At 37.5% G+C, this 72,089-nt stretch overlaps 3 protein-coding genes across 7 annotated transcripts; all 3 read left to right on the top strand.

The window, feature by feature from the left end:
* Positions 1-11,629: 11,629 nt before the first annotated feature.
* Positions 11,630-16,538, top strand: LOC107795273 (phosphatidylglycerophosphate phosphatase 1, chloroplastic/mitochondrial). Of its 5 annotated transcripts, none has more exons than XM_016617875.2 (5): positions 11,630-12,474; positions 12,580-12,657; positions 13,970-14,043; positions 14,117-14,224; positions 16,344-16,532. In XM_016617875.2, the coding sequence occupies exons 1-5, from the start codon at positions 11,832-11,834 to the stop codon at positions 16,515-16,517; spliced, it is 1,077 nt and encodes a 358-aa protein (XP_016473361.1). In that variant the 5' UTR covers positions 11,630-11,831; the 3' UTR covers positions 16,518-16,532. The 5 variants fall into 5 exon arrangements, with proteins under 5 accessions (XP_016473361.1, XP_016473365.1, XP_016473362.1 ...); XM_016617879.2 differs by lacking the exon at positions 16,344-16,532 and adding an exon at positions 15,684-15,950 and having other exon boundaries at positions 14,121-14,224; XM_016617876.2 differs by lacking the exon at positions 16,344-16,532 and adding an exon at positions 15,684-15,950.
* A 3,947-nt stretch (positions 16,539-20,485) lies between these two features.
* On the top strand, positions 20,486-22,674 carry LOC142162881 (protodermal factor 1-like). Its single transcript, XM_075219922.1, has 3 exons — positions 20,486-20,740; positions 21,386-21,938; positions 22,076-22,674. The coding sequence occupies exons 1-3, from the start codon at positions 20,578-20,580 to the stop codon at positions 22,404-22,406; spliced, it is 1,047 nt and encodes a 348-aa protein (XP_075076023.1). The 5' UTR covers positions 20,486-20,577; the 3' UTR covers positions 22,407-22,674.
* Positions 22,675-33,868: 11,194 nt separating this feature from the next.
* Positions 33,869-38,071, top strand: LOC142163431 (uncharacterized). The gene is made up of 6 exons (XM_075220717.1): positions 33,869-34,288; positions 35,501-35,636; positions 35,822-36,001; positions 36,357-36,654; positions 36,972-37,272; positions 37,439-38,071. Exons 1-6 carry the CDS (start codon positions 33,869-33,871, stop codon positions 38,069-38,071), a joined length of 1,968 nt encoding a protein of 655 aa, XP_075076818.1.
* Positions 38,072-72,089: the final 34,018 nt, after the last annotated feature.

Here is a 72,089-nt window from a genome sequence, read left to right as displayed (position 1 = left end):
GGCGAGCTATATCAATGAACCGGGTCTCGTACTGAGTGACTGTCATAGAGCCCTGCTGGAGGTGCTCAAACTGCCTACGAAGAGCCTCCCTCTGAGTGACTGGGAGAAACTTCTCCAAAAATAAATCTGCAAACTAGTTCCAAGTCAAAGACGACGATCCGGCTGGTCTCGCTAAGCAATAATCCCTCCACCAAGTCTTGGCGGGTCCAGATAGACGAAAGGTGACAAAATCGACCCCATTGGTCTCCACAACACCCATGTTCCGAAGAACCTCGTGGTAGCTATATAACAAATCATGGGGATCCTCTTAAGAAGCACCGCTGAATGTGGTAGTAAATAGCTTGGTGAATCGATCCAATCTCCACAGAGCATCAGCAGACATAGCCGCACCATCGCCGGTCTGAGCCGCTGTACCCGGCTAAACTGCCACTGCTGGCTAAACCACCGGAACCTGAACCTGGGGAGCTACCTTCTCCGGAGTACGTGTAGCGGGAGTCTAAACCCCTCCTCCAGCCTGAGAAGTGGTTGGTGCTACTGGGAGCAAACCCGCTCGAGAGACGCTCTCTATGAAGCCTACCAATCGGACCAAAGCGTCCTGAAGCACTGGAGTGGCTATAAAACCCTCTGGGACCTGAGCTGGGCCCACCGGAGCTGCTGGAGCTGGAACCTCATCATCATAATCAACATGAGGCTGCACCTCTGGAACTGCTGCTCGGGGCTGAGCTTTGCCTCTGCCTCGGCCTCTGGCACAGCCTCGGCCTCGCTCTCTACCCGTAATAGGAGCCGCTGCTGGGGGCTCGGGCTGCTGCGCGGTCGATGAGGAAGCGCGTGTCCTCGCCATCTGCGAAAGAACGGAGTAGAAATTCAATCAGTATTGGGGAAACAGAACCGCACGACAAGAAAGAACAGATGTGATGTTTTCCTAACTCTGTAGCCTCTAGGGGATAAATACAGACGTCTCCGTACCGATCCCCCAGACTCTACTAAGGTTGTCCATGAGTTGTGAGACCTATGTAACCTAGTGCTCTGATACCAACTTATCACGACCCGGATTTCCCACCCTCGGGAGTCGTGATGGCGCCTACTAATAGGAGCTAGGCAAGCCAACTTAAATTACCTTCCATTTAACGCGCATTTCTTTTCCGTAATTATCAACATGTAATAGAGGCAACATAATTAAAATTTCATGTGGAAGTCTCAACTTATATAAAAACTGAATAGAATTGCGGAAAGTTTAACAAAATCCTCTACCCAAGATTGGTGTCACAATGCTCACGAACTTCTAAGGTTACTAAATACAATCGTCTGAAAGAAAATTTTAAACTGTTTGTTTCGGTACAAAAGATAACAAACTGAATAAAGAGAGAGAGACTCCGGGCTTGCGGACGTCAGCAAAACTACCTCGGTGTCTCTGGACTGAAGGCCTTCTCCCGATCTACTGCTGTTGTCCAAAGGCTGCTCCAACTTCGTGATCTGTGCAAAAGAGCACAGAGTGTAGCATCAGCACAACCGACCCCATGTGCTTGTAAGTGCCTGGCCTAACCCCGGTAAAGTAGTGACGAGGTTAAACCCAGACTCCAAATAAACCTGTGTAGATATAGATATATATATGTATATACAAGTACAATAGAAAACAGCGGAAAGTAAACAATTAAAGCTGGGAGGGGGAGCATGCGTACGGGGATAGCAGATAAAACAGAATATTAGAAATAATAAGGGAAAACTACATTTGCTCACTTCTACCGTAGAATAAGGGAAAAACAACCACTTTCACTTGTCTCAGTTTTCTCTTGTTGCAGGCGTGCAACCCGATCCCATTTCATCATATCTTGTGGTAGGCGTACCACCCGCTCCCATTTCATCACATCTCGTGGTAGGCGTACCACCCGCTCCCATTTCATCATATCCTGTGGTAGGCGTACCACCCACTCCCATTTCATCATATCTTGTGGTAGGCGTACCACCCGCTCCCATTTCATTTTATCTTGTGGTAGGCGTACCACCCGCTCCAATTTCATTTTATCCTGTGGTAGGCGTACCACCCGCTCCCATTTCATTTCATAATTTGTGGTAGGCGTACCACCCGCTCCCATTTCAGTCCAACACAATATCACAGGATAATCCCGACAAGGGAGAAAGATAACATAATAAGTTTCCCGGCAAGGGAACAAGATATCAAATCAACTATCTCGGCAAGGGAGATCCAGCTATAACCAATTTACTCAATTTCTACTTAACAAAATTAATACAAATGCTCAATCATAACATTTACTTGCTCAGTTTCAAAGATCTTCAACTAAGTTCTCATAAGCATTACTTAAGAATACAACAATTTAGCAATTTAGGACTCACGGTCATGCTCGACCCCCAACGTATAGATACTAGTCACCATGCCTATACGTCGGACACAACAGAAAGCAAGTAGTAAGTAAGACTCAACTCCTAATCCCTCAAGCTAGAGTTAGACCGAACACTTACCTCAACTTCCACGGCTAAATTAATCCACAACGATCGCTTTCCCTCTCGATTTCGGCTCTAACTCAATTAAATCTATGAAATAACGACTTTATAGTATCAATATAAGCTAAACAAATCAAATCTAATGTCTAAACATAGATTTCTAAGCTTTCTTCCCAAAATTCCAAAAATCGACCCCGGGCCCCCTTGGTCAAAACACGAGGTTCGGACCAAATTCATATCACCCATTCATCCACGAGCCCGAATATATAATTTATTTTAAGATCTGACCCTAAAATTGAGGTTGAATCACTCAAAACTCCCAAAAACCTAACTCTACCCAAAACCCCTAATTTCTACTTTGATTTCATGATTTAGGTTTAGAAACTCACTAATTAATGAAGAAAGATGAAGTAAATGAGTGGGAATTTACTTACCCAAGAAACTTTGGTGAAGAAGTGCTCAAAAATTCGCTCAAGAGCCGTGGAGAAGAAGAACTCGTGTGAAATATGGACTAAATCTCGTCACTGTTCTGTTTTGGGTATTTAAAAATCGCTGGGCAAAAATGCCCTATGCGATCGCGAAGAAGGTAATGTGATCGCATAGGGTAAGGGGAAGCTGGTCATTGCGATCGCGGAAGGGCTGCTGCGAACGCATAGAAGAAAAGGTTGTGCATTCCAGGTTTGGATTTAATGAAATGCGAACGCGGATTAAAGGTTGCGTTCGCATTGAAGGATCTGGCTAAGCTATGCGATCGCGGATGAATCTATGCGATCGCATAGAACAAATGTGGGGCACCTGAAGGATTACTCTATGCGATCGCAATGCTACCTATGCGATCGCATAGAACTAGATACCAGAACACCAGAACTGAAACTTCTGCAATTTTTCTAAGGCCAAAACCACCCCGAAACACTTCCGAAACACTCCCGAGCCCTTGGGAATCCTAACCAAACACTCACACTAACTCAACAACATCCTACGAACTTAACCATGCGATTAAATCGCCAAAATAACATCATAAACGAGGAATCAAACCTCAAAATCATCACTTTCTCATTAAACTTCATAAATTTTCAAACTTAGAGTTTTAAGTCCGAAACACGTCAAACGACGTCCGATTTCAACCAAATTTCACAGAAAGCGCTTAAACCACATATAAGACCTGTACCGGGCGCCGGAACCAAAATACGGGCCCGATACCAATGCTTTCTAATTCATTTCATTTCAAATTTTCATACTAAATTTCAGAAAATAATTTCTTTTAAAAATTCATTTCTCAGGCTCGGGACCTCGGATTTCGATTCCGGGCATACGCCCGAGTCCCATATTTTTCTACGGACCCTCCAGGACCATCACATCACGGGTCCGGGTCCGTTTACCCAAAATGTTGACCAAAGTCATCTTTAACCATTTTAAAGCCACAATTTATCAAATTTCACATAATTTAACACATAAGCTTTTCCGGCTACGCGCCTGGACTGCGCACGTAAATCGAGGCAACTAAAGGTGAGGTTTTCAAGGCATCGGAAGCACGGAAAAAAGGGAAAAAACCGGTGATGACCCCTTTGGGTCGTCACACAATTTTACGTGCTTAGTGTTTTGAATGAATTTTATATCTTCTTTATAGTGCTTCGTGATGAACGGATGATTTCATATAAATTATTTGCTAATCACAAAAAACATCCTACATGTTACATATATGGATTTATTTTCAAATAGCACACTTTATATAAGGTAAAATATTGATAGATTTTAAACTCTTAAATAGTAGGACTTCGTATCTAGTTTAATAAGGAAGGATATTATAGGCAAATTTTTAGGTGATTCCAAGGTCCTAAATATTAGGAAAATTATTTAAATTACAATTTTATCTAATATGAAAGTTATTTTTTATGGGTAAAAAGATCCTATTTTATTAGCTCAATGGGGAAGAAATTTTGCCAATAAAAGTCCTCATATACCTTATTGTGATTTCTAAGGAATTTTATAGAAGTATCTTATGAAAATTATTGTTATTTCTATAGCCTAATACTGAAAACAAACAAATAACATAAAATACTTTTATTAAAAATAACTAAATTGAGTTCTTTTGCTAATTAGTAATTCAAAGATTTAATTATTGTTCTTAGCATTAAAGAAAATAATATATTTTTTATTCATTCAAATTCTTCATATATTAGCTCATTCATAGTTTAAATATTTAATTGTAATTATAATTTTATCCACTAAAAATTTTGCATTATTGAAGTAAAAAATTAATCTAATATTTCACTTTTGAATTTTTGTGTTGATAGAACTATCAACCATTCTCTCTCTCTCCACCTTTTATATTCTTATATATCTTTTTAGTAATTTATCTTATTATTGATCAGTGTGCTTTTCAAATATTATACAAAAATAATATCTAGAAAGTTAGAACTTAATGGTAATTAGAATTTCAAAAGTAGGTACGACATGTATTCTCATTGAATAATATGAGAAATTAGAAAATGAAGTCCACTCAAATTTATTTACTTCTCTAATGTTATATCGTTAGCTTTGATTAGGTTTTCATGCTTAACTATAATTTTGCTTAACAATTTTTTGCACTAATTGTAATTAAAGAATATTAATTGTTTGGGCTTCTTATTTTTTTCTTACTTTGGTAAAAGTAAATATAGACAGAAAAGATTATTTGAAAGCTGAATATTCTTATACCAAAATTAGGACATAAAAATAAAATTTCTCATTGCCAACGAAGCAATCTACTACCAATTCTAAGCGTTAAGTTTGCTTATTCTCAAAAAAGGAAATATTTTGTTTAGTTTTTCATGCTTATTGCACGTTGGGTCTCATCACAGAAGTTCAAACAAGGAATATTTGTTATGCAAAATTTTAGTTCATTTGGAACTCCTAAATATTAGGAAAATAAAATGCACAAAATTTAGTTGATTTATAACTCCTAAATATTAGGAAAATAATTAAATGACTATTTTGTCTAATGTGAAATTTATTTTTAAAGGGAAAAAAATGCGAACGACATTTCGCTAAGGGCCTTCGTGCTTTTAATATAGTATAGATAAATATAGATTATTGAACTCTTGTACTATTCCACTCCCAAATACTAAGACTCGTATTACCCAAGATGAATCAGATACTCTTAGACTATTAATTGAGACAAATTGGTCTGACAATTCCTTTTCACTGGTCATTGCAGGTGTACCTAAAATAAAGCATGCATAAAAGTTTTACAAGTTATCAAAGTGACTAATTCAATAATTGATTATTTCTATGATATAAAAAAGATTGTTTACCTGAACGGAGGTAATTGGTAAAATCTGAGTGATTCAAGCATGGCAATTGCAAATAACACAATTGTAAATCATGTAGTATTAATATTACACATAATTAAAGGAGATAGTCTAATTTTTAATCTTTTTTTTGTTAAAACAAGCAACTTCAGCTGGCATAGCAATATGTATTATTAATTATACAACAAAGAAAAATATACGAATATTTAAGTAATAAGACTTAGATCGAATGTCTAACCAATTTTCTGTGATGAATTGTAATTGTTCAATAATCTGTAGCAAAATAATAAATTACGTGAGATTTGAAATTAGCCAAGTCCAAAACATGAAACAAAATATTATATAATAAAAATTTCTTGATGCAACACTGAAGATAATTTCTTGATGCAACACTAAAAACTGGTGCATACAAACGTGCTTGCAAAGTATGAAGTGGCAAAGAGATGTTGATATTAGTAAAAGAAACAAAATCTGAAATCGCAATGTTAGAATAGGGCGAAGTTTGACGATTAAATTGTGACACTGTAGCTTTTTTTATAAAAGTATTATGGTACACAATTTGACACGTGAAAGGAATTATATAAAGTAAATTTGTGTGTAGGTCAAAAAGACAAGAAAAATTTACCAAATAATAAAGACTTCTACTGAAATATAAGTCATAATGTGAAGGAATTTAACCAAGTCAAAACTTTCCTTGTGTAACCAACGTGAAGGAACTTTTACCAAATAATTAAGGCACATTTAATACTCCAACATTCCTTGTGTCCCAAGTCCCAACTTTTACCAAATGTAAAGGGAATCTAACTAAGTCTCAAGTCCGAACTTTCCTTGTGCAACAGCCGTGACGAAAACTTTTACCAAATAATTAAGGCAAACATAAAAACTCATTTAATACTTCAAAGAGTAAAAGGAATCTAACCAATTTAATGAGATAATGTCATTTAATGAGAGTTAAAGTTAGGTTTCCTTGTGTAAGAAACGTGAAGAAATAAGAAACATGAATGAAATTTAACATAATAACAAATAATTCAAGATTATTTACCAAAATTACCAAAAAATATTACAATACTTAAATTATTATATTGTCCAATGGGAACTTTATGTTTTAAAGGGTAAAAAAGGCAAACGACATTTTGCTAAGGGTCTTCGTGCTTTTAATATAATATAGATATAGATATCTATATTATAGATATAGATATAGTATATATAATATATATAAGTATATATAAGCTATAGATAAAAAAATTTAAACAAATAAATAGGCTCACTTTAATTGGGAATTAATTTTAAATTATGAATGCAATGACCTAAACAACCTATGCAAAATTTATAAATAAATCAGTTTTAAATTGATGATCATATATAAGACATTGTAAATAAAAATCACAATTGACCATCTTTCAATTTGCAATTGTGTATTAAGGATGCACGGACATTTTTATTTTGATCTTAACATTCTAGACAACTAAAGTGAATCATAAATATAAAAAGAAAAGGCACAACATTTTAAAGAATCCTAAACCTTCCGCTGTATTTCAACTTGCGACTAATTAATATTGGCAATAAAATATTCTAAATTTAAGGAAATCCAAAAAAAAAAAAAAAAACTTAAAGAAGCCTAAACCTAAAAGAAAGCAATACGACAGTAAAGAAACCTAATCCTAAGCAAATAAAAGCCTAAAGAGTTCTAAACCGGGAAAAAAAAGAAAATTTGCCTAAAAAGTATTAATGATTAAGATTACAATTATATTCGGCGTGGAATACATTTACAAAGGGTAAAAAAGCCGAACGATATTTTGATAGGGCTTTAATATAGTAGATAGATAGATAGATAGAGATATAAATAGATTTAGGCTTGTACAAATTAGTATGATTAAATATGTTATCAAACAATCATTTGGATGTTAACTGAATATGAATTAATTATTTTGTATGAATAAAATAATAATTTTCTTAATGCATATTTAATCATTCCCGTCTTAGTTTATAAGTATTGAATCAACGATATAGTCAATTGGTATAATTTATATGCGGTAACATATTAATAAATCCTAATTCCTAAATAATAGAACTTTTTACCAAGTTTAATAAGGAAAGATTTAATATGCAAAATTTTAAATTGATCTCAAAATCCTAAATATTAGGAGAATAACTTAAATTACAGTTTTGTCTAATGTGAAAGCTATTTTTAAAGGGTAAAAAAGACGAACAACATTTCGCTAAGGAATATAATATAGACTAGTCATTATGTACCTGCGTTGCACGTAAATCTTTAGTCAGAACTCTTATGTGAAAGAACAACTAACTAAATTTATCAACAAATTATTTACAAGATGAAATGATCATTGTAGAGTAATTGACGTGATAAAAATACGACAATCATTTTGAATCTAGAAATTAATGGTATTACATAAACAAAATACTTGAATTCAAATGATATCGTCTTAACTTACAAAGATGATAAATTTTCTTAAGTCTCATCTGCATTATTAGAACTACTTTATTGTCATGTAAAAGAAAGATATTCATAGAAACTTGCCCACGCATTATTTTTCCTTTAAAATTAGATTTTTTTTTAAAAAAATTGTTATTTAATTATTTTTTTATTAATTAATATTTTAAAATTAACTCAATTATTTGAATTATGTAGTAACTTATAATATTTAGGAAAACAAAGTATGTTATAAAAGATATCTAACTTAATTTAGTTTTTAACTTTATATGAACTAATATAATTTAAGATTTTAAAGGGTTGTAAGATTTTTTACTTAACTTAAAATGTTACAATTTTTTTAAGTGCTTAATACTAAATTTTCTTTTATAATTGTAAAAATTTAAGACCCCTAAATTAATTAAATTTTTTTCCCTTCTCCAAATAGAATTCAAAATTCGCACGTTCCGGAATTGCCGTACGGAAGGGGAAATTAAGCATATAGACTCTTCCTTTTTCAAATACAACACATCGTGGGGAAGAATCTTGTATTGACTTTACAATATGCTATGTAAATCTCCTATTCTCCCACAATTTTATATATATATATATATATATATATATATATATATATATATATATATATATTGTAATTAGGAATAATAATTCTTTTTAAAAGAAAATTATGGACATGCCTTTTGAATCCAAGTAGAATCAACTTTGTAGGGTGGTGTATATGTAGTTTAAGTCGAAAAAGAATTCCATCATTAGGTAATTTACAATTAGATCCTTAAATTATACAAATATTTAAGGGCACAAAAGTCGATCAATATTTCGGGAATATTTTAATCGTTCAATATTTAGCATAAATTATTCGTGCTTTTATAATAATATAGATAGATATAGATAGATATAGAATATAGATAGGTGTACATGTAATCAGATCCATCAACTTCTTCTCGAATAAATGCAAGAATTGTCGTTTTATATATTAAAACAATTTATCAACTGAAATATTTTTAGTTGGGTTGATCAAACTTATGACTTTTGGCTGCTTATGACTCATAATGTTTGGCCAAGCTTTTTTTTGGGCCAAAAATGTTTTTTTTGGCCAAAAGTGCTTTTGGTAAAAAATTGAGATGTTTGGCTAAGCTTTTAGAAGGAAAAAGTGCTTTTGAGGAGAAGCAGAAGCATTTTTTGAGAAGCATAAAAATGTAGCTTCTCTCCAGAAATACCTTTTTGAAAAGTAATTTTGAGAAAAATACACTTAAAAGTACTTTTTAAAAGCTTGGTCAAACACTAATTGCTGTTCAAAAGTGCTTTTCAAATTGATTAGCCAAACATAAACTTGATTTTCACAAAAAATATTTTTTTGAAAAGCACTATTGTTAAAAACACATTTCAAAATAAGCAGATTTTAGAAGTTTGGTCAAGTAGCTTCTTCGCAAAAGCAGAAGCAGATGCGGTTTTGACTTTTCTTCTTACTAAGAATACCCATAACAAAATATAGTATATACCAACATAACCGTTAAACCTAATACTTAGAATATTAATGTATAAATATTTCTTATTATTTTTAGGATAGCTTTCTAATATATAGTGACTTTAGGGGTGAATATTTTTATATTTTGTTGAATGATTTTTAATATATTTAACTTATATTAAAAGTAAGTACTTTTAAATTATTTTTATAGTTTACTTAAATAAAATGAAAAGATTTAATTATTGCATGTAATAACAAATTTTTGAAATTATTTATTTACTTATAATATTAATCATTAAGTAAATCTATTCATGTCCTTATTCGTAATTTGATACTTAAAAGCACTTTCTAAAAAGCTTGGCCAAACACAAATTACTGCTCAAAAGTGCTTTTCAGAGTGATTAGCCAAACACAAACTGTTTCTCTCCAAAAGTACTTTTTTTAAAAGCACTTCTCAAAATAAGCTGTTTTTTCCAAACAAGCTATTATACATACTTTTATCAAAAGCATAGAAAAGGGGATCTAAATGTGCTTATAAGCTTATGCAAATGGCCTATTTATCTAAGGAATTTTTACACAAATAGTCGATCAGATTCACTATTTACTTTTCTAGCCAGTATATAAAATTATGCATTAACTATTCATGGTTATACACACTATATTATACATCTACTAGCTATTTTTAGTTTAATCATTTGTGTGTGTGTGGCTATTTAAGTTAATTCTTCTTTATCTAAATGCTTGGGTCAGACCAGATTTTCCGGGGCATTTGCATCTATACCCGCTTTTTGTGTCACGTTTTAACTTGTGCCCGCTTTGTAAAAAAATTGCAAGCGTACCCGCTTTTTCGCATAACTTCAGCATACGGGGCTGAAGTAGCAAAGACAATCGCGCAAAACTTCAGCATTCTAGTAGCCGGGCCTGAAGTTCAGCTCTAGAGCTGAAGTTTTTGTTTTGTAACTGTCGAACTTCAGCTCTAGAGCTGAAGTTTTTGTTTGTAACTGGCGAACTTCAGCTCTAGAGCTGAAGTTTTTGTTTGTAAGCTTCAGCTTCAGCTCTAGAGCTGAAGTTTTTGTTTGTAAGTTTCAGCGCTAGAGCTGAAGTTTTTGTTTTGTAACTATCGAACTTCAGCTCTAGAGCTGAAGTTTTTGTTTGTAACTGGCGAACTTCAGCTCTAGAGCTGAAGTTTTTGTTTATAACTAGCGAATTTCAGCTCTAGAGCTGAAGTTTTTTCTGGAAAAATAAACTTTTTATGTTATCGTCCACTTTAAATACAGCAAACCTCATTTTGTCTAACTCACACTCAGCTTTGCTCAGCCATTTTTATTGCTAAACAACTGATATTTGAAAATATAAAACAATTAGGAAATCCTTATGAGGATTTATCTTTATGATATGTTGGAGTCGAAGTCTGGCTTATAGGTTCAGTTACAACTTTAAAATAAGAGAATGACAATGATTAAGGGTAATGTCGTGTTATGCAGTAAAAGAGAAGCAACACAGAAAAAGCATTCCACTTTGAAATGAAAACAACAAAGACTTAGACTACCAAGAACAGTAATGATCCCTAAGATGACATATCCAAAAGATTCAGTAGCTCCACCACACTGTACAATCTCAGACAACCACCAAGGAACTTGCATTCACAAGTTATATACATAGCCGCAACAAATTTCTTGCAGAAAAGGGAGAAGGAGAAGTTTGAGAAAGAAGAGGCGGATATAACTTTGAGGAGGAGAAGGAGGAGGAGAAAGGGGCGGAAATTGTTTAAAAAGTGGGTACAAGTTAAAAGTTTAAAAAAAATGGGTATAGGTTAAATGGGGGCGACCAAATAGGGCGCCCCGTGCAATTTTTAGAGATTTTCCACTTAGGTCAACCCATTGATTGGATTGTATATCTCATTGGGCCATAATGCCAGTTTCCACCCTTTCATTTGTAGATCTTGGCCCAATTTCTGAGAACCTCAGAAAATCTCCAACTAAAACTTTGTCCCTCAATTGAGTGGCTAAGACCATATCTTGGCCACCCAACACCTCTACTTTCTGCGGGAATGTAGAATGACGTACAAAGATGGAGATTCCATTAATAATGCCATGAGAAAGTTTCCTTATCTGCACATTGAACACATACTTCCTTAATATTCAACAAATAAATTATAGGATAGATTATGCAGTCAACTTCAGTTACACCATGGCACACTTGTTACTATTACATTCCTAAGCATTTCCCCTCCAATCATTCCCTTCATTTCCACAAGAAAACATTTGTTTTTCTCTCACATTTTCCACACACTCCTACCCGCTGCACAAACAATTCCTTTGTGTTCAGTTCTACGCACAGTTGTTATCAAGAACAAGAAAAACACAAGAAAAATTCAGGCCCAGATAGACTGAACAATATATTTTGGCAAGAATTCTATCCTTCTGTTGAAAACGAGAAACCCCATCAAAGAAAAGATAATGAGGAGCAAGAAACTGCAGTGATCACTCGTTCGAGTATTAGAACAAACAGTTGGTGGGCAGGTTTTAAAGCTGCATTGGGACAGAGGATTAACGTGGAGGGAATTGCTTGTTTTACAGGGATTCTCTACAAAAACAAGAACTTGGCAATACCAAATGTGTTTGTGCCAGATATAAGGTATATTGATTGGGCTGAGCTGAAGAAAAGAGGTTTTGAAGGTGTAGTTTTTGACAAGGACAATACTATTACTGTTCCTTATTCTTTGAACTTGTGGTCTCCTCTTGCTTCATCCATAGGCCAGTGTAAATCTTTGTTTGGTGATAATATTGCAGTTTTCAGCAATTCTGCAGGTAATCTTATTAGGAATTATGATTGGTTTTGTGGGTTTTGTTGTAACTTTAAATGTGTTTTCTTTTTCTGCAGAACTAAGTGTTTGATGATTTGGGAATTTGTAGGACTAGATGAATATGACCCTGATGGTAGAAAAGCACGAATTCTTGAACGTGCAATTGGAATTAAAGTCATTAGACACAGTAAGTTGTGTTCTATGCATATGCTATTTGGTACAACCTGCATCGACTTTTGTGTGATAGTGTTTGACTAGAACGGAGTTTAAGATTGTTATTGTATCTTACGTGTTATATTACTGATATTGGAAGAAAATATTGAAGTAATAGTTAAAATTTGGTTTAACAGAGAAAACATCACATCAAAGTTTAGTGAGGAGTTAAATGGATTTGAATTCTTGAAAATTATGTTATATGGCCCTGAGTGCTGGCATGTTAAGAAGTTCATGTCCAGAAGATGAAAATAGCTGAAATGAGGATGTTGAGATGGATGTGTGGGCATACCAGGAAAGACAAGATTAAGAATGACCTTATATTAGGGATAAGGTAGGAGTGACATCTATGGAGGACAAGTTGCAGGAATCGAGGTTGAGATGGTTTGTGCATGTGAAGAGGAGAGACATAGATGCCCCAGTCAGGAGGTGTGAGGGGTTGTCCATGGCGGGTCTGAGGAAGGGAACGAGTAGGCCTAAGAAGTATTGGGAGAGGTAATTAGGTATGACATGTCGTTGCTTCAGCTTACCGAGGATATGACCCACGATAGAAAGGTGTGGAAGTCGAGGATTAGGGTGGTAGGTTGACTGATAGTAGCGTGTTTCTCCTAAGCTTACCAGTTTTGTATTATCTTATCATGGTTCTTTATTATTACATGTTGTGTCATTAACTCGATACCATATTACATTGTTGTTACCATCGTTTGCTACTTGGCTGCTTTATCTTTTCTCCATTGTTCCCTGAGCCGAGGGTCTATCGGAAACAACCTCTTTACCGTTATAAGGTAGGGTTAAGGTCTGCGTACACACTAGTCACTACCCTCCCCAGACCTATTTATGATATCATATAGGGTTTATTGTTGTTGAAATTTACGAAAATTGTGTAGAATAATACTGTTATGTTAGCTGAACAGGGTGAAATATGTGTGCAATATAAACTTTGAGGGGAGTACAAAATCTCAAATGTCTTACTGTCCATCCCAATTTATATGATGATGTTTGACAGAATATGAATTTTTTGAAAAAGAACTACATTTGAAACTTGTGGTCTAAAACATCCCATTAAAAGTAATATGGAGAGTTTAAAGATGAATTATTTCGAATTACAGAAAGATATTCTTTTTGGGGCAGACTAAAAAGGTACTACGTAAATTGGGCCTAAGGCATATTTACTATGGTACCCTTCGAATAGTAAATCCAGTTATCTGTCATGTTTTCTTGTCACTTACCCTAGCCTTGAGTTAATGCAATTAGTATCTGCTGATTCCTTTAACACTAAAATATAGGGGTGAAGAAGCCAGCTGGAACAGCTGAAGAAATTGAAAGGCAATTTGGTTGTAAATCCTCAAGACTTATTATGGTAGATGTGGTTCTTCATTTTTGTTTTTCTTTTGTAATTTTTTTCTCCTTTACCTCATATGTGTCCTTTGCAGGTAGGCGATCGGCCTTTCACAGATATCGTTTATGGAAACAGAAATGGCTTTCTTACTATTTTGACAGCACCATTAAGCCTCTCACAGGAGCCACTTATTGTGCGGCAGGTTTGGTTTTTCAATCCTGCCTTCTCTGATAAAACTCTTGGTTTATCCTAATGAATAAATAGTTGGTTATAATACTCCTCTTGCAATCATGTTAATTATAGAACTTCAACTTACTTACTAAACAGATTATAGATTAAATAAGGAAGATGAGAAAAGGAAAATATATTATAGTACTGCTTTGACAATTTGTGCTTTACGATTTTTCTCTAACTTTAATGTTTGTACTGATTTGTAGACCATCTCTTGATAAGTGATTTGTGGACCATCTCTTGATAAAGTTACAGATATGCAATATATGTAGTCAAATTTCCTTTGTTATTCTTTACTGGACTTCATCTCTTAGTTAAATCCTTGGTAGTGACTGTAAATTTGGCATCTTTATTACAATGAACTTCTAGCACGCTAACTAAAGATGAAGTTGTAAGAAAATCCAATTTTCTGTGCTTAAAACGGTTTTAGCATCTTGCTGATTGGCCTGTTTGATATACTCCCTCCGTTTCAATTTATGTGTCTTTTTAGTCCGTGCCAAAAAAAATGATTTCTTTCCATATTTGAAAATAATTTACTTTTATGTAATAATTTATAGCCACACAAAATATATGTGCCTCATTTTACACCACAAGTTCAAAAGTCTTTTTTTTTTTCTTAAGCTCCTTGTCGAGTCAAATATGTTCACATAAATTGAAACGGAGGGAGTATCAGTTTTTTTTATACTACTTGTTCGTCTTTCGCTTCAGTTTCTTTGTTATCTTGGTAATGTTATTGTCTGTTGCTAACAGGGGCGGATTTAGGGGGCGCAAGGGTGTTCACCCGAGAACACCCTTCGCCGAAAAATTACACTGTATATATAAGGCAAAATCTGTTTTTTATCTCTATATATTAAGTTTTGAACACCCTTAACACAATCCAAAAGTGTAGTTTAGTGGTCAAGGGGGTTCAAAATCTACATAAGGTCATGGGTTCAATTCCCACTAGCTACATTTTTTTTTTTTGAACCCCGTTTCGTGGAAATTCTGCCTCCGCCACTGGTTGCTAATGCTTATTTTGCATCTTTCCTTGAGCCGAGGGTCTATCAGAGACAATCTCTCTAGCTTCTCAAGGTAAGGGTAAGGTTTTCGTACACACTACCCTCCCGAGATCCCACTCATGGGATTACACTGGATTTATTGTTGTTGTTGTGTTGTTGTTATATAACTTGTTCGCTTCAAGCTGCCTCTCATTGCATACAATTGTCATGTACGCTGAATTAAAAGGAAAAACTAACAAGGATCGTGGCACCTTATTGGGTGCTATCTTGCTACTGGTCATGCCATTTTACTAAAATTGCTGATTTTAAGAAGACAACTTCTGCTTCTACTTAATTTGGACTTATATTTTCGCATCCCTCTTTTTTGTCTTTGCATTTTAAGCTTTAGCTTTTCTTGAGAAGTTTTTAATCATAGAAGCAAAATGTTTGCAGGTCCGAATACTTGAAATGGCCCTTGTGAACAGATGGTCTAAGAAAGGGATAAAACCAATCAGTCACTGGCTTCTTCCTAATTGCCGGCAGTGTGTAAAGGACGAACTACTTTAGTCTTAGGGAATTTTTTTCCTTTTTTAGAAAAATATCTGTTCATCAGCCATCTTGTTATTGCCACTAGCTATTATACAGAGTAGTCCAGTGAAGAGTAAAATACAAGACCAAAGATACAACTTATGGCTGGAAAACATCATATTTTCGACCAAACAACATGTCTCATTTCTCCAACCCCATCTAACATTCTTTTAAGTTTAATCCGACTACTATAATTTTACACTCAATGGCGGAGTGTGAGAATTGAACCAACTACCTCACCAGTTTTGAAATTCCTTGACCACTGAGCTATGCTTTTGGATTGTGTTAAGGGATTCAAAATATAATATATAGAAGTACAAAATAGATCTTGCCTTATATGTACCATGTAATTTTCCGACGAAAGGGATTTGAGTGAACTCCTTCCGCCTCCTAAAGTCGAACCCCTTCCGCCCCCTAAATCCACGCAGGTTGCACCAACTTAACCTTAGACCTTTGTAGAAACTCATCATACTAGCTCAAAAACATATAAAAATATATTAACCTATTATATGCACTTCCATGCAGGGGAGGATTTTGCCCCCAAAAAAGGTGTACATGAACTCATGTTATCACCGTCAAACTAGGTATTTTGTATACATATTTCCTAAAACTAATCTAATATTATCTACTGGCATCCACAGTGGCAGAGGCAGGATCTCCATGAAGGGGGTTCACAAAAGTTTTTTTTTTTATAGCTAGTGGGAATTGAACCCATGACCTTATGTGCATTTTGAACCCCCTTGACCACTAAACTACACTTTTGGATTGTATTAAGGGTGTTCAAAACTTAATATATAGAGATAGAAAACAGATTTTGCCTTATATATACAGTGTAATTTTTCGGCGAAGGATGTTCGGGTGAACACCCTTGCGCCCCCTAAATCCGCCCCTGGGCACCCATGCTATAAAAAGGTTGAATGATGCACTTGATCGAAAATTAAGTTATTTATCTAAAAGAATAGGGATTGATTCTCATTTAGCATCTTTTTTTCTCTTCAGTGATGCACCCATATTTTGAAAATTCTAAATACGCGTCTGCTTCCATGACAAGCAATGCCATTATATATCTTCTTTTGTTGTCTATCCGTAACTTGTGATTTTTTTTGCAATGGTTGAAGCTCGAAAGGATCTGCAATGATATTTTCTTTTGGTCTTTCATCTGTAATTTAAATTTTTTCACCAAACAGGGACACGTGTATCAAATTGACATAAATGTTCTGGGAAGACTAGTTAGGCTTCCATGATAATGATACCCTAAGTAACAGAACAAAGGAGGTAAATGTAAATCATTAAATATCACCTAGATGACAAACCTACCACTTGGCTTGTTTTTTATGGGCAATTATGCCCATGGAAATGGGGCCTCCATTATATTAATGATGGTCTCGGTCTTTCTTACTATTTCACCAAATACTTCATTCGTTCATTTTTAATGGTTCATTTTTGATTTTGCACTTTTTTTTTTTAAAGAAAAACACAAATAAAATATGTATTTTATAATTTTATCCATAATAATAATAGCATTTCAAGAAATCTTAGAAAATAAATAATTAATGATAAAGATAAAATTAAAAAAAAAATTATCTTTATCTTGATTTGCTAAAATGAATAAGTAAAATGGAATAGAGCGAATACTTGTAAAATCTTATTGATATAAGGGACCCTTCATATAATGTTGGTTTCATTTCTTCCGGGGGCGAAGCCAGAGTGTGATATGCGGGTTTGGCCGAATCTACTAGCTTTTGTTCAAACTATATATTTATCTTAAGAAATTTATTGAATATGTATTAATTATTAATTTAGAATCAGTAACTTAAAAGGATAACAATTCCTAACCCATAAGATTCAAATCCTGGCTCTGCCGCCGATTTCTTCCCCTGTACTGCTAAAGGTTGAGTAGAGATCCTCATGTACATCCTTACAACTTAGGCTGCAACAACCATATAAACCTAGCTAGTACAGTGGTACTCCAACCACCATTGAATTTGAAGGTAAACCAATTTTTTTCTCGATACCGAAGCCAACAGTCAAAGGTGTCTTTAACACAAGACTAACACAGAACTAGGAGTGTGTATGGTGTTTATTTGCTTGAATCTTTATATATATATAATAGATGTTGAAATTATTTTTTTTGTGTGTTTACTTCTTTATATTTTAAATTTCGTATGTTTAACTTTTTATGTTTTTTTTTTTAGTGAAAATTCTAATTAAAATGCGAATGTAGGGACAATTGTTTTGCTGTCTCATTTACTACTGCAATTCACAACGTACTGCTTGACCTAGTTGTCTGTCAGGGGCATTAAACCTGATATATCAGGGCACTCAGGGCTACTATTTTTTATACTGTACCATGCTTACCAAGTGTCACCTTATTGCTGAACCTCTTGTATCAATATGCAGAATATTAAACGTCAAACTAGAAATGTGATCATTAATATTGAATTATAAACACATCTACTGTCGGCAGCAGTATAATGACAGTTTTAAACATCCATTTAACAGCTCTAACAACCTTCATTATAACCATTTGCTTAGATTGACGACTGATTTCAAACATCTTTAGTGCAATATATTACAACAAATTCAGGGACATGTAAACCTCCATTGGGAGTGGCTATTTTCATAAACTAGTTACTCCCCCGAGTTCATAATAAGTGACCTTTTTGCTTTTCACACACCATTTAAGAAAATACTAACTCCCGGAGAAAAAAGGTATTTTGACTAAATTACATATTGTTAACTTGATGTATTGGAATTTGTAAACAAGGGCAAAGTTTGGAAAAAATAAAGTTAATTTCTTCTTGATTACATAAAAAGTCACTTATTTTGGACTAAAATAAAAAAACAAAAAATCATTTATTATGGACCGCAGGTAGTATCAACTCTCTTAGAGCATTTTGCATCATGCTTTCTTCAATGCTGCGAACGGCCATTTGAGTTAAAAATAGACCAGCACAACCGCAAGAAAAAGGATTTGACCCTAGATCCAGTGGAGGAGACACTAATGATATACTTAATATATGGGTAGATAATAGTACTTAATTAAAAAATAATGTACATGTATGATTATAGATTGATAACCCTAGAGCATAATGCAAAATAAACATCAATTTAGGACGAGAAGTCAAATTTTAATACCTTTACAAGACTACAACTCCAAACTTAAACTCACATACAAGTAGAATTGTGATAACAATTAGTCGACACCGCGCATGCAAAATTTTACGTACACCACTGACTAATATACAACTGTTAATTCGTGCAACATTTGACATTCTGAAATCGATATAGAAAGAGGCATCTTCACACTTGCCATTATTATGATTGAGAGTTGAAACCTTCATTACATATAATAAGGTTGTGAACTTTTGAATAGATCTATAAGAAAGTGCTTCAAAAAGACCAAAAATGCTAGTAATTTCTTTATTGAAATGAAAAAGACAAGAAATCTTGTCACTTTTTACACGAGAAAAACACACAAAAAAAGAAATAAAGCACAGGAGGGAGGAAGTGGCACTGAAAGAAACAACTTCTCAGGCAATCAGTTCCTTCTACTCATTTCCTTTTTCAACAATGTATCTCGTTTCTTTCTGTATTCCATCTGCATTAGACAATTGACAGAGAAACAAAATAGGGTCAATTGATTATGTGGCTCTTTAAAAACTTGTTTTTAGTTTTATGATCCTAGCTACCTTTTTTTTTTATACATGAGAGAATTAAAAAGATCTGTCTTTTACACGTAAGAGATCTAAAAATATCATTTTCTTAATTTTAAAATTGTAAAGGGACATGATGTACAAATAACACACAAAATGATTATGCTTACAAGGCTATTTGGTAAACTAGCTCCATTTGGCCATTCTTTTTTTTTTTTTTAGATTCCCACCCTGATTCCTCTTTGATACCTTTTTTGGAGCTATTGCTCCTTCGGTGACTCGAATCCATAATCCGAGGGAGTAGGTGGGGGTTGTAATGACCGTCTGAGCAACCCCTCTTGTCCTATTTGGCCATTTTCGAGCGGCCATTTGGTAAACTAGCTCCTTATAGAGTAAGTAAACCTGATGAAACTGGATGTAGGTAATAAAAAATACAATAATACAATCTAACCCGAAAATAACAGACAATCTAGAAATATATTACAATTATTAGGTCACTTGTAAGATAATTACATGTAATTCTCTATCATAGTATTTTATTAGTAATCTAGTAAAAATAATAACGAACGTACTAGTAGAGGTTAAACTAAACAATGGTTGCATACAAAATTCTATATGTCGATAGTTCATATAACTTAACTTCCTTTTTTTTTGGGGGAAAGAGCAGATCTAACTTTATTTTCTTAAGACATTATACTTCTGGACACTGCATTAGTAGTCACAAGCATAAGTAGTGCTTCTAACATGGGCACATATCACCAACATATTAATAAAATATTACAAGCAATTTATCATACTGATTTTCCACAATTCCATAACTGAAGACATGGAACATAATTTGATTTGTCAGGGTAAATACTTATACTTGGATATGTGTAGAGCTATGGAGTATACTACAGCACAGTGAGATTTAAATGACAATTTAAATGCTCCTGCAACGTACACAACTAACCACATACTCTTTCACCTGCTTATATTAACTTCTATATCTCATTACTCTTTATATATCCAGCTCCTTTCTTTTGTCAATTCCCATCACTTAACTCTTTCACCTTCTCTCTTCTTTTTTTCTCTAAGTCACTCTCCTTTGAAAGCAAACAAAGATGGGGAAGGAGGGAAGAAGAAAGCAGACTTCTCTAATTCTTTGGGCTGCCTTTGCTGCATTGTTTGCACAGAATTTGGTCATTCCTGTCATGTCTACTGCTTCTTTTGAAGAACAAAAGACTTATTACTCTCCTGATCCAAATGCCGGAAGTCCCCCAACAGGTCTCTTCTCATATCTTTAATTCAAATACCCGGACAGATTCGCTGTTTAATTACTTTTTCTAGTCGGTATACATTGATTATGCACAATTATACACATATTATACATGAATTATACACATTGTATATCCTTGGTTATTTTCAGTTTAAGAGATTAGGTGAGCGGTTATTTGGATTAATGTTTATCGTATATAGTTTCATAGTCTTCTTGTTACTAGTTATTTTAAAGTTTAGTTGACAAAAGCTAATATGTTTTCTTTAACTACTTTATGAACCTAAAATGGGCTGATTTGCTGGTAGTAGCAGAAATTATAAAGGTAAAATAGCTAAACAAGAACCAACACAGATGTACATAATAGAATATGTTTGCTAAACCAACATCTTTTCCAAGTCTTCCCAAATTTGGAGACATGAGCATTTATTCAAATATTATTTTGAATGATCTTACCTAGAGTTTAACTTCTCTATACATTATAGGTCACCTAAAAGATAACTATAGTTACGTAACATGAAAATAAGACAAATTTCTTGTTACAATAGGTTAAAGTAAGTGCAAAAACTCTTTCTGTTATTGTCAGTGTATATATATTAACTCCTCTTTATATATACCATTTTGCAGTACTCACGACATAGTTTTATGATTAACAGGTTCTCACACACCTCCATCACATTCAGGAGGTGGCCATGGAACATCACCTTCTCACGGAACACCTTCGCATGGAGGCGGTAGCCATGGAGGAACACCACCTGCAAACTGTGGTAATCCCGCCCCTAGTGGCGGGCATCACCACAACCCTACCCCATCGCCTCCTTCAGGAGGCCATGGAGGTGGTGGTTACTATCCCTCCCCTCCATCTCATAGTGGAAGCCCTCCAAGTACTCCTACACCTACACCTAGTACCCCCAGTACACCATCCACCCCCTCCACACCTACTATTGTCACCCCGCCTACACCTCCTACCATTGACCCTGGCACTCCAAGTACTCCAGGGGGTGGTTACTATGGTGGAAGTCCTCCAAGTATTCCTACACCTAGTACCCCTAGTATTACACCCACTACCCCTTCTACACCTATCATTGAAACACCACCAACTACTCCTGTCGTTGAAACACCACCAACTACTCCTACTATTGATCCAGGCACTCCAAGTGCTCCAGGAGTCTTTCCAATTGACCCCAACTCACCACCTTTTACATGCGAGTAAGTGAAGGTGTGATTCTGTTTAGAAAAGACTAGGAAAAGCGCATCATATGAACGGAACAGAGGCAGTATAAACTTTTGCACTTTTAACTACAATATGAGTGGCATGTCCTAACATGAAATGTTATGAACTGCAGCTACTGGAGGACTCACCCAACACTGATATGGGGCATACTCGGCTGGTGGGGAAGTGTAGGCAATGCATTTGGTGTGTCTAGTGTTCCAGCTTTGGGTGCAAACATGAACTTACTGCAAGCACTTTCAAACACTCGCCCGGATGGCTTAGGGGAGCTCTACAGAGAAGGAACAGCTTCTTTATTGAACTCCATGGTTAGCAGGAGGTTCACCTACACTACAGACCAAGTGAGGAATAGTTTTGTCACAGCACTCAGTTCAGACAAATCTGCATCAGCTCAGGCACAGCTGTTCAAGTTAGCCAACGAGGGTCGGCTCAAGCCCAGAGCTTGAGAATTAAGTCAGAATTTCTTTCCATCAAAGTCACTTTCAGTTTCTTGCTATGTCCTGTTTTATAGTGTTATCCTGTGTGTTTAATTACTTAGGATTGAATACTAGTAATGTTTTTTCTCTGTGCTTTTGTATCTTACAACATTAAGAGGATACCAACTTTCTGTTTTATGAGTTAATTAGTCAAATGTATGCCTTTGTTGTTGTAGGCTACATGAGTGAATGCCACGTTCCAAATTCAGAAATATTACTTTTTCTCCTTTAAATTAAAGAACTAAGGATCTTCTTGATGCATTAGGTTCATTAATATAGATAACTACACACATTTCCATATCTACAGAATCTTTAATGCTACACTTTGAAAGCTGATGTATCTCTCTGTATTATCAGCTCCAAATTCGAGACAATTAGTCCAAAGTCATACTATAAGTCTATGTTTTCATATTATTTGTCTAGCTCTTTGGGTAATACTACATGAGAGTGAATAAATATATTCATCAACCACCTACACTATACGGTCTTAATTAAAAGTACAGACTGTTGATAATAACTCAAGCATATTCCGCAATATATGACTGCTTCCACAAGGTAGATTGTTTATCCTCATATGCTAGAAATCCCCCCTCCCCCCAAGAAAAAAAATCCCCAACAAAAATATGCAATGAAAAGCATAGGATGGTGATATGATGTTTAAGTAGATGAAAATATATTTAGCAATTAATTAGATGACATGAAGATGGGCTCTGTATGACTAAACATCACAAACAAATCACTATGAAGAAACTTTAATTTTCCTAGCATAGATTTATGTTTGCACATAGTTGTTTCGTTAAAAAGAACACTAGTTCTTATGTTTACATTGTATTCTTGTATGGATTAAGCACAACAATTAATCTCGTAAGAAAATTTGAGGAAAATAAGCTACAATAAAATTTAGAGTGTGGAATCAGACTCCCTCCAAATTATGCTAATGATAAAGGGAGAGATTAGATGTTCATGGCAAATTCAAGAGGATCTATCAGATAAGTCTAACACATGAACCTGGAAAGTCAATTTCAATTCCTTCGTACATTTAGGAAAGGCAATATTCCAGCTGATCTCCTTGCTAATTTAGCCGAAAATTCTAAAAGAAGCTCATTCTTCACTGGGGCTATAACCTTGCCTCTGCAGCTTATATCCATCCACTTTGAAATTTGTAGATATTTAGTGCCACAATACTTAGCAACTATAAACAAAAACAAAGTTGTATATGCATAATGTAGCAATAAAAGGTAGTAGAAGAATCATTTCATCACCTCCGAAATTTTTGTGATCTAAAAGTGCAACTTGTCCCTTTATTTCTACTATTCTTGGCAAAGATTCTGAAAAACTGAATGACCATTTCCCATCAGGGAACGAAATCATTCTAGTAAACTTTCATCTCTAACACTGAATGCACCTATGTCAGTCACATTGAGATTTATTTACAAAATAAATGAACCTGTCGATATAAACACAACTTTGCTTCCTAGGGTGAAAATTGGCGCAACAGGAAATCTCTCTCCACGACTTGTCCACCCCAATGGTTGAAATCCAGTAAATTGCTTCAAATTTCCTATTTTCTTCGTGAGAAGCCATTTGTGCCGTGAGTACTTAATGTTTCTTGGTGGTGTGATCAAAACCAAGGGAGCGACAAGTCATTAAAGTGTAAAATCTCTCCTTAGGTTGCTCATAAGGAAGATAGACATGTTTTATGAAAGGATTGGAAATAGAAACTAAGCCATTGATAGATTGTTTAACCAAAAATAGGGATTTCAGTCAAAGTTTATTTTTAGAAGAACTCGGTTTACTAATAATCAAGTAGAAATAGGAATAATTGACATAAATAAATAGAAAGCAAAGTAAATCAGTATATTCCAATAGTATTTTGTGTCCTTACAAATGTTCAATCTTCACTTTTTATAGCTATTTCTAAGTAATAGTTTTTCTCCTTTCATAATGGAGTCATTATGGACAATTAATGGCATTTAATGTAACGTTATAATTGGTAATCATAACTGATCCAATACCGATTCCATAACATTTTCTGTAATTAATGCCTATTAATCACCAATAATACGTATCTATACCCCTTTTGCTATTTAGGTTCATTCTTCTGATGCGTCTTCAGAATACCAAGAGGTTCGAGCACCTATCCCTTCTTGTTTTCTTGGATCTCTGCTCGTGCCTGCCAAAGCTCGTGCCTCTTCAACTATTCTTCGCCAACTGCCATTCCTTTACCAGACCACGTGTCATGACATGTCACCTCATAATTAATTCTATACATGAACTTAATTTTTTCCAATGCAGATAGTCCTCCCACTTGCCATTTATTTATCAATAGAATATTTGGGAAGTGGATCCCATTTAACCGGGAATATTTGCTGCCATTATTCTTTTTCTGGAACTAACGCTTCATATGTCAATTCTATTTAATGCTCGTGATGCGTGACATCTTCTGATTGGTTCTGCAACTTTTCAGCGTCTTTTAGGGCTTTTTTACGGCTTCATCAATTACGAAGTGACATCTTCCATCTTGACGTTTCCATCATTACACCTTTTCCTTTGACGGTTGCTTCTGAGTATAAATATAGTTTTCGTCTTTGTTTTTCTCATAAAAAGTTTAGAATATTCACTTCTTGTTTTCTTCTTTCTCGTACTACTATGTCTTCTTCAAACCCTAACCCTCAAAAGTCCCTATTGTTGATGGCCTTCCTCTTGCTCCTCTTAGAAGCAGAAAAGGAGGAAGACTTCGTAGTTTAGGGTCTTCATCGATACGAGGCTCTTCTATACCTCCTGTGAGTTCTACTCCACCTTCTAGAACTAGAGGTTCTCTTTCCCATAGATCTTCATCTAGAAGTAAAGATTCTAATGAACCCCTTCGTGAGCCTTTGGTAGATGAAATTTTTCCTACCGAACTATCTTTTTACACTGATAGAGAGTCGATCAGAAACCAAGTTTCTTCTATGTCTTCTTTAGATCGTGCTGATATTTACCCATCTCAAATCACTGAAGGTCTGATCTCTGTTGTTCGTAGGGATTGCCACTGGAGACATGATTTTCCCATTATAATTCCCAATGCTAACCAAAGGATTACATCTTACTTGACCGGGTTTTCTTTTGTGTATACATACCCTTTTCGCTGAATTTTAAACCTCCCATTGATCCTGTTATCGTCGAATTCTGTTATTTTTTCGACGTTTGTTTAGGACAGATTGGCCCCATTGTATGGAGGGATATTGCATGCTTAAGGCATTTAACCAATATGGCTAATATTTCTTTTACTTTCTTCCATTTGATTCATCTTTACTCCCCTAAACTTTTCCGTCATGGAATTTTTACTTTAGTAGCGAGAAGTAAGAGAGTGTTAGTTAGTCCAGAGGATGATAAGGATTGTGGTTGGTATACCAGGTTTGTTGCTGCCCCCACTGTTTGTTTAGTGGGTGAAGAAAATGTTCCATTTCCTGAGAAGTGAAATTTTGCACGTAAGTTTTCCTTTTACAACTTTTTCTATCTTTTCCCTTTATTTTTCCCGCTACCATTTAACTTTTTCCTCTTTTCTAGCAACCATGAGAATTGTTGACGAGATTCCCAATTTCCGTGGTTGGGTAGGAAAGTTATTGAATGTTGCTCCAATGGAAGATAGATCTTGGAAAAAACTGTCGCATAGGTTTGGTTGGAAGGTGAAAACTCATGGTAAAGGCTTTTCTCATCTCTTCTTCATACTTTTATTCACCCTTTCTTTAGAATTTGTTTTGATCCTTCTTTATATTAAGATTTCCCATTCGAGGTATTAGTGCTGATGCTGTCGTAGCTTCTAGAGTTTCTTTGGAAAGAGCTTAAGAGATAATCTTGGGTTCTTCATCGAAAAAGAAGGCTGATACGACCCAAGATTCTGAAGAAGAGGAAGAACAAGATGGAGGTTCCTTGATTAAAAGGCCGCGAGCCAGAAACGCATCTTTTCAGATGATGAAACAACTCCTCCCCGTTCTATTCCCATAGCCAAGCATGTTGAAGCCACTTTGGTGAGCTTGATGATGATACTCCTGCGACAGCTCATGATTCTGATGATCAGCTTTTTTCTTGTGGGTTTGATAGTGATAATTTGGGTTTAGTTTCTGATGAAGTACCCCTTGCCTCTTTTATCATGCCTATTCCTGTGACGCGCTCTTTACTAGTTGTGACTGCTACCGTTGCTGCTCCGTCCCAAGCTGTTATGACTTCTTCCACAATTCCCCCTATTATTGTCCCTCATACTGAGGTTGGTTCCTCGAGTGGAAGTGGAGCAATGAAGCAGATTATCATTGACGTTCCTACCGATGATAACCTTTTGAGAAAGTCAGGTCGAGCTAACGTGTGGTTGAAACCTCTGATCGATCCAGTTGAGAAATCCAAGCTCGAGAGTCACAACTCTTTGACTTGGATGAATGACATAGTGCAATCATCACTAAAGGTATTTGTTACTTTTCACACTTTATTCTATCCTTTTATTAAAGTTCTTACCCTTTTCTCTTCTTTTTTTAGATCAATCTTGTTGGCACAGAGATGATGAAGAGGGTTTCTCATACGTAGCAGTTAATGCATGATTATCAGATTGAAGCGGACAACTGGAAAGAATAATACGAAAACATTCAACTTGATATGGAAATGTTAGAAGAAAGCAAGTGAACCTTAGAACAACAGTTGAAGGTTTTGACTTCAGAGTTAGCAGTTGAGAAGGCTTCCTCAAATCAAGCTGATAAGGACAAAAATCTCCTCGAGACATCATTTTCTGAGCAACTCTCTAAGGCTAGTGAGGAAATTAGAAGGTTGAAGGCTTTGCTAAGCGAGAAAGAGGTTTACGCCGGCGAACTCGTGCAACCACTTACTCAGACCCAAGAAGATCTCTGTGAGTCTTCTGATAAGGTCAGTTCTTTCGAAAGTTCACTTGCTCTTCTGCAATCTTCTTATGATACTGCCTTGGCTGAGAATAAAAAGCTCAGAAACGAGATTGATCAGTGGGAGAGAGATTATGAGATTCTTAAGGACAAGACTACTATTGAAGTCAGTTGGGCTATTTTAAACACACGCCACGATACCCTTGTGGAGGCTAGCCAAAAGGGTTTCAACTTGGATGCTGAATTAGCCAAGATAAAGGAGACTATTGAAAAAACTCAGCAAGGCCAAGATTTTCAATCTCCCATGGCTGACACTCCTGAGCATGTTGAAGATGATATGGGTACGGTGAATGCCCCAGCTCCTTCAAGTCAACCCGAACCTTCTGCTGCTAATGATACTGCTTTAGATCATTCTTTTGTCCCTTAGTGAAAGTTTGTGAAGTGTAATTCCCTTTTTTTTCTTGGTGGTTTTACCCCTGGTCCCATTTGGGGGTTTGGTTTTTTGGAAATGTCAAGTCCCCAGACCTTTTCGGGGCATTTTGTATAAATGACAATCAGTTTAGGACTAAGGTCATACTTAGTCTAAACTTAATACTATGAAGTTTTTGTTTGACTTAATTATCTTGAGCTTCTGTTTTGCTCTTTTTTGCCTTTATATTTAAGGTTTTGTTTGTTAATTCGTGGGTTTTTGTCTTACCCTTTTGCATTTTTTGTTTTAAAAAATGGTTTTTAACTTCATGGATATCTGATCAAATATGAATTTATAAAAGAGGGCCCTTTTATACTCGATAATTAATGAAGAATACATCTCAACTTCATAATAGTGTAAATATACGAAAAAGAAATAGGAACACATATGTTTCTTGAAATAACTTTGATAAAATTTTCATCTGAACTTTGTCAAGTTTAAGTAACATCTTACATGTATTTAAATATCTTCTATAACTTTTCGTAACTGTTTTTATTACAATAGATTTGCAAAAAAGGAAATAAAATCCAAGGGTTTTTTATACCCATGACTAAACCTTGCCTTTAACCTAGACATCATAAGATTTTGAAATCTATATGAAGGGTTTTTGACTAGCTTGTGTTATTGGCTCGTGTCTTTGCTCTGCACTTGATATATTTGATGAGTAGACTTTTGGGCTTGACTTGCATTTAACTTGCATTCAATCTTCTTTGCCTTCTTTATATATATGTCCTATGTATATTATATAGTCCCTCAAGTGTTTGAGCTTTGAAGTATGAAATCTCGAGCACTTGATTACTCCTTCCATGCGATCTTTTTCCTAAAAAGGAAAAATATACCGGACTCGGAGGTACGATTTTAGATGAAGACTACTTAACCCATTTAAATTTCTATCAGAATAGTTGTAACCCTAGACCGGAAATTTATATTTTTTCCACGTGTCTTACAGGTCGTGATTCATCACTCAGTGCGGGTTAGCTTTTTGCCTATCATCTAAAATCATTAGTAAAATTTAACAATTCAAAAATAAAATTTTAAAATGAGGGTACCTGCCCGTGGATATTTCCTTTCCTTAGAAATAGTATCTCTTCAGATGAACAACATTCCAATGTGAAGGTAGAATCTTTCCATCCATTGTTTCCAGCTCGTATGCTCCTTTTCCTGCGATACCGTGAATCTTATAAGGTCCTTCCCAAGTTGGACTTAACTATCCCGCATTAGCTGCTCTTGTTGATTGGAAAACCTTATTGAGTATGAAATCCCCAATCTTGAAGTATCTGAGATGAGCTTTCTGATTATAGTATCGTTCCATAACTTGTTTTTGCGCTGCCATCCTTATTAGTGCAGCTTCCCTTCTTTCTTCAAGTAAATCTAGGTTTATTCGCATTTATTCTTCGTTTGACTCCTCAGTTGCTTGTGTATATCTCGTGTTTGGCTCCCCTATCTCGACTGGGATCAAGGCTTTAGCTCCATATACAAGTGAGAACGGTGTTTCCCCCGTACGTTTTTGCAGTTGTTCGGTAAGCCCACAAAACACTAGGTAACACCTCTGGCCAATTGCCTTTGGATTCCTCCAACCTTTTCTTCAAATTGTTGATAATGACTTTATTCGTTGATTCAGCTTATCCATTACCCACCGGATGGTAAGGCATTGAAGTAATCCTTTTAATTTGCCAACTTTGAAAAAATTCTGTAATTTGTGCACCTATAAATTGTGGGCCGTTATCACATATGATTTCCTTTGGTACACCGAATCGGCATATGATGTTTCGCCAAATGAAATCTCTGACCTCTTTTTCTCGTACATGTTTAAAAGCACCTGCTTCTACCCACTTAGTAAAGTAATCAGTGAGTGCTAGCAAAAATCTTACCTTGCCTTTGGCTAGCGGTAGTGGTCCCACGATGTCCATACCCCACTTCATAAAAGGCCATGGTGCAATGACCGAATGTAATAATTCTACAGATCTATGCATATTGTTACCATATCTTTGGCACTTGTCACATTTAGCCACAAAATTTTCAGCATCTTCTTCCATTTTGGGCCAATAATAGCCGACTCTAATCATGGTTTTCACTAAGGATCTTCCTCCTGCGTGATTTCCACAATGTCCCTCGTGTATTTCTCTCATCACATACTTTATTTGAGAAGGTCCGAGGCATCTTCCTAGGGGACCACCGAATATTTTACGATAAATATTGTCTTGCTTTAAACAGTACTGAACGACTTTTTTGCGAAGTGCTTAAGCCTTTTTCTTATTTTCAGGGACAATTCCATACTGCAAAAAAGTGACAATCTTGTTCCTCCAATCCCAAGTTAAATTATTGAAATTTACCTTGTTTTTGTCTTGATCAAGTACTGAATGAAATAAATGAATTACAGAAGCATTTTCATCTTTTGTCACTTCTGCTGCAGATGCAAGATTAGCTAGGGCGTCTGCCTCGACATTTTCTTCTCTTAGTATCTGCACAACTTTCCAGGTTTGGAATTGCCTAACTAGATCATGTGCCTTTTCCAGGTATTGTTGCATTCTTGCCTCTCTGTTGTATAAATCCCCAGTATTTGGTTAACTACGAGTTGCGAATGACTTTTGATTACAACCTGTTCTATGCCAAGCTCGCGTTCCAGTTCTAAACCTGCAATCATAGCTTCATACTCTGCCTCATTGTTAGTAACAAGGTGACATTTTATGGCTTGTCGTATTTTTTCACCCGTAGGTGGTACCAAAATAATTTCTAGACCTGCCCCTTTTACATTTGATGAACCATCAGTGAATAAAATCCAAGTTCCCGGATTAGACGCGTTGAATACTTGTAGTTCTTTTTCTGCTTCTAGTTGCATCCCTTGGCTAAAATCGACCACAAAATCTGCCAATACCTATGACTTTATTGCAATTCTAGGTTGATATGTAATGTCATATTCACTCAGTTCTATGGCCCACTTGGCTAACCTACCTAATAACTCGTGTTTATGTGATATATTACGTAGGGGATAGGCAGTTACTCCAGAGATATGGTGGCATTGAAAATAAGGTCTTAATTTCCTAGATGCCATAATTAATGCAAGTGCAAGTTTTTCTAGATGAGGATACCGACTCTCAACATCTAATAATGTCTTGTTAACATAGTAAATTGGAGACTATTTACCTTAGTCTTCACGAACTAAATGGCACTCGCCGCTACTTCTGAAACAGCAAGGTAGATAAGTAATTTCTTCCCATCTTTTGGTTACGCAAGCAACGGTGGATTTGACAAGTATACTTTCAAATTTTTGAGCGCTTGCTGACATTGTTCTGACCATTCGAACTGATCCTAATTTTTTAGAGCTGAAAAAAATCTAAAGCACTTTTCTGATGATTTGGAAATAAATCTTCCCAACGCTGATATTCTTCCTATCAGTCTCTGTACCTATTTTTTACTTGTAAGTATATCAGGAATTTCCTTAATAGCTTTAATCTGCGCGGGATTTACTTCAATGCCACGGTTAGAAACAAGAAATGCCAAAAACTTACTTGATGAAATGCCAAATGCACATTTCTCGGGATTTAGCCTCATGTTAAATTTACGGAGAATCTGAAATGTATCAGACAGGTGTTGAATATGATCCCTTGCTTGTTGTGACTTGACTTATCATCTAAGTAGACTTCCATGGTTTTTCCTAAATGCTCTTGAAACATTTTGGTCACCAACCTTTGATATGTGGCTCCAGCGTTTTTGATGCCAAATAGCATTACTTTGTAACAGTAAGTCCCCCTGTCTGTTATAAATGAAGTTTTTCCTCATCTAGGGGATCCATTTTGATTTGATTATATCCTGAATATGCATCTAAAAAACTTAACAATTCATGTCCTGCAGTAGCATCAATTAGTTGATCTATACGCGGTAATGAAAAAGAATCTTTAGGACAAGCTTTGTTTAGGTCAGTATAATCTACACAAACGGAACCAATTTGTTTAACCAAAAATAGGGATTTCGGTCAAAACTTATTTTTATAACTCGGGTTAATGATAATCAAGTAGAAATAGGAATAATTGACGTAAATAAGAAATAGGAATAATTGACGTAAATAATAACTAAATAGAAAGAAAAGTAAATCAGTATATTCCAATAGTATTTCGTGTCCTTACTAATGTTCAATCTTCAACTTTTATAGCTATTTCTAAGTAATACATTTTTCTCTTTTCATAATGGAGTCATTATGGACAATTAATGACATTTAATGTAATGTTATAATTGGTAATCATAACTGATTCCATACAAATTCCATAACATTTTCCGTAATTAATGCCTATTAATCACCAATAATACGTATCTATACCCCCTTTTGCTATTTAGGTTCATTCTTCTGATGCATCTTTAGAATACCAAGAGGTTCGAGCACCTATCCTTTCTTGTGTTCTTGGATCTCTGCTCGTGCCTGCCAAAGCTCGTGCCTCTTCAACTATTCTTCGCCAACTGTCATTCCTTTACCATACCACGTGTCATGACATGTCACCTCATAATTAATTCTATACATGAACTTAATTTTTCCCAATACATAGATTACATATAGTTATCTTCACGGAAACACAGGATGATTCAAATACTAGACGGGACAAGCTAACTGTTGATGTTCTTCTCTAGAGGATAAATTATATCTGACATATTTGGAAGTGAAAGCAGGGTAATTTATAAGGAATTGAGCCACACAACTTCCTTGATGTGCTTCAAGGGATAAGGGTTCTGATTAAGGAAGTAAAAAAATTTGGAAAAGGGCAGAAATTAAAAAATAGCCAGATTTACAACTGGTCGTTCAAAAATAGCCCAATTTTAAAAGTAATCGAAATTTAGCCACTTTTCATGTAAAGATAAATCTGAGCGAAAACACTGTTCAAAACCCGGAAAATACGCCAGTATATTATGCTGGAGTTCCAACATAAGTATACTTGAACTCCAGCATATTATACTGGAGTTCCAGAATAAGTATGCTGGAACTCCAGCATAATATACTGGAGTTCCAGTAAGTATACCGGTCCAGCATAATATGCTGGAGTTCATACACAAGTGCACCGAACTCCAGTATATTATGCTAGATCGGTCTCTGTTGCAGCAAAATAGTGGCTATTTTTCATTGACTTGGTAAACACTGGCTATTTTTGAATGACCAGTCCGAAAACTGACTATACCGTGCTATTTTTACCCTAAAACGCAGGGGCGGCCTGACGAATTTTGTGGCCTAAAGCCAAACTTTATGAGGGGCCTTAACTTTTTAAATTTTTTATTATTATTTATTTGAAGTCTATTTTTTATAGCTTTTCTTAGATACAAAGTTATTAATAATTTTTTATAATCAATAACTCCTAATAAGTATTTCTCAACTAATAATATAGCTAATCCACTTAACCTTTCTTGTGACATTGTTGTTCTTAAGTAAGATTTTATCAATTTTAATTTTGAAAACTTCTTTTCGTTGAAGTAACGGTAACATGAGTTATTAACATTATTCCATAAGAAATTTAGGCATTTAAAAAAGAACTAAATCTTATTTGATTAAATGTATCAATTAAACTGTTATCTTCTAATTGTACTATTTTCCTTAATACTTTTAATTTAGAAAATAAATTTAAACCATCAATATCGAATTGACAACTATGATGTTGCCACGTGTACCTGATAATTGGGCGACTATGGCGTTTGCCAGTAATCTAAATGAAAAAAGTTCAGAAGCCACGAGGAGACTCAAGAAAAGTCTACAAGAATTTCCAGCAACAACTTAGAATGACGTTTATAACAGATACAACACGAAGCTACGAATATAAGAGGATACCATCACTCAATCTCGAAAAGATAAAATGGTAAGTTCGAGACGAGCTTAAACTAAAAAAAGGTCCGGTAAAAATAGGTACGAGCCTTACATGGGACCAACAGGAAGGGACTCACGTTCAAAATAAGAAAACCCGAGGTACGATCATAGATCAAGAGATAGATAGCCAGGTTCATCATCAAGGTTCGGAAAAGAACGAAACACGCGAGAGACACGAGATGATGGTAGAAGCTCGAAGGCAAAGATCGGCGATTATAGTTTTAATGTTAGCACATCCTAATTGGTGGTTGTTTTAAGGAGCATGGGAGACAAGGTACAGTGGCCAAAGGAAATAAGATCAAACCCGAACAGACGAAATCCAAATTTTTGGTGCGAGTTTCACAACGATCACGGTCACAAAAAGACGGATTGTAGATTGTTGCAAGGTGAAGTTGAATATTTATTAAAACAAGGATATTTACCCGAATTGTTTAGTGAAAAGGGAAAGCAAGCATATATGAAGAATATGCAGGAGCCCCCAAAACCTTCTTCACTAAAAAGGACGGTTAATGTCATAAGTGGAGGAGAAGGAATCAATGGCGTAACATATACGACAACTAAGAAAGTGTCAAAAATAACAGTTATACACGGGAAGCGAGTTCGACAAGTTTTGGAAGAAGATAACATTACATTTGATGATGCAGATGTAGATGGCGTGCTAATCCCGCATAATGATGCATTGGTAATATCTTTACTTGTACATGACACTAATGTAAAACGAGTTTTGATTGATCCAAGTAGTTCCGTGAATATCATTCTGTTAAGAGTGGTAAACGAGATGCAAGTTGATGATAAGCTGACATCCAAGGCACACACCTTGTCTGGTTTTAACAACTCGAGCGTCGTAACAAAAGGGGAGATAATACTCACCACATTCGCAGAAGGAGTGGTCAAAGATACAAAATTTTAGGTGGTAGAAATGGATATGGCCTACAATATGATTCTTGGCAGACCATGGTTTCACGAAATGGACGATGTTCCATCTACTTTGCATCAAGTTATCAAATTCCCATCACAATGGGGGATACGGAAAATCCGTGGTGACCAACAAGCTTCACGAAACATTAATTCCGTGGCAGATTCAAACGCAAAAAGTGAAGAAAAATAGCAATTACAGAATGTAGTTGAGGACGCATCAACACTAACCTTAATTGAAGATGGGCAAACAGATGTAGATTCGAGGCCTGATACTATTCAAGAACCATAGGAAAATGAAAATATCAAAACGACGATCGAGGAACTGGAGGCTGTGGTGCTATTTGTACATTTGCCAGACAGAAAAGTCTACATTGGAACCAACCTCATCCCAGAAATGAAACGTAAGTTGATTGAATTTTTAAAGGCTAATGCAGATTGTTTTGCTTGGTCTCATTAAGATATGACAGGTATACCACCAGAGGTAATGACCCACAAATTAAATGAAGATCCATCGTACCCACCTGTCAAACAAAAGAAAAGGAAGCATGGCTCCTTCAAGAACCAGGTGATTCAAGATGAGGTGAAAAAACTTTTAAAAATTGGGTCTATCCATGAGGTAAAGTATCCAGATTGGTTGGCTAATACTGTTGGAGTACCTAAAAAGAATGGTAAGTGGCGAGTTTGTGTAGATTATACTGATCTGAATAAAGCTTTCCCTAAAGATTCTTTTCCATTACCGCACATAGATTAACTAATTGATACTACTGCAGGGCATGAATTGTTAAGTTTTTTAGATACCTATTCAGGATATAATAAGATTAAAATGGATCTTATAGATGAAGAAAAGACTTCCTTCATCACAGACAGGGGGATTTACTGTTACAAAGTCATGCCTTTCAGTTTAAAGAATGCTGGGGCCACATACCAAAGGCTAGTGACCAAAATGTTCTAAGAACGCTTAGACAAAACCATGTAGGTGTATATAGATGATATGTTGGTCAAATCACAACAAACAGGGGACCATATTCAACATTTGACTAATACATTTCATATTCTTCGCAAATTTAACATGAAATTAAATCCAGAGAAATGTGCTTTTGGCGTCTCCTTAGGTAAGTTCTTGGGATTTCTCATTTTAACCATCGCATTGAAGTAAACCTGCGCAGATTAAAGCTATTGAAGAAATTTCGGACATACTCACAAGCAAAAACTAAGTACAAAGGCTGACAGGGAGAATAGCAGCCTTGGGCAGGTTTATTTCTAAGTCATCAGAAAAATGCTTCAAATTCTTTTTCAGCTTTAAAGAAGCAAAACCAATTTGAATGGTTTGAAGAATGTAAACAAGCGCTTAAAAATTTAAAAGCATACCTGTCAAATCCACCACTACTAGCCAAACCAAAAGATGGGGAGAAATTGCTTGTCTACCTTGCAGTTTCAGAAGTAGCGGTAAGTGCTGTATTAGTTCGAGAAGACCAAGGTAAACAATCATCAATTTATTATGTTAGCAAATCCTTGCTCAATGCTGAGACTCGATATCCTCACTTAGAGTAACATGCATAGCTTTGATTATAGCATCTAGGAAATTAAGACCTTATTTCCAATGTCATCCTATTTCCATGGTAATCGCCTACCCCTTACGTAATATATTGCATAAACAAGAGTTATCGGGTAGATTAGAAAGTGTGCTATAGAACTAAGTGAATATGACATTACATATCAACCTAGAACTGCAATAAAGTCACATGTTTTAGCAAATTTCATGGCAGATTTTAGCAAAAGGATATAGTTAGAAGCAGAAAAAGAGCTGCAGATATTTAACGGATATAATCCAGGTACTTGGACCTTATTTACTGACGGTTCATCAAATGTCAAAGGAGCAGGTCTGGTCATTGTCATGGTACCACCTACGGGTGAAACCATAAGACAAGAAATAAAGTGCCATCCAATCACTAATAATGAGGTAGAATATGAAGCTGTGATTGCAGGTTTAGAGTTGGCACGGGAGCTCGAAATAGAGCAGGTAGTAATCAAAAGCGATTCGCAGCTCGTTGTTAACCAGATGCAGCGGACGTATACAGCCAGAGAGGTGAGAATGCAGCAATACCTGGAAAAGGCACGGGATTTGGTCAGGTAATTTCAAACTTGGAAACTCATGCAAATACCAAGGGAAGAAAATGCCGAGGCAGATGCTCTAGCTAATCTTGCATCTGCTGCAGAAGTAACAAATGAAGAAAATGCTTCCGTGATTCATTTGTTTCATTCAGTACTTGATCAAGAGAAAAACAAGGTAAATTACAATAATCTAACTTGGGATTGGAGGAACGAGGTTGTCAATTTTTTGCAGTATGGAATTTTACCTGAAGATAAGAAAAGGCTCAAGCACTTCGCAAAAAAGCTACTCGCTATTGTTTAAATCAAGGTAATCTTTATCGAAAAATGTTCGGTAGTCCTCTAGCAAGATGCCTCGGGCCTTCTCAAACAGAGTACGTGATGAGAGAAATACACGAGGGACATTGTGGAAATCATGCTGGAGGAAGATCTTTGGTAAAAACCATGATTAGAGCTAGCTATTATTGGCCAAAAATGGAAGAAGACGCGGAATTCTTTTTGGCAAAATGTGACAAGTGCCAAAGATATGGTAACAACATGCATCGACCAGCTGAGTTATTACATATAGTCGTTGCACCATGGCCTTTTATGAAGCGAGGGATGGATATTGTAGGTCCACTACTGCAAGCCAAAGGCAAGGTAATATTTTTATTAGTGCTCACTGACTATTTTACTAAGTGGGTAGAAGTGGGAGCTTTCAAACAGGTACGAGAAAAAGAGGTCAGAGACTTCATCTGGCGGAACATTATATGCCGATTCGGGGTACCAATGGAAATTGTATGTGATAACGGCCCGCAATTTATAGGTGCACAAGTCACTATTTTTCCAAAGTTGGCAAATTAAAAGGATTACCTCAAGGCCTTACCATCCGGTGGGTAATGAACAAGTTGAATCAATAAATAAAGTCATTATCAACAACTTGAAGAAAAGAATGGAAGAATCTAAAGGCAATTGGCCAGAGGTACTACCTGGAGTCTTGTGGGCTTATCGAACAACAACGAAAACAAGTACGGGGGAAATACCATTTTCACTTGTATACGAGGCTGAAGCCTTAATTCCAGTCGAGATAGGGGAACCAAGCACGAGATATGCTCAAGCTTCTGAAGAATCGAACGAAGAAGAGATGCAGATAAACCTGGATTTACTTGAAGAAAGGAGGGAAACTGCATTAATAAGGATGACAGCACAAAAACAAGTTATGAAGCGGTATTACAATCAGAAAGCTCATCTCAGATACATCAAGATTGGGGACTACGTACTCAAGAAAGTTTTCCAATCCACGAGGGCAGCCAATGCAGGAAAGTTAAGTCAAACTTGGGAAGGGCCTTATAAGATTTATGATATCGTAGGAAAAGGAGCATACGAGCTTGAAACATTGGATGACAAGATTCTACCTTCAAATTGGAATGCTGTTCATCTAAAGAGATACTACTTCTAAGGAAAGGAAATACCCACGGGCAGGTATCCTCACTAACGATTTTTATTTTTGAATTATTAAAATTTTACTATTGATTTTAGATGATAGGTAGAAAGCTAGCCCGCACTAAATGATGAATTACGACCAGAAAATCACGTGGAAAGAACATAATTCTCGTTCTAGGGTTACAACTATTCTGATGGAAATTTAAATGGGTTAAGCAGTCTTCATCTAAAATCGTACCTCCGAGTCCCGTATGTTTTTCCTTTTCAGGAAAAGGACAACATGGAAGGAATAATCAAGTGCTCGAGATTTCATACTTCAAAGCTCAAACACTTGGGAGACTATAATATACATACGATATATGTATAAGGAAGGCAAAGAAGACTGTAAACAATTAAATTTCAAGTCAAGCCTAAAAGTCTACTCATCAAATATCAAGTTCAGAGAAAATTCACGAGCGAATAACACAAGCCTGATAAAAAAACCTGTGAAGAATACACTCGTGGATATAGATTTCAAAATTTTACGATGTTTAGGTTAAAGGCAGTATTTAGCTATGGGTCATAAAAAAATCCTTGGATTTTATTTCTTTTTTTGCAAATCTGTTGTAAAGAAAACAGTTACGGAAGAGTAATAAAAGATATTTAAATACATGTAAGATGTTATTTAAACTTGACAAAGTTCGAATGAAAACTTTATCAAAGTTATTTCAAGAAACATGTGTGTTCCAATTTCTTCTTTCGTATGTTTACACCATTATGAAGTTGAGATGTCTTCTTCATTAAGTGTCGTATATAAAAGAGCCCTCTTTTATAAATTCATGTTTGATTCAAAGATCCATGAAGTTAATAAAGCATTGCTTAAAATGCAAAAAGTCAAAAGGGTAAGACAAAAACCCACGAATTAAAAAGCAAGACCTTGGATTTATAAAAAACAAGGCAAATTATTAAAAGAGTATAACAGAAACTTGAAAGAATTAAGTTAAAACTAAGTATGTACTTAGTTATAAACTAATTCCCTTTTTACAAAAAGCCCTGAAAAGACTCGGGGACTTGCCATCACCAAAAACATAACCCCCAAAATGGGACCAGGGGTAAAACCACCACATATTCCAACAAAAAAAAAAGAAAAGAGTCAAACTTCATGAACTTTCACTGTGGAGCAGGAGAAGGGTTCAAAACGGGATCATCAGCAACAGAAGGCTCGACTTGATCTGAAGGAGCTGGAGACATCCACCACACTAGAGTCAACTTCAACGTGCTCAGGAGTATCAGCCATGGGAGAAGAGAAACTTTGGCTTTGCTGAGTTTTTTCAATGATCTCTTTAATCTTTGCTAACTCAGCATCCAAGTTAAAGCCTTCTTGGCTAACCTTCATAAGGGTATCATGGCGTGTGTTCAATATAGACCAACTTACTTCGACAACAGCTTTGTCCTCAATAGCCTCGTAGTCTCTTTCCCAATGGTCAATTTCACTCTTGAGCTCCTCCCTCTCAGCCAAAACAGCATCGTAAGAAGATTGTAAAAGGGCAAGTGAACTCTCTAAAAATTTGACCTTATCAGAAGACACACGGAGATCTTCTTGGGTTTGGGTGAGTGTTTAAAAAAGTTCACCTGCATAAACCTCTTTCTCGTTTAACAAGGCCTTCAAACCCCTGATCTCCTCGGTGGCTTTGGAGAGTTGTTAGACAAATAATGACTCGAGGAGATTTTTGTCCTTGCCTGCCTGGTTGGAAGAAGCTTTTTCAACTGCTAACTCCGAAGCCATGACCTTCAACTACTGCTCTAAGGTACATTTGCTTTCTTCTAAAACTTCCATCTAAAGCTAAAGACTTTTATATTGTTCTTTCCAATTGTCTGCCTCAATTTGGTAATCATGCATCAACTGCTCTGTATGGAAAACCTTTTTCATCATCTCCGTACCGATGAGATTGATCTAAAAAAAGGGTAAGAATATTAGTAAAAGTAGAACGGAATAAAGCATGAAAAGAAATTAATACCTTTAGTGATGACTGTACGATATCATTCATCCAAGTCAAAGAACTATGACTTTCTAGTTTGGACTTTTCAACCGGACCAATCAAGGGTTTCAACCATACGTTAGCTCGACTTGATTTTTTCAAAAGACTACCATCGGCAATGACTTCAATGGTAATCTGCTTCATCACTCTACTTCCACTTGAAGAACCAACCTCAGTGCGAGAAACAGTAGTAGTGGGGACTGTAGAAGAAGTCATAATAGCTTGAAGCGGGGCAGAAACAACAACAATAGAAATAGGTAAAGAGCATTCCACTGGGATAGACACGGGGAAAGAGGCAAGAGGTACTTTATCAGATACCAAATCAAAACTTTCACTATCAAACCCACATGAAAAAGCTGTTCATCAGAGTCACGAGCTGCCGTAGGAGTATCATCGTCAGAACTCACTAAGGTGGCTTCAACAGGCTCGGTCATAGGAATAGAACGGGGAGGAGTAGCTTCGTCATCTGAAAATGATGTGACTTCTAGTTCGCGGCCTTTTAACCAAAGAACTTCCATCCTGTTCTTCTTCTTCCTCAGAATCCTGGGACGAGTCGGCTTTCTTTTTCGATGAAGAACTCAAGATTATCTCATGAGTTCTTGCCAAAGAAACCCTGGAAGCTACGATTGACTCCTCACTTACACCACGAATAGGAAACCCTGATAAAAATAAGGGTCAATTATATTCCTTCTAAAGGAAATGTGGACAAAAATAGAAAGGAAAAACGTAAGGTTTTTACCATGAGTTTTAACCTTCCAACCAAACCTGTTCGAAAGGTATTTCCAAGATATAACCTCCATCGGAGCAATGGTCAACAATTTTTCTACTCAACCACGAAAATTGGGAATCTCTTCAAAAGTTCCCATGGTTGCTGAAAAAAGAGAAGCGAAATAGTCACGGGGAGAACAAATCCTTTCTAAAAAAAGGGGAGGGAAAAAGAAAAGAAAGAAAGTTGTAAAGAAAACTTACATGGAAAATTCCACTTTTCAGGGAATGATACATTTTCTTCACCTACTAACTCTGCGGCAGGAGCAGCGACAAATCTGGCATACCAGCCACGGTCCTTGTCATCCTCAGGGCTAACTAAAACCCCCTTACTCCTCGCTACCAAAGTAAAGATCCTATGTCAGAACAACTTAGGGGAGTAGAGGTGGATCAGATGGAAAAAGGTAAAAGGCAATTGAACCAAGTTCACCAAGTACCTTAGACAAGCAACAACCCTCCGTACAATGGGGCCAATTTGTCCTAAACAAACATTGACAAAATGATAGAACTCGATGATAACAAGATCAACGGGGGGTCTAAAATTCAGTGTAAAAGGATATGTATACACGAAAGAAAATCCAGCCATGTAGGATGTGATCCTTTGATTTGCACTAGGAATTATGATTGGGAAGTCAGATTTCCAATGGCAATCTCTATGAACAACAGAGATTAAACCCTCAGTAATCTGAGAAGGGTAAACATCAGCACGATCAAGAGAAGACATAGAAGAAACCTGATTCTTAATTGACTCTCTGTCAGTATAAAAAGAAAGTTCAGAGGGGATAATTTCATCTACTATAAGTTCATGAACTGGTTCATTAGAGTCTCTAGTTCACGAACTCGTTCATTAGAGTCTCTACTTCTTGCTGAAGATCTATGTGGAAGAGAACCCCTAGTTCTAGAAGAAGAAGAAGGGGTAGAACTAGGCAAAGAAGCACCTCGAATAGATGATGATCCTAAACTACGTAATCTTCCCCCTCTTCTGCTTCTAACAGGAGCAGGGTAAGTTCATCAACAATAGGAACTCTTCGGGGATTAGGGTTCGAAGAAGACATGGATATACGAGGAAGAAAACAAGAATGAATATTCAAAGATGGGAAACTTTTATGAGAAAGAAAAGACAAATGTTATATTTATATTCAAAAGCAACCGTCAAACAAAAAAGGTAATGATGGGGACGTCATAATAAAAACTGTCACTTCGTGATTGATGTAAGTCGAGAAAAAGCCTCAAAAGGCGCTGAAGGGTTGCAGAACCAATCAAAAGTCACCACGTGCCACATACATTAAATGGAAGTGACATGCGAAGCTTCAGTTTTGGAGAAGTTATAATGATATGAAGAATGGTGGCAAAAATTCCCGCTTTAATGAGATTCACTTCCCAAATATTCAATTGATGAATAAATGGCAAGTGGGGGGGGGACTATCTGTATTGGGAAAAATCAAGTTAACATTTGGAATTAATTATGTGCTGATATGTTAAGACACGTGGATCAATAAAAGAATGACAACTGGCAAAGAATAGTTGAAGAGATACGAGCCTTAATAGGCACGGGCAAAAATTCAAGAAAACAGGAAGGAACGGTTACTCGAACCTCTTGGTAATTCGAAGAGACATCGGAGGAATGAACCTAGATAGCAAAAAATATAAATACGTATTATTCGTAATTAATGATCTTCAATGATGGAAAACGTTATAGAATCTTTACGAAACAGTCACGATTGCCAATTATAACGTTACATTAAATATCATTAATTGCTCATAATGACTCTGTTATGAGAGGAAAGAAACGTTTACTTAGAAATAACTATAAAAAGAGAGAAATAACATTTGTAAGGACACAAAATATTATTGAAATATACTATTTACTTTGCTTTCTTTTACTTATTCAGTTATCGTTTAAGTTAATTCTTCTTATTTATTCCATATTTGATTATCAGTAACCCAAGTTCTTCTAAAAATAAGCTTTGACCGAAATTCCTATTTTCTGGTTAAACACCACCCCCTGCTAAAACGCATTAAAGACTTTGAAGGAACCTTTTCTGAATCTGGACGACAATCTCGTGTGGGATATTGAATGAACTGCCAATGGCAACAATCTCGTTTTCTTCCATGTGTACTGTTTGTGACGACGAAATGGTTATGAAGATCATTTATTTATAGTCATTGAACTAACAAAAAGTCATTTAAATGTATCTCTTTTCAGTGAAAAACTCACCCATACACCTAACCCGACCCGTAAAAATGAGTTGGCCTTACCATACAAACGTTTGAATTTTTCCGTTTCGAAGAAGACAACAGAAATATTTTGTGCTAAATAATTTCCTTGTGAAAATTAAAAGCTTATTAAGTTGTTTTAAAAACGGAGACATCAAAATCACCCAATTTCCAGAGCTTTGACAGCAGGGCATTCCAAGATTGCAAGCTGCAGATAGAATCGTCTAAAAAAGTTTATAACAACGATAATTACGCCTCAATCCCAAATTCAAGTTAGAGACAGCTATATGAAGTATCACCGACCATGTCACTTAATTTAAGCTCAATATATTGTGAAGAATGATGATTCATCATAAACTGAAGCAATTTGCTGAAGCTGAAGTAGTTTATAGCATGCTGGATTTTGCTAAATGGTAGTAAAATTTCTGTCGTATGAATAATTCACCTTCCGAGTTCTGCTATAAAATATTGAAAGAGTCTAATGAATAGACTATTTAGTACCCTTCCTCGTAGATACATATTTCTGCAGTTTGATATTATTCTATCTTCTTAACATTTTCTTCCAGTTCCAGGTTCATCATTCTCTGAATTTCATCCATCACATAGGTTCTCAATAGCGGAGGGATAGACAGCCCGGTGCACAAAGCATTCCACATTCACACAAGGTCAAGGGAAGGCCCCACACCAAGGGGTATAATGTAGATGGCTGCTTCCACAGCTCGAATTTGTAACTTATAAGTCACATGGAAACAACTTTACCAATACGAAATTGGAGGGCGCTAATACCAAATTGTTGCACTTGAGCAAAGAATGGGAAAATAGACAATATATATATATATATATATATACACACACACTTCCAATTTGTGTGACGCAATTTCTATTTTAGTTTGTCTCAAAAAATAATATTTTTAATAAAAGTAATTTAACTTTAAATTTGAAAATACTGTAGTACGAAAATGTGTAAAGTGGCTTTTCAATTTTTTTTAAACATAAAAGTACGATAATTATATTACTTAAAACATATTACAATAGGAGGACATAGTCTTTAGGGCATTACTATTGCCCATACTTGCTAAGTAAGTACAAATATTGGTAGAGATACTTCTAACATTATTACATAGTTCATGCTTGTTCGTCAATACTTCTTGTTCAGCAAAATAAGTCGAACGAGCATGATAAACACATTTGGTGTGTGTGTGTTGGGTGGGGGGGGGGGGGTGCTTCATTGCTTCTTTAGCCATCAAATGTGCCACTTCGTTGCCTTCCCTAAAGTTATGCTTCAGGGTTGGGAGCTTCAGTTGGTGCATTAACCATCTGCATTAAAAAATAATGTTATGAAAATTAGTACAATCCTCATGCATAAGTTTAATGACATCAGTGTTATCAGTTTCCATTTACATATTTGTAAGATTTAAGTGTTTTGTGATTTTGAGTCCTTCTAGCAGGGCCATCAATTCTGCATGAATTGGTGAGGAGGAGTGTATTGCTTTGTGATAACCCATGATCCAATCTCCATTGTTGTTACGGAATGACCCACATATTCCTGCTGCATTATTGTTAGTAGAGAAAGCTCCATCATAGTTTAGTTTAATAGTATTTTTAGGCGTTTTGTGCCACTTGATCTCAATTGAAACTTTTTTGGTAGTGAATGTGTAACGAGCCGACCAGTCGTTTTGAGCTCTAGAGCGTCGTTCAGCAGTTTGAGGCCATGAGCAGCTTCACATCAGGTATTATGATTTGTGCGCATGGTCGGAATTGAATTTCGGGAAGTTCGGAGTTGATTTGGAAAGAGAATTCCCATTTCGAAAGCTTTAAGTTGGAAGAATTGACTAAGATTGAATTTTTGAGTAAACAACCTCGGAATCAGGATTTGAAGGTTCCAATAGGTTCGTATGATGATTTCAGTTTTGGGCGTATATTCGGGTCAGGCTTTGGATGGCCCAGGAGCATTTCGGCGCCTATAGTAGAAGTTAGCATTTTTGGAAAGAATTTCATAAGTTTGGGTTAAAGTGCATGTCACACCTCCTTTTTACACCTACACCCGCAAGGGCGTAAAAGAGTTTTTCCATTTAAAGGACAATCAGAACGAGATTTAATTATTAATTATTCAGAGTCGCCACTTGGGATATTAATGGTGTCCCAAGTCATCGGTTGAATCCCGAACCGAGGAAAAATATGACTCTGTTACAGTCTGCGAACCAGAAATCCGAGTAAGGAATTCTGTTAATCCGGGAGAAGGTGTTAGGCATTCCCGGGTTCCGTGGTTCTAGCACGGTCGCTTAACTATTGTATTTGATTTCATCTGATTTTAATACATGCTAGCTTATGTGCCTTTTATTCGTAAACCGCTTTTATTGTTATTTATTTTAAAAGAATTGCAACGTCGTGAAAATGCGTTTCGATCCACGTCGCAATCAATGCACCCGTGGTTGTCAACACGTTTCGACTTCGTCGAGATTTAGATTTGGGTCGCATCAATGCGCACCCGAGTTTAAGAAGGTACTTTGATTAAAATCGTGCCTAAAGATTCTAACGTAATATTATTTTAGGGAAGACCGTGGAATTTGCTAAATGGCTATCCCAAATTCTAATCATTTTAATAACCAATTCTAAATGACTAATTAATTTATAATTGAATTACACTGAAGTAAACTAAGAACCAAATTCAAAGAAAGATTGGGCCTGCCTCATGGCTTCGATGCGATCCAAACGGCCCAACAAATATGAGTAAGATTCCAACTGCAACAATTGCTATAACACCAACGAGTCATCACAGCGATAATGTATACCCTTATTTAGCTGATAGCCGTGAATTCCAAAATTACTAAATCGATTTGTCCTGCCAATTACCTATCAAGACCTGCTGCTTTCAATGAACTAAACCAATTATGAACGAGCTTTGTTTCATGATTTTTAACTGGTTTCAATACCAATCTACCAACAATAACTAATGTTTGCTTACCAAATGATTTCAGAACCTTTAATCAAAAGCAGACATTCTACTACACTATCATGACCAATGACAAAAGTACTAGTAACTAGGCTGAATGTCACCAGACTTGCTCCTGAATTCACATGTCATTTACATAGATCCAATTGCTACTGATGACTATTGAATTCACACAAACCTTCAAATTAGACCAGGCCTATGCTCGATACTATTTCAAATGCCCAATTCAACAGTTCAACGTTATGCAACATTCAACATGTAATCAACCTTACTGAACAAGTTTAATTATACACCTAACTGCCAGTTATATAACATGAAACTACACTATTAATATCAGTTAAAATAAAGACTGCTTTCAGTTGAATAACAGACCCTTCGAACATTTCATTTCAACTTCAACGAGCATACATTAGTGAGGTTCAAAGAAATGTACCTGGAAATTGGAATGTAAATAGAGAAAAGGAAAGGAGTCAGCTACTTTAAACAGCAACAACAACAAACTCAACAATATACACCACAGAACATGCCAGGAACTGCTTTGAAAACCAGAAATACAGGCAGACTCCACAGATCAATTCAACACACACTTCAAATGCACTCCTAGCCCTCCCAGCTGAACCTAAACACCTCTGTAATACTGCTAAACCCAAAACCCAACTGAAATCCAGAACTAATAATGAAACTGTAAGATTGTTTTTGATTTCCTCATTTTTTGATGTTTTTATTTTTTTGAATACGGGAATGGAACTACTAACTGGAATTGAAAGCAGGGAGGAGAGCCTTTTGTGGGGATTTTCGAGCTTAGAGCTGAAGGAAGAAGAAGAACCCCCTTTCCCAAGGCATTTCATGCCCTTTTATAGGCAACCAAAAGAGAATAAATCAGATTCTGATTTTCTATTAGTCCCTTCCCTATTTTCAGTTTAGTCCCGCTATTCTTGACTTGCTAAACAAGTAAGCACCCCTATTGTGCTGAAATGTGCACTAAAATCTTATTCTAGAAGGCCCTAGGGTGTTCCCCTACCCATACAATACCTATACTGCCCTTCCAAATACTTTAATATTACTATTCCTCTCAGAATTAACCTTTTCCATACCTAGACTACCCCTGAAGGCTCCTCAAAGTTACTGAACCTACCCTCATCCTTAACAGCTATAACCAATCCCCTAAGTTAATCTAAAACTAACTGAAATTGATTAATTAGCACTCAGAAATCAACTAATCAAACTGACTAAACCCAATTGTTCAATTATACTAACTCAATCAAACTAAATGAAATCAAACTAAGCTTAAGCTAACATGATCAACATTAAATGAACTTAAACTAATTCTTAACCCATAAACTCACAATCATTCAAACAAATATCAACTCAGAACTAATCAGCAATTGGCAGAATTGTACTAATGGACAAAATAAATCACAAATTTAATAGAACACTTAATGAAACCAAAATTGTAACTAGAACTTCAACCATGCGAGTAAAAAGAAACAGGAAAAAAAACTCATAGAAGCACGAGGAACTCCGGCCAGTCGCTAACATCTGAATCCTTTCAGATTTTTGACGCGTAACATCCCTAACCATGTGTTCTTACAAGAGAACACATGGTTAAGGATACTACGGTTCGAAATCACAAAGATTTGGTTTAGGGTTTTGGCCAGAAATTCTTAGATCTAAGATTCGAGCCGTTTCACAGAGATTTGAAGGAAAATAACCATGGATTAGTGTTGAGGGAAGACCGGGGATTATGTGGTGTGATTTTGGGCTGGTTTGGATGAGCTTGCCACTTGGTCGGAAAACTTCAAACTAAGATTCGACGAGCTCCGACAACATTTGAGGAAAACTAATAACGGGAGTGGAAAGAGGGATTCATGTGGGATCTATGGTGTTAATCTGGGGGTGAACGACGTAGGTTGCGTTCACCGCCGGCGATGGATTTAGGGGCGGCGCAGATTAGGGTTTGAGAGGAGAGGTGAGGTGAGGAAGACGAGGGTCTGGGGTGGGCTTTCAGACCATTTTAAATTAGGAACCTCGTTAGTTCCGGACCGTTGGATTGATGAGATCCAGCGGTCCTGATTCGGAGACCACGAAACGAAATCGTTTCGATTAGAAGGGGAACGGACCGGGTTGCTGGTACTTGGGCTGGGTTTCTGTGTGATTGGGCGGGGGGAAGATGATATATGTTTGGGCTGGGGTTGGGATTGATTCTGGTCCAAATTTGGGTCTTCTAGTAAGACCAAATTATTTACTTTTATTTTCTTCTTATTTTCTTTTCTTACTTTTACATTTTTTATACTTTTTTTCTAATTTTTATGGAGATGTAAAACTAACATGAAATCCTAGTTATTTCAAAACAAATATTAATTAATTCCTAAAATTGTTTAAAAACTATTTCATGACAAATTCACAATTAAAATGCAAAAGTGAACTAATTTTGTGATTTTTCATGATTTGTTCTAAAACAAATTAACCCTTAATTGATACTAAAACCTAAACGCAAAAAATGCATATTTTTGCACTTTATAGAATTAACATGCGCAAATAGAATGCAACAATTATCAGAAAATGACACCAAAATGTACAAAAATTGTAAAAATAAAGGAAAATTATTTTGTTTGGGATTTTGGGAATAATTATATTTAGGGCAAAAATCACGTGCTCACAGCTGCCCCTCTTTGCTCGGAAATACGAAAGGTTTTCGGGCAAAGATAAGTGAGCAAATACGAGCGATTTTTGCCCGTTTGAAAATTCCGTGTGAAGCATTTTTGAAAAGTTTGACCGCGTCCTGCTTCAGAGGTTGCCTACATATCCTGGGCTAAACAGGAATCAGGTCAGTGTAGTTCGGGAATGTCTGGTAGCTGGGACTACCAGGAACTGTGATTGCACTGCGCTTGTTGTTGTTACTGTTGTTGTTACTGCTTGCTGACCTCCCTTATTACCCCATGTCAAAGATAAAACAAGCTAAATTAACTATTCTCTATGAATTACAAAAAATCCTATCTACATTCTTCAAACTTGCTCCTGTACTTCCTTGCTGCCTTGTTGTCTTGTGTCTCCTTGTTGCCTTATTGTTTTGTTCTTTCTCGATAAAAGTCCCTGTTGCTATTCCCCTGGTGACTTGAGATGTTATTCCTTCTCTCCAAACTGGTGAACTTGAATAAACTCGAATTCGAAGGTATTCCTCTATTATCTGGGCGGACTCCCAACTTCTGAAACTTGAACTGTATGTATTCCTCTGTTATCCAGGCGGGCTCCTGACTTCACAACACAAATACAACAACGAAAACTTTCTGCCCCAGTTTGAAAACTGAGCACATGTTACTGGCTGAGATTTGAAAAACTAAGACTTGAATGATAATACCTCTATTCTCCAGGCGGACTCTTGACCTCCGAAACTTGAACTGCATGCCTCTATTCTTCAGGCGGGCTCCTGACTTCAAAATAGACAAAGAGATTGATTGAAAACTAAAACTGAATTATATCACCTCTATTCTCCACGCAGGCTCCTGATTTCGACTGCTAAAAATATTTAACACCTCCATTTTTCAGGCGGGCTCCTGACTGTTGAACTTAAAATTGAAACTACTCTTCTATTATCCAGGCGGGCTCCTGATTGCTAAAATTAAATTGTATGTCTCTATTCTCCAGGCGGACTCCTGATTGCTAAAATTAAATTGTATGTCTCTATTCTCCAGGCGGACTCCTGACTGCTAAAATTAAATTGTATGTCTCTATTCTCCAGGTGGACTCCTGATTGCTAAAATTAAATTGTATGTCTCTATTCTCCAGGCGGACTCCTGATTGCTAAAATTAAATTGTATGTCTCTATTCTCCAGGCGGACTCCTGATTGCTAAAATTAAATTGTATGTCTCTATTCTCCAGGCGGACTCCTGATTGCTAAAATTAAATTGTATGTCTCTATTCTCCAGGCGGACTCCTTATTGCTAAAATTAAATTGTATGTCTCTATTCTCCAGGCGGACTCCTGATTTCAAGATAAATAAAGAGATTGAGGGGAAGCTAAAAACTTGAATTGTATCACCTCCGTTCTTCAGGCGGGCTCCTGATTGCTTAAAATCTGAACGGTATGTCTCTATTTTCCAGGCGGACTCCTGATTTCCGAATTTGAAATTGAATGTATTCCTCTGTTATCCAGGCGGGCTCCTAACTGCTCCAAACAATTATGAACCTAAGGTGTTACTTCTCACTGTACCAAGGTATCTTACCCGGGTATATGAGCTACGTCCTATTATCCAGGAAGGTCCTGACAACTTGCACTTATTCTAATCATGCAAACTTTGCGACCAAATTCCATTCCCCTTATGCATTTCAAGATTATCTTGTATTTAATCAAACCGCACTTTGCGATCAAACCTGATTACTGCTTGTTTTTCCTTCTTGGAGAATTCCTTCTCAACGGCTAACTTTCTGCCCCTGTTACAATCAAAGAAAATTTCGTCAGTTTAAAACGGTGGTTAGTTGATGGCTTTCTTGCTGAAAAATCCTTCCACTGGCTTGCTTTGTGTTAACTGCCTTCCACGCACTGTCCCTGAACCGCTTGACTTCCTGACCAACTTTTAGATTTCCCAACATCCGGCGACCTAAATGTTTTACACCCACGCTGTTATTTCATTTCCTGACCTTTTGTTTAAGCTTTTGCCTTTCCCACGACATTCCCCAATCATTTCACCGATGAAACCTCCGTTAATTCCCTGTATTCCACTTGACATCAAGTTATTTTGACATGCTCTGACCACGTTGTGCTTTACAATTCTAGAAACCGGTAGTGAGCTTTGAAGTCCTTTCTGCTTGCATTGACCAAAACTAGTACTGAAACATCTCAGCTAGAATGAACCCTCAAAAGAAAATGAAATGCGATGGTTTTTTTTAGTCAAGGATAAGAAGAATCCAAAACCAAATGGCTGTTTTAAAAAGAGAAGGAAAAGACACTTATCTGATCGAGACGGCTGGTACCAATGGTTATGACATGCATTTTGGATTGATCGGCCCAATCTTTCCGAATAACCAACTTTCAATTGCCATACTTTATTGCCCAGAACTTCCATCAATGGTTTGAATTACCCAGACCTTAACCTTGTTTTCTTGCAGTACCACGCAACGGTTTCCATCAACGGACCTTTCTCAGTTTGCCATCCCTCAACTCACTTTCGCCTTGAGGTGCCCGTGAAGGTTTTCACCAGTAAGACTCTTTCATCTTATTTTCTCTCAGATCCCGTCGCCTTACGGTGCCCGTAAAGGTTTTCACCAATAAGACTCTCTCATTTTTACTTTTGTTCTTTCTTGTTTGAACCAGAGTGTTGCCACTGATACGAATTACCGCTCCCTGTTCGACCTGGCATTTCTTAGAAATTGATCAAAAGGTCTTTCTTTGGATTGTAATGTAGGCTTTTGGATTGGGTTAGAAAGAAAGGTATAAAAGGCTCAAAACAATTCGAATGGGTTTAAATTACAACTTTCGGAATCCAATTTTTCACAAAAATCACAACTTCTGCCCCAGTTTCTTGCTTGGGGATTTTTGGATTTCTATTTTGGTATGACTAAACCTCGGAGTAAGGCTGCCTACGTACTCTTTCGGGATCAAGTCAAACGTAGTTCACTGTATTATAATTAACTTTGTTGTTGTGTTTTTCTTTCTTTCCTTTTCTTTCTCTTTCTTTTTCTTTTCCCTTTCTTTCTTTTCCTTTTCCTTTGTTTTTCTCTTCTTTCTTTTCTTTTGCTTTTCTTTCTTTTCCTTTTCTTCTTCTTCCTTTTCTTTTCTTTTCTTTCTTTTATTTTGTTTTGTTTTTTTCTTCTTTCTTTCCTTTTGTTTTTCTCTTCTTTCTTTTATGTTCGGCACCTGTGTTCCCTGATCGTGCCGGTGATTCCGAAAGAGGGGTATGAAAGGAAATAGACACGGCTCAAGAGGGGTGACAATGGAAAAAAAAGTGTTTGGATAGTAGAACAAAACGCCTTCCTCATTTCAATCTTTAAGATATGCCAACTACAAACAGATACATTCAGAAAATAAAGAAATCATACATAATATCTTTTGACCGCATCGGAATTGATGGCCATTTCTATACATTTTCCTTCCACATCTGTCAAATACAATGCTCCGTTAGACAACACTCTGGTTATTACAAATGGTCCTTGCCAGTTTGGGGCAAACTTTCCTTTTGCTTCAGCCCAATGAGGCAAAATCCGCCTCAGTACTAATTGTCTGACTTCGAATTTCCTTGGACGTACTTTATTGTTGTATGCTCTTGCCATTCTTCGTTGGTACAGTTGGCCATGACACACTGATGCCAATCTCTTCTCGTCAATCAAACTCAACTGCTCAAGACGGCTTTTCACCCATTCATCATCATCGATCTCAGCCTCTGCAACGATTCGCAGAGACGGGATTTCCACCTCTGCGGGTATTACTACCTCGGTGCCATATACCAATGAATAAGGGGTTGCCCCCACCGAGGTACGAACGGTGGTGCAATATCCTAACAATGCAAAAGGTGATTTCTCATGCCACTGTCTAGATCCTTCAACCATCTTTCGGAGTATTTTCTTTATATTCTTATTGGCTGCTTCAACCGCACCATTTGCCTTGGGACGGTATGGAGTAGAATGCCTATGTGTAATCTTAAACTGCTCACATGTCTCCTTCATAAAATGACTATTAAGATTAGCCCCATTATCTGTGATGATTACCTTTGGAATCCCAAACCGACAGATGATATTTGAATGCACGAAGTCGGCTACAACTTTCTTAGTCACAGACTTGAACGTCTTAGCTTCCACCCATTTGGTAAAATAATCTAAATCTACCAAAATAAACCTGTGCCCATTTGATGCTGCTGGATCAATTGGCCCAATAACATCCATGCCCCACGCAACAAAAGGCCATGGTGCGGACATCGTATGTAATTCTGATGAGGGAGAATGAATCAAATCTCCATGTACTTGGCATTGATGACACTTACGCACAAAACCAATACAATCCCGCTCCATCGTGAGCCAATAATAACCCGCTCGGAGAATCTTTTTTGCTAGAACATACCCACTCATATGCGGTCCACAAACTCCGGAATGTACCTCAGTCATGATAGTTGTGGCCTGTCTTGCATCTATACATCTCAACAACCCGAGATCTGGAGTTCTTTTGTACAACACTCCTCCACTAAAGAAAAACACCGGTGGACTGTATCGGATATACTCCCGCTCTAATGTACTCTTTGATATCATGGAACTACGGCTCTCCATCGATTTCCTCTTCTATCACATTATAGTAAGCATGTTGATCATGGACCTGAATCTGCAATGGATCAACATAAGCCTTATCTGGATGGTGCAACATTGACGCCAAAGTAGCCAAAGCGTCAGCAACCTCATTATAATCCTTGGAATATGCCTGAATTCTATGGCCTGAAAACGCTGACAAAGATCATGCAGACACTGCCGATATGGTATAAGCTTCAAATCCCGTGTTTCCCATTCTCCTTGAATTTGGTGTACCAGTAGGTCCGAGTCACCCATGACCAAGACTTCCCATACACACATATCCACAGCTAATCTCAATCCCAATATACACGCCTCATATTCTGCCATGTTGTTTGTACAGTAGAAACGAAGCCGAGCTGTAACAGGGTAATGCTGACTTGTTTCCGAAATAAGTACCGCTCTTATTCCCGCGCCTTTCATATTTGTAGCCCCATCAAAGAAAAGTTTCCATCCCGACTTCTCAGCTTGTTCCAATTCATCAATGTGCATCACCTCCTCATCAGGGAAATAAGTTTTCAAAGGCTCATAATCTTCATCGACGGGGTTCTCAGCCAAATGATCGGCTAATGCCTGTGCTTTCATTGCAGTCCGTGTTACGTAGATAATGTCGAACTCTGTAAGCAAAATCTGCCACTTTGCAAGCCTCCCTGTAGGCATGGGTTTCTGAAAAATATACTTTAAAGGGTCCAAGCGAGATATAAGGTAAGTAGTGTAAGATGACAAATAATGTTTCAACTTCTGTGCCACCCAAGTTAGGGCGCAACATGTCCTTTCCAGATGAGTATACTTAACCTCGTAAGATGTGAACTTCTTGCTGAGATAGTAGATAGTCTGCTCCTTTCTGCCTGTAACATCATGCTGCCCCAGTACACAGCCGAATGAATTGTCCACAACTGTCAGATATAGAATCAAAGGCCTCCCTGGTTCTGGCGGGACCAACACGGGTGGATTTGACAAATACCCCTTTATCTTATCAAAAGCCTCCTGACATTCATCAGTCCATTTGACCGCGGCATCCTTCTTTAACAACTTGAAAATTGGTTCACAAGTTGCCATGAGCTGAGCAATGAACCTGCTGATATAGTTCAATCTTCCTAACAAACTCATCACCTCGGTTTTGTTTCTTGGAGGTGGCAACTCCTAAATGGCTTTGATCTTCGACGGGTCTAATTCAATACCCCGCCGGCTGACTATAAACCCCAACAACTTCCCAGATGGCACCCCAAAAGCACACTTTGCAGGATTGAGCTTAAGATTGTACCTGCGAAGCCTTTGAAAGAACTTTCTCAAATCTCTGACATGGTCGGATTGCTGTCTAGACTTCACGATCACATCATCCACGTATACCTCGATTTCCTTATGTATCATATCATGGAAGATGGTTGTCATGGCCCTCATATAAGTTGCCCCAGCATTTTTCAAACCAAACAGCATGACCCGATAATAATATGTTCCCCACGGCGTGATGAATGCTGTCTTTTCTGCATCTCCATCGTCCATTAGAATCTGATGATAGCCCGTGTAACAATCCACAAAAGAGCCAATATCATGTTTGGCACAATTGTCAATCAGTATATGGATGTTGGGCAGTGGGAAATTATCTTTTGGACTTGCCTTGTTAAGGTCTCGATAATCGACGCACACCTTGGTCTTGCCATCTTTCTTCGGCACAGGCACGACATTAGCTAACCAAGTGGGGTATCGTGTAACCTAAATGACCTTTGCCTCAAACTGCTTGGTAATCTCCTCTTTGATCTTCACACTTATGTCCGTTTTGAACTTTCTCAACTTCTGCTTGACAGGGAGGAGTGCCGGATCAGTGGGTAATTTATGAACCACCAAATCGGTGCTTAGACCTGGCATATCATCATATGACCATGCAAAAACATCTTTGTACTCATGCAATACTTTAATTATCTCCTCCTTGAGTTGTGGATCCAGATGAACACTTACTTTAGTTTCCCGCACATTGCCTTAGTCCCCTAGATTAACTGCTTCTGTGTCATTTAGGTTAGGTTTGGGTTTTTCTTCAAAATGACTTAATTCTTTACTAATTTCCTCATAAGCTTCATCGTTGTTACAATCCACCCCATCATCACACTCAATTTCTTGTATTATTACTTCCGAGCTAGATTGGCTTTTAAAACTGGGTCGAAGATTCCTCATGCATGTCATATCATTGATATCAGCATAAAAAGAACTGTACAAAAAGAAAAGAAAAGAAAATGGAAAGAGAATTAGGGACGAAGAAAATTGCATTTCATTAAATGTAAAGATAACAAGGTTTTAACTCATCCAAACGGACGGAACATAGCAACTGGATTACAAACCCGGGAATAATCCAGGTGACAAAAGGAAAACAAAACCCACTACCATGACTCCCTCCGAATTGGAAGAGGAGTAGCTTCCCAATTGTTGATGTTGGCATGTGGTCCGATGTACTGTATATCTGCTCCGCTTGACCCTTCCCCGGCCTCAACCATGTTTACTTCAGCAAATACTCTCTTGAACACCTTATCCAAATTCCCCTCTGCCCCAATCAATGAACCTGACATCTTTTCCAATGACTGTTTCTTGATACCTGGCCTGACGAAGGACCTGGACAAACGTGGAATAGGTTTAGGAAGAACCCAAGCTTTCTTTTTCAATTTACGAGCCCTTCTGACATCTACTGCTGTTGGTTTGAACTCTAATCCGAAGGTGTCCAAATTTTTGGGCAAGGACACAGGTTGAATAATGCCCTGAAGTTCAGCCCCCAGACATTTCCCTGGCACGAACCCGTTATTCAGCATTTCTGATACTACCATGACGGTCGCAGCTGCCACCCTGGGACATGACATACTTTTACCCTCGGGCACCCTGCTTACCGGGACCGTGTCGAAGTCCTGATAAAACCATGGTCCCTTATCATCTTCAGTTTCTATAAAGGGCACAATGACATCATTCATGGCGCATGTGGGATCTTCCCCATGTAACACAATTTCTTGTTCGTCCCACTCGAATTTGACCATTTGGTGCAGCGTGGAAGGCACGGCTTTCGCCGCGTGAATCCATGGTCGACCCAACAAAATATTATAGGATACTGCAACATCCAACACCTGAAATTCCATAGTGAACTCGACTGGGCCAGTAGTCAATTCGAGTACAATATCCCCTACTGTGTTTGTTCCCCCTCCGTCGAACCCTCGAACACAAATGCTATTTTTGCGGATTCTATCCTCATCGATCTTCAACTTGTTCAATGTGGACAACGTGCAAATATTAGCACTCGACCCGTTATCGATCAGTGCCCGAGTAACCATTGAACCTTCACACTTGACCGCCAAATAGAGAGCTTTGTTGTGTTCTATGCCTTCCACAGGCAATTCATCATCAGAAAATGCTACCCTGTTCACTTCAAAGATCTTGTTGGCAATTATCTCCAGATGGTTCACTGAAATTTTTTCGGGCACATGAGCCTCATTCAATATCTTCATCAAAGCTCGGCAATGCTCGTCAGAATGAATCAATAACGACAACAACAAAATTTGGGCCGGTATTTTTCTCAGTTGTTCAACAATGGAATAATCTTGTACTTTCATCTTTTTCAGAAACTCTTCTGCCTCTTCTTCCGTCACAACTTCTTTGACTGGCGCTGGATTGTCTTTAGCGCCCTTAGCCTTTCTCAATTCTTCAGGAGCGAAACAACGTCCTGACCGGGTTAGTCCTTGTGCTTCACAACTCTCTTCCTCAATTTCCTTTCCTTTGTATGTCACCACTACCTTGTCATATTTCCACGGTATGACTTTGCTATCAACCATGGGTAACTGGACTACTGGTTTTATGACAACCGGTTCTACGTAGGCTCCTTTCACAACCACCACGGGTGCAGATGATGACCCTGGTACCACTAACTTGACTGGCTGCGGCTTTTTTGCAGCCACAAATGGTCCCTTTCCCATTACCAACACTGGCTTGTCTTTTATTGCTTTTAACTGAACCACTGGCCTTGCACTCACTGTCTTTTCTTTGGCTTCCGTAGAACGAATCACCATAACCACCTGCGAAGGTTTTTTAGGCTCTGTCCCCTTATGTATCAGTTCAATCATGTTGGTCTCATAATGCGCTGGTAACGGATTTTGATTGATGTTCGGGGCCTCTGGAGCCTGTACTTCAATACGGCGATTATCAATGAGCTCTTGTATCGCGTTTTTCAACTTCCAACATTTTTCAGTATCATGCCCCGGCATCCCTGAGCAATACTCGCAGCTAACAGAATGGTCCAGGTTTCTGGGAAGGGGGTTTGGTGCTTTGGATTCAATCGGGGTCAACATTCCCAACTGTTTCAATCTATGGAAGAGAGCAGTGTAAGATTCTCCCAATGGAGTAAATGTTTTCCTGTTTGGGGCCTTCTCACTTCTAGAAGCTTGGTTTGGGCGGAAGCTGGTTCCTGGTCTGTTTGCCTTGGGAGGTGGATAGGTGTTTTGTGGGGGTGGATGTGTGTTTTGGGGATTCGGTGTACGCCATTGCGAATGCACCAGGGGCTGAGTGTAGGTCTGGGCGTGGTGGACAGAAAAGTGTGGTTCTGGTGGTGGGTAATAGTGTTGCGGTGGGCCATATTGGGTATATTGGTAGTTTGGGTGGTGGGGTCTGGGTTGGTTGTAGTAGAGTGGAGGGTTATTGGGCCTGGACCAAGCACTAGCTTCAACTGTAGCAACTTCTTCTTTCTTCTTCTTTCCAAGCACACCACCAGTACCGCTTTGGATGGCCTGGGTGGTTGCTTTCAACGCCGAGTAGCTCAAGATCTTGTTAGATTTCAATCCTTCTTCAATCATGGCTCCCATCTTTACCACCTCATTAAACGATTTTCCAACGGACGTCACCAGATGACCAAAATAGGTAGGTTCCAATATTTGCAAGAAGTAATCTACCATCTCGCTCTCCCTCATCGGAGGATCAACCCTCGCTGCTTGTTCCCTCCAGCGGAAACCAAACTCTCTAAAACTTTCCCTAGGCTTCTTTTCCAATTTTAACAATGACAAACGGTCGGGGACTATCTCAAGGTTATATTGAAAATGGCCAATGAATGCTTGTGCCAAATCATCCCATGTATACCATCGGCCAGGGTCCTGTCTCGTGTACCATTTTAGCGCTGACCCGCTCAAGCTTTGACCGAAATATGCTATCAACAATTCGTCCTTTCCCCCAACACCTCTCATTTTGCTACAAAAGCCACACAGATGGCTACTGGGTCACCGTGCCCCTCATACAAGTCAAACTTCGGCATTTTAAACCCCGCAGGCAGCTGAACATCAGGGAAAGGGCACAAATCTTTGTATGCGACGCTGACTTGGTTACCTAAACCATGCATGTTCCTGAAGGATTACTCCAGGCTTTTGACTTTACGAATCACTTCCTCCTGTTCTGTATTCTTAACCGGTTTCTCAACCTCTCTAGGGATTTCAAAGTGGGGAGAATAGGTATATGACTCAGGTGCTTTGAAAGTGGGTTCGGGAGGGTAATATTGGGTGTCGTGAGCTTGGAATAGCGGCTCTCTAGACGATCTATGTAGTGGGGCCAGGGGAGGTGCCACAAAGACGGGAACCATGGGTGGTGGAGGGTTCTGTTTAGGGGGTGGAGCTGGGGGAGCATATGAAGTGGTACCATAACCCTGGGCATGATAGGGGCAAGCTGAAGATGCGTGGGGAGTTGTGGGCTCCTGAGCTTGGGCCAAGGGTGGGATGTAAGATGGATTAGCGGGATATAGTGGTGTCGGATGTCCCTGAGACCATGCCCGATGCATTTCAGCCATTTGTGCTTTTAACTTCCTCATTTCTTCTTTCATAGCACCCACATCTGTTACCTCAACCTCATTTGAATGGTCTACGATGCTGATTTCCGAATCCTGCCCTGTCATTTTTACTTGATCCTTCGATCGGGTGTTGTATGGGTGAGTTTCCAGAATTGCCAATCAACTAACTACCTGCCTGGACTCACACATTAGACAACCACTTTGTTAGCGATTAAGTCTTAACAGATTTAACAACCGCACGTTGGCATGAATGCACTTATACAATTAATTATTTCTATTATGTGTTTGCTCGATTGCATGCGTCATCCCGGCACTTCGTTCCTTGTTTCTTTTTACCCTTCTTTCAAATTTCTTCACCTCATCCCTCTCTTGTGCTTTTCTTTCTCTTTTTGTTTTTTCGCTCTTTTCTTTCTTTCACTCTTTCTCGGTTTTCTTTCTATTCTCTTCTTTTCTTCTTTCTATTTTTCTTACGATTATGGTCGAATCCTATGGAGATTGCCTACGTATCGCGACCCCGCACGAATCAGACCAAGCGTAGTTTGTGAAAATAAATGAGAAAATAAAGGGTGGAAATAAAATTTTCAACTTTCAATACTAAAATAAACTATTGCAAACTCAACACCTTTTGGAATGAAACTAACGGACGCAAATTAAAACAAAATACAGACTCTAAGACTGCGAACATACTTGACTCGAAAAGATAACGGACATACGAAAGACTGACTCAAAATGGTAGAAAATTACAGACACGGACTATGCATATTCTAGTTCTTCAAACTTAGGTGTCTGCGGGGCGTCGTTCGGCCTCGCCGCGGGCCTAGGATCCAAATCCCTTTCAAGCTGCTCTAACTCATTCATGGTTCGCTTCACATAGATCATCACTGCTGAGACAAAAGTAGTATGAGTCATGTCTTCACAAACCCGACATCTCCTGAAAATGGCGTGAGCAATGGCTCTAATCCTGTCTTTTGTTTGCTTCTTTTCTATGAGCAAGCGTCTTATCTGATCGCTGCATGTCTTTAAAGCTCGAGAGTCCTGCAGGTGTTGGTCTTGCATCCGCTGCACTTCTATCTCCATTCGGGCCAACAAGTCGTAACAATGTCCACTTTCAATTTCAAAATTTCTAGCCTGCCTAACCACTTTACCCTCAAGGGCAACCACTTTTCTCTTTAAATTGGCAACAATTTTCTCATGGTCCCTTTTCAACTGATTCAAGTATTGGCGACGCTCCTCTGTTCTTGTAGCCCACTGTGCTTTAAGTTCTGCCATGACATTCTCAGATTTTTCTAATTCATCCCGCCATTCCCTGACTTTGTTTTCCAATCTTTTTATCAATTTCTCATCGGATCGGCTCCTCGGTTGCTTATCGATGGTTATCTTCAACTGCCGGATTTGGGCCCTAAGTGCTTCATTTTCTCGAGCCAGTCTATTCTTTTCACCTTGATCCGCGGCAACCTGTACACTGTTTTCGAATTTCAGACTCTCAACTTGCTGCTTTAGTTTACCAATCTCAACTCGATAGCCTTCTTCCTTTGCTAACCAGTCCCACTGCTCTTGGGACGACTTGGCGAAATCTTCGATATGAGGTCTTTTAGCCGGTCTTCCACATGTCACGTCACCTCTGAACCAATCGTGATACCCTGGGCAACTTCCCCTTTGACCCTATCTGACACACAAGTGTTTGCCATCAGATGTTGACACTCACTCTAGATTTGGCGAACCTCTTCCTCGGGGAACCGACCGTCAGGAATAACTTCGACCACCTGGGTACTCAAATCTTCATCTCTCGGTACTACTTGATACCTCCCGAGTTGCCTCAGAACCCGATATGGTGCATAGGGCTGGATACTTTTGAGTCCCATCAGCAAAAAATGCGGTCGGGCTGCTGGCATATATATGACTTCTTCGACAGGCAACCATCCAAGCACCCACTGTATCTGGCTGGCATTGAGTTTCCGAAATAATAATGCCCAGGCCGTGACTCCTTCAGGTAGACTAGACCCTTTGATTCTTGTGTAAAATTCACCTATACAAGTTTTCTCAACCGAACCATAACTCAATAACTGAGAGCGAGGGCACAAATGCTCAGTCATCCACATTTGTAACAGCAGGTTACATCCCTCGAAAAATTTGCCCCCAGCTTTGCACGCAGTGAGAGCTCGGAAGATGTCAGCCACGATCATAGGTGCTAAAGTGCTTTTCCCTATGGTTTGCAAGGTACTGACGACCCCTGCTATCTTCAAATCGATATTACCATCTTTCCTTGGGAATATTATGAGGCCCAGAAAGGCTATCATAAAAGCCACCCGTCTGTGTTCCTCCCATTTTTGTCGGTTACTTCTACTGCATAGCTTAAAGGCTGGATTATTGAACCGGCCCACGTGGCCATATCTATCATACATGAAGCGGAAACTGCAGAAACCCTTTGCAAAATCTGGATGATGAACTATTCGGGGTATTTTCAAGGAATCCAAGAATCGGTGTATGGTAATGGCCCTAGGAGCAATCAAGTATTTGAACCTCAATGGAGCTTGATCACTTCCAATATACCCCACTATTTCTTCCAATGTTGGGGTGAGCTCAAAGTCTGAGAAATGAAATACATTATGTGCCGAATCCCAATGGGCAACCAATGCCCTGATAATATCCCCCCGAGGCTGAATGTTTAATAAATCCGGAAGGTCTTTCAAATATTTTTTTACTTCGTCTCGCCCTTTTTTGCCTAAATCATTCCACCATAATTGCAGCTCAAAAGGGATTTTGGTCATTATTGAAAAGGGCTCATTACCATCGTGCTCATCCTGCACATTTATTAAAGCGTTTAAGCAAAAAGAAAAACTTTTATTTAACTCAAAAAAAAATTATCTATATTATCGACTCAAAATTACCCCTATATTTTCAAATGAAGAACTTGACTTTCAAACATGGCCTTTCAGCAGATTGGGAACAAAGATTTTAAAGCTATTTATGACAAGACGGCTCTACTTAGCTTATTCACAATTCTTACTTCTCCTTTTTTATTTTAAGATTAAAAAAAATACCCAGTATTGCAACACGGCCTTTTAACGCCTCAAGGACGGAAACTTAAGGCTGTAAGGGTTAGAAAACACATGACCAAAGGTGGCTATCTATGCAAGGTCAGCCTTCCGGCGTTCCGTTTGGAAACATTGGTTAATTTTGCAAAGGGGAGGTTGGACCCAATGAGGATTGCCTACGTATCTCACACCCTGTAAGAATCAAACCGGCGTAGTTCGGGCAAATTAACCGAACTATTTGTGAAAACAAAACTCTTTTCTTTTCCATTTTCCATGGCATGACAAACTATTTTTCCTTTTCTATTTGAACACAAGACAAAATAACGACTCTTTTTTTTTCATTTTCAACAAACAACAATCAATCTATTTTTCCAAACTAAAAATAAAAGACATTTTTCTTTTCTTTTTCTTTTTCAACAAACAATAAAACGACCTATTTTCCAAACTAAAAATAAAAGACTCATTCCTATTTCTTTTTACCCAACAATAAAACAACCTATTTTTCCAAACTAAAACAAAGACTTTTTTTTTCCTTTTTGAGTAACACAAACTATTTAAAACTAAAATAATTTTCTCAAAATTTCGGCAGAGTTTCGGCAGTATTTGGCATTGGTTTTTTCTACAAAAAAGGCAATTAGCTCTCTACACTTTTATTTCTCTCTTTTTCTCTTTTCTCAATTTTTCGATATTCAAAAGCCGGTCAGCATGCAAGTCTGAGGCAAATAAATGCAGAAAACAAGTAGGATGTATCAGGATGATCTTTTTCATTTCAGGTTGCTAGTCCTAGACGGACCCAACCCCTGTGTTGAATCCCCTAAGTCAAATGCAACATGATGCAAATAATCGTTCCTACTAGGGATCCGGCATGAAGTCATGTTATTCTATGTTCAAAACCTGGGTCGGGGTTCTAGACTGTGTACCCGAGCGGACAACTCGAGTCGAGGAGGGGGCAACTTACCGGGAACCAAAAGGCCATCCGGCTTCGTAACTTGTCCGGCCTCTTTCTTATTTTAGGGTATGACACTAACAGAATAGGGAGTCTCAACCAGTAAGCACATCCCCGGGGGTGAAGAGAGAAAGGTGTCGGCACAGTTTATATACAGTTCAGATAATACCAAAGCGGTAACATTTAGCACATTCAGCATGAAACATGTAGGAAAATCAGATACAATTAAATACAATAATTTATCTAAGCTCGAATTCTGAACCCTGAACCAGAGATTCTGGGTTCGATCCCCAGCAGAGTCGCTAGAGCTGTCACACCTCCTTTTTACACCTACACCCGCAAGGGCGTAAAGGAGTTTTTCCCTTTAAAGGACAATCGGAACGGGATTTAATTATTAATTATTCAGAGTCTCCACTTGGGATATTAATGGTGTCCCAAGTCACCGGTTGAATCCCGAACCGAGGAAAAATATGACTCTGTTACAGTCTACAAACCAGAAATCCGAGTAAGGAATTCTGTTAATCCGGGAGAAGGTGTTAGGCATTCCCGGGTTCCGTGGTTCTAGCACGGTCGCTTAACTGTTGTATTTGATTTCATCTGATTTTAATACATGCTAGATTATGTGCCTTTTATTCGTAAACCGCTTTTATTGTTATTTATTTTAAAAGAATTGCAACGTCGTGAAAACGCGTTTCGATCCACGTCGCAATCAATGCACCCGTGGTTGTCAACACGTTTCGACTTCGTCGAGATTTAGATTTGGGTCGCATCAATGCGCACCCGAGTTTAAGAAGGTACTTTGATTAAAATCGTGCCTAAAGATTCTAACGTAATATTATTTTAGGGAAGACCGTGGAATTTGCTAAATGGCTATCTCAAATTCTAATCATTTTAATAACCAATTCTAAATGACTAATTAATTTAGAATTGAATTACACTGAAGTAAACTAAGAACCAAATTCAAAGAAAGATTAGGCTTGCCTCATGGCTTCGATGCGGTCCAAATGGCCCAACAAATATGAGTAAGATTCCAACTGCAACAATTGCTATAACACCAACGAGTCATCACATCGATAATGTATACCCTTATTTAGCTGATAGTCGTGAATTCCAAAATTACTAAATCGATTTGTTCTGCCAATTACCTATCAAGACCTGCTGCTTTCAATGAACTAAACCAATTATGAACGAGCTTTGTTTCATGATTTTTAACTGGTTTCAATACCAATCTACCAACAATAACTAATGTTTGCTTACCAAATGATTTCAGAATCTTTAATCAAAAGCAGACATTCTACTACACTATCATGACTAATGACAAAAGTACTAGTAACTAGGCTGAATGTCACCAGACTTGCTCCTGAATTCACATGTCATTTACATAGATCCAATTGCTACTGATGACTATTGAATTCACACAAACCTTTAAATTAGACCAGGCCTATGCTCGATCCTATTTCAAATGCCCAATTCAACAGTTCAACGTTATGCAACATTCAACATGTAATCAACCTTACTGAACAAGTTTAATTATACACCTAACTGCCAGTTATATAACAGGAAACTACACCATTAATATCAGTTAAAATACACACTGCTTTCAGTTGAATAACAGACCATTCGAACATTTCATTTCAACTTCAACGAGCATACATTAGTGAGGTTCAAAGAAATGTACCTGGAAATTGGAATGTAAATAGAGAAAAGGAAAGGAGTCAGCTACTTTGAACAGCAACAGCAACAAACTCAACAATATACACCACAGAACATGCCAGGAACTGCTTTGAAAACCAGAAATACAGGCAGACTCCACAGATCAATTCAACACACACTTCAAATGCACTCCTATCCCTCCCAGCTGAACCTAAACACCTCTGTAACACTGCTAAACCCAAAACCCAACTGAAATCCAGAACTAATAATGAAACTGTAAGATTGTTTTTGATTTCCTCATTTTTTGATGTTTTTATTTTTTTGAATACTGGAATGGAACTACTAACTGGAATTGAAAGCAGGGAGGAGAGCCTTTTGTGGGGATTTTCGAGCTTAGAGCTGAAGGAAGAAGAAGAACCCCCTTTCCCAAGGCATTTCATGCCCTTTTATAGGCAACCAAAAGAGAATAAATCGGATTCTGATTTTCTAATTAGTCCCTTCCCTATTTTCAGTTTAGTCCCCCTATTCTTGACTTGCTAAATAAGTAAGCACCCCTATTGTGCTGAAATGTGCACTAAAATCTTATTCTAGAAGGCTCTAGGGTGTTCCCCTACCCATACAATACCTATACTGCCCTTCCAAATACTTTAATATTACTATTCCTATCAGAATTACCCTTTTCTATACCCAGACTACCCCTGAAGGCTCCTCAAAGTTACTGAACCTACCCTCATCCTTAACAGCTATAACCAATCCCCTAAGTTAATCTAAAACTAACTGAAATTGATTAATTAGCACTCAGAAAACAACTAATCAAACTGACCAAACCCAATTGTTCAATTATACTAACTCAATCAAACTAAATAAAATTAAACTAAGCTTAAGCTAACATGATCAACATTAAATGAACTTAAACTAATTCTTAACCCATAAACTCACAATCATTCAAACAAATATCAACTCAGAACTAATCAGCAATTGGAAGAATTGTACTAATGCACAAAATAAATCACAAATTTAACAGAACACTTAATGAAACCAAAATTGTAACTAGAACTTCAACCATGCGAGTAAAAAGAAACAGGAAAAAAAACTCACAGAAGCACGAGGAACTCCGGCCGGTCGCTAACATCTGAATCCTTTCAGATTTTTGACGCGTAACATCCCTAACCATGTGTTCTTACAAGAGAACACATGGTTAAGGATACTACGGTTTGAAATCACAAAGATTTGGTTTAGGATTTTGGCCAGAAATTCTTAGATCTAAGATTCAAGCCGTTTCACAGAGATTTGAAGGAAAATAACCATGGATTAGTGTTGAGGGAAGACCGGGGATTATGTGGTGTGATTTTGGGCTAGTTTGGATGAGCTTGCCACTTGACCGGAAAACTTCAAACTAAGATTCGACGAGTTCCGGCAACATTCGAGGAAAACTAATAACGGGAGTGGAAAGAGGGATTCATGTGGGATCTATGGTGTTAATCTAGGGGTGAACGACGTAGGTTGCGTTCACCGCCGGCGATGGATTTAGGGGCGGCGCAGATTAGGGTTTGAGAGGAGAGGTGGGGTGAGGAAGACGAGGGTATGGGGTGGGCTTTCAGACTATTTTAAATTAGGAACCTCGTTATTTCCGGATCGTTGGATTGATGAGATCCAGCGGTCCTGATTCGGAGACCACGAAACGACGTCGTTTCGATTAGAAGGGGGAACGGATCGGGTTGCTGGTACTTGGGCTAGGTTTCTGTGTGATTGGGCGGGGGGAAGATGATATAGGTTTGGGCTGGGATTGGGATTGATTCTGGCCCAAATTTGGGTCTTCTAGTAAGACCAAATTTTTTACTTTTATTTTCTTCTTATTTTCTTTTCTTACTTTTACAATTTTTATACTTTTTTTCTAATTTTTATGGAGATGTAAAACTAACATGAAATCCTAGTTATTTCAAAACAAAGATTAATTAATTCCTAAAATTGTTTAAAAACTATTTCATGATAAATTCACAATTAAAATGCAAAAGTGAACTAATTTTGTGATTTTTCATGATTTGTTCTAAAACAAATTAACCCTTAATTGATACTAAAATCTAAACGCAAAAATGCATATTTTTGCACTTTATAGAATTAACATGCGCAAATAGAATGCAACAATTATCAGAAAATGACACCAAAATGCACAAAAATTGTAAAAATAAAGGAAAATTATTTTGTTTGGGATTTTGGGAATAATCATATTTAGGGCAAAATTCACGTGCTCACAGTGCATTTCAGTGTTATCGAGGTCCGTTTGGGATTCCAAGACTGAGAATAGCTCTGTACGTTAATTCTGGTATAGGGAGCGCGATCGGAAGTGAATTCGGAGGTCCGTAGGTCATTTTGGAGTCATTTGGCTAAAGATAGAAATTTGAAGGTTTTTAAGAAGTTTGACCGGAAGTGGATTCTTTGATATCGGGGTTGGAATCCGATTCCGGAAGTTGGGGTAGTTCCGTAATGTCAAATATAACTTGTGTGCAAAATTTGAGGTCAATCGGACGTGATTTGATAGGTTTCGGCATCGAATGTAGAAGTTTGGAATTCTAAAGTTCATTAAGCTTGAATTGGAGTCCGATTTATGGTTTTAGTGTTGTTTGATGTGATTTGAGACCTTGAATAGGTCCGCATTATGTTTTGGGACTTGTTGGTATGATTGGTTGGGGTCCCGGAGGCCTCGGGTGGATTCCGGATGGTTAACAGATCAAAATTTGAATTTGAAGAAGAATTGAAGTAGCTGGTATCTGGTGTAACTGCACCTGCGATGTTTTAGCCGCAGGTGCGGAGCCACAGAAGCGGCCCTGGTGTCGCAGAAGCGGAAATGGCTGCGCTTGGCTGGGGGCGCAGGTGCGACACAGCTTCCGCAGAAGCAAGACCGCAGAAGCGGTCCTGGCCCCGCAGAAGCGGTCGTGGGCAAGTTAGCTGAGACCGCACCTGCGATGGAGATTTCCGCAGGTGCGAGAAGTGGGTTGGGCGGTGTGTTCTTTTAAAAGCGAGGGTTTGGCTCATTTTTTCCATTTTTCCTTCATGGGAGCCGATTTTGGAGCAACTGGGGAGTGCCATTTTCATCGTCAAGCATGAGGTAAGTGGTTTCTACTAGTTTTGAGTAAATACTTGGATTATATACGGATTTGAGCATGAAAATTTGGTAGAAATTGTGGGTTTTTGGTAGGAGACCTAGAAATTTATATTTTGGATTTTTACCATGATTTTGGGCATGAAATTGAGAGTAAATTATATACTTGAGTTCGTGAGGTTATGGGTAAACCTTATCTTCGAAAAATTTCAAAATCCGAGAACGTGAGCATTTTTGTCAACCTTTCGATCGGGGTTAATAATTGTTATAAATTGGATTATAATGAGTAATTGAACATATATTAATGGGTTTACATAATTATTGTCTAGTTTTGGAGCGTCGTGCGTCAATTTGAGTCTTCGGAAGGAGTGGAATGCCGGTGATGGATCTTCAGAGCGAGGTGAGTCTTCTTTCTAACCTTGTAAGAGGGAAATGTCCCCATAGGTGAATTAATTGGATTTGTACTTATATTTATGGGGGCTACGTACGCACGAGGTGACGAGAGTCCATGCGTAGCTACTATTATGTTTAAGTCTGGGTAGTCTAGGACCCAAAAACATGCTATACTTGGAATATTTGTGATCTTATTGACAGTTTGAATTGCTTAAATCACATCGAATTAGTAAATGAATTTCTAAAAAGATTAAACCTCATTTTCTTGGATTGTTAAAAAGAGAATTGGCTTTTCTTTGGATAATTGTTCCCTGATGACTTCTTGATTGACTGTCTATGTGTGTTTATTTTAGAACGGACCGAACTCCTCGGCAGATTAAATAGATACATCTATGGTTCGCACCATTCGACCTTTTGGCAGTGCACAGTTTAAATATCTATTGGATTGGGCCGTACGACCTCGACATGTTTTGTGCATGCTTGTAATGCTTGCTTGAGATTTATAAAATGATAATGTCTCCCTGGTCTGAGATAAATTGATAAATAATAAATTATGAATTTGGAGACTTCTTAATATAAAAAGGAATGTATACTTGTTTCTTGACTTACTTGAATTTACTGTCTTTTTTAATAAATCCATGATTATTCACGTTATTAATATATAACTATTGGACCACTAGTAAGTATTGAAGTCGACCTCGCGTCTCTACTTCTTCGAGATTAGATGGGATACTCACTGGGTACACGTTGTTTTCGTACTCATACTACACTTGCTGTGTATTTTTGTTGCACAGGTTCATGTGTGGCTAGTGGCTTAGTGGCATAGTGATATGGTTGATACGGAGAATTAGGTGAGCTGCAATTATCGAGATGACCCGCAGCCAGCACAGTCTCCTTCAAAGTATTGTACTGTATTTTCATTTCTGTGTACTTTGTATTCCTGACAGTTACTGTATTTTATTGAAAGAATTACAAAAAAATACATATGACTTCACACCATAACAAAAAATGGCCCATGTTTTTAAGTTTTATCCAACCTAGCCCATATTGCACATATTTTGAAAGCACTAGCAAATTCAAGACTTGTGTTCTTACAACCATTGCTTCTAAAGCTATGAAGTTAAATATGTGTTCTCACAACCATTGTTTTCACTCTCTCTTCTTCTCACATCTTCTACATATGCTTCAAAGGGCTGTCCTCCATTGCTGTTTCTTACCCTGTATCACCTGGTTGCAATGTAAGAAAAATAAAGAGTAGAAGTCCACCATTGAAGGCCATTCAAAGCTTTGCTTTTGAAAATATGATTTTTTGAGTTTGTTAGTTGTTTGGATTGGGTGTTGTTCCAATCGATTGAAAATATCAAAAGGAGTTCAAAATTTAAATTTGAAGTGATTTGGAATAAATTTGAGCAAGATTTGAGTTGAATTTTAGAAAAGACGCAAGGAAGAAGTCGAAGTCAGTTTTTTGTATAATTATGCATAATCTTGTATAATAGTGTATATGAGTGTATAAACACATCTTATACACTATTATACACTTTTATACACCTTTATACAAGCGTCTGTAGACGAACTTCTTTCACAATTTTCAATTGCATTTCTTGTTCAAAACCTGTCCAAACCTCCATTAAATGACTTCAAATTTTATATACAGTCTCCTTATACTATTTCTAATAAGTCTAGATAACACACACTCCAAATTTCTCACAAAATCAAATTCAAAATTTAAACCCGCATGTTTAATATTGTTAAAATTTAATTTTCACCATCCAAATGGATTTGGTTTGTTGAACTAATATTTGAGTCACAGTTATTGATTCGAAAATTAACTTAAAAGCTTGAGCAATCTTTTTTAAAAATTAAATAGTAATTTGTAGAACCTATTAGAGTTGGATGTTGAACTTAGCCTATAATTTTTGGGCTAGTTGGTTGTAAATTGAAATATGGGCTATAAAATTGAAAAATAGGGAGCTCAGTTGTTCTTATGTGAAATTTTCCCTATTTTATTTCATTCCCTAGTAAATGCTCATGCACTTGTGACATCGGGTTCTGGGATGATTATGGGGTATCTTATATTAACTTCTTAACATTCATATTCGATTTGAAACGATTATCTTTTACTAGTAAAATTGAAGGAAAATCATAGTTTTCAAAATTATTAAAACGAGAATTTAATTAAGTATTTTGGTTGGCTTGCTTGACAGCGGTGTCCGGTTCCATCACGACCCTTAGTGGATTTTGGGTCATGACATTCGTGATGTTTCCTATATGGTTGGAGAGCGGGTTCTGCTTCGGGTCTTGCAAATCGGTATGTAGACGTCTGTACTTATCTTCGAGAGGCTACAGGGCTGTTAGGAGCACTTCCCTTCTTGATTCCTCGTCGTGCGATTTGATTCCTTTGAGGCTTATGCCCTTGTTTCCTTCCTACTCAATCTTATGTAATGCAAAGCGCTTATTATAAATCGAGAATTGAATAATTTCAATGGTACTGCAAATGTGGTATGGGATGTTCCTCCTTACGTAGTTGTTTGGGCCATTGTTGTCGTCTTGCAGAAGGATATTCTATTATTTCAGCTCAGTAGCTGTACTTATGAGAGCTTTGAGGCTATGTGCAGGTTGCTATGATGCTCATGAACGGTTATCGTGCAGTATTGACATGTTGGTAAGGTGCTTGCCTATGTGTTGGGGCAGCGAATGACTTGAAAGGAGGTCTACTCAATGCATGATTCAGAGATTCATTATTCCATTTCCGGGAGAGAAATAGCAATTGACCGATGAACATCCAGATTTGGATTGATGGAGTAGCGAGACTTTAGTGTTTTCAAGTGTGGTGGAATTTTCATCTGCGGCATGGTATCGTCGCCCTCGATTGGATGTGTTAAGTTTGCCAGTGTTATGATCTTTTACGATTCGCCTTTGGGGTAGGTTATTGTGAAATAGTATTGGGGAAGCGACTGTCAGAGATCGCGGTGTGCGGTGATTCAGGATTTAATCGGTGTTTCTAATGTTTACAGATCGAGAAAGACGATCTTCGAAAAGTTAAAGTTAGTGACAATCTATTGGTTCAAATGTTTCAGAGATAGAGATTGAATTAAAGCAACAATTGAGCGGCAAAGGATGAGGAAGGATATATGGGAAGTGTCAGGCAGTGGTTAAAATTCTAGAAGGCCAGGTATAAGAAGCGAGGGTCGAGTAGCTGATTAAAAGAGTGAGTTTCGCCAAAATGGGAGAGTGGTGGAGTTGCATATGGGTTTTGTGGTAGGATGACTACGCACCTTTGAGGAAAGTTCTGTCACGACCCAAACCGATGGGCCACGGTGGGCACCCGGTACCTTACTCAACCGAGTACCAACATAATGTATCTTTTCATGTCATACTATCATAAATAACTGAGCCGGAGAGGCTACCGTGAAATAAGTAAAATACAACAGGTAAGGCCAACTTATACATAAGACATATGGGCTTCTAAGACCAAAATAACCACTTGAACACTGAACATAGTTCGGCAAGGCCATACAATCTTTTACGTACATGACATCTATCTACAAGTCTCAAAGAATACATAATTTTCATAAAGGTCGGGATAAAGTTCCGCCATACCAAACAATAAACATCTAACTCATACTAACCAAACAAGCAACTCCGAAGCAAATGGAGTGCACCAACATCTTCCGCAGAGCTGATAGCCTACTTGGACTCTTGACCTGTCTATCGGGACCTGCGGGCATGGAACACAATGTCCCCAGGCAAAAGGGATGTCAGTATGAATAATGTACCGAGTATGTAAGGCATATAAATAAGTACATAACAGACATGGAAGAAATATAGAGTAATTGACTCAACCTGTAAGTTTGGAAAACTTTGTAAATCATAAAATACTTATTGTGTCAT

Source organism: Nicotiana tabacum, chromosome 8, assembly GCF_000715075.1.
Source record: "Nicotiana tabacum cultivar K326 chromosome 8, ASM71507v2, whole genome shotgun sequence".
In the NCBI taxonomy this organism is placed as follows: Eukaryota; Viridiplantae; Streptophyta; class Magnoliopsida; order Solanales; family Solanaceae; genus Nicotiana; species Nicotiana tabacum.
Note: the sequence above shows the minus strand (reverse complement) of the source record. Positions and strands in the feature narration are given on the sequence as shown.

Bases quoted from the DNA above. Each gene is read 5' to 3' on its own strand.
- LOC142162881 (XM_075219922.1), top strand. From the start codon at position 20,578: ATGGGGAAGGAGGGAAGAAGAAAGCAGACTTCTCTAATTCTTTGGGCT. The intron at 20,741-21,385 runs GTCTCTTCTCAT...TATGATTAACAG, and splicing joins TGCCGGAAGTCCCCCAACAG to GTTCTCACACACCTCCATCA. The intron at 21,939-22,075 runs GTAAGTGAAGGT...TATGAACTGCAG, and splicing joins TCACCACCTTTTACATGCGA to CTACTGGAGGACTCACCCAA.
- LOC107795273 (XM_016617875.2), top strand. From the start codon at position 11,832: ATGCAGTCAACTTCAGTTACACCATGGCACACTTGTTACTATTACATT. The intron at 12,658-13,969 runs GTAAGTTGTGTT...ACTAAAATATAG, and splicing joins AATTAAAGTCATTAGACACA to GGGTGAAGAAGCCAGCTGGA. The intron at 14,044-14,116 runs GTAGATGTGGTT...TGTCCTTTGCAG, and splicing joins AATCCTCAAGACTTATTATG to GTAGGCGATCGGCCTTTCAC.
- LOC142163431 (XM_075220717.1), top strand. From the start codon at position 33,869: ATGGGAGACAAGGTACAGTGGCCAAAGGAAATAAGATCAAACCCGAAC. The intron at 34,289-35,500 runs GTAATATCTTTA...AAAACCATGTAG, and splicing joins TCCCGCATAATGATGCATTG to GTGTATATAGATGATATGTT. The intron at 37,273-37,438 runs GTAATATTTTTA...CGCAATTTATAG, and splicing joins TACTGCAAGCCAAAGGCAAG to GTGCACAAGTCACTATTTTT.